This window comes from Leopardus geoffroyi, chromosome C1 (genome assembly GCF_018350155.1).
Source record: "Leopardus geoffroyi isolate Oge1 chromosome C1, O.geoffroyi_Oge1_pat1.0, whole genome shotgun sequence".
Classification (NCBI taxonomy): domain Eukaryota; kingdom Metazoa; phylum Chordata; class Mammalia; order Carnivora; family Felidae; genus Leopardus; species Leopardus geoffroyi.
The window spans coordinates 56,327,837-56,392,879 of record NC_059328.1 but is presented as its reverse complement, the minus strand read 5'-3'; the positions used below and the strand labels follow the sequence as shown (position 1 = coordinate 56,392,879).

At 41.6% G+C, this 65,043-nt stretch overlaps 1 protein-coding gene across 1 annotated transcript; it reads left to right on the top strand.

The window, feature by feature from the left end:
* Window positions 1-41,581: 41,581 nt before the first annotated feature.
* Window positions 41,582-42,960, top strand: DIRAS3 (DIRAS family GTPase 3; the record flags this gene model as incomplete). Its single annotated transcript, XM_045482417.1, is given in 1 exon segment — window positions 41,582-42,960. A coding segment is annotated over 1 exon segment (732 nt), but the record flags the coding sequence as incomplete, so codon positions are not given.
* Between the last annotated feature and the right edge of the window lie 22,083 nt (window positions 42,961-65,043).

Sequence of the window (65,043 nt, the reverse complement as noted above, 5' to 3'; positions counted from 1 at the left end):
GTTCGAGCCCCACATCAGGCTCTGTGCCGAGAGCTCAGAGCCTGGAGCCTGCTTCAGATTCTGTGTGTCTCTCTCTGTCCTTCCTCTGCTTGCACTCTTTCTCTCTTTCTTTCTCTGTCTCTCAACAATAAATAAACATTTAAAAAATTTAAAAAAAGACTGCAGGTTGAACACAACCATTTTCCATCAGTGGAAAGTTCAAGAAACTTTTTTTTTTCAACGTTTATTTATTTTTGGGACAGAGAGAGACAGAGCATGAACGGGGGAGGGGCAGAGAGAGAGGGAGACACAGAATCGGAAACAGGCTCCAGGCTCTGAGCCATCAGCCCAGAACCTGACGCGGGGCTCGAACACACGGACCGCGAGATCGTGACCCGGCTGAAGTCGGACGCTTAACCGACTGCGCCACCCAGGCGCCCCAATAAACTCTTCAAGCAGTGAGAATAAGCCTTTATTAAGGACTAGAAACCTAGAGAAAAAAAATTATATACTGGCCATGTATACCAGTTTTACAAATTGATCTGAATTTTGCAGGTGGCTTTCAAGAGTATTATAGAAAAGAAGTATAAACTTCTCCAATTATCTAGTTTTAAACAGTAAGAAAATTCACCAACATTCAGCAAGCAAATAAAATACAGTTGCTGTTTAATAGAGAAATCAGTTCAGTCCCACTGAGTATTCATTAGGTGTTCCTATATTTTTCCCTTCCAGGAAGAAAATGTCCATAATAATGAAATAAGTGCTTCCCTACATGACCTCCAGGTAGTTTTAACCTTTCTCGGAACTGAGGTAAATCACTGCAACAGTTTTGATGCCGGAGTCCCTCGGTGCATCTCTCAGATCTGCTGGGGCCCTTGAAGTCACACCCCTGGCAGGTACCTTTGAGAAGGTTGAAAGAAGTTCAGAGGGAATATTGGTCTTGGGTCTCGTTCACACCTTGGCAGTTCTAGAAACTATGTTTTATCAACTGTTTCAAACTGATCAGGCTCTCAGAGACTGACCGGTTATGTTGGGGAATCTCAATAAACTACGATTCCCATGCAATCTTTTACAATGCAGCATACACACACCTTCTGCGGCTCCATCATCCCATTGTCCAGTAACCATAGCGGCTGAAAGAGGAAACAGAAGAAAGGGATAACATGTCAACCACAGGAAGCCTGAGGGATCATCCCTGAGCCTCCAAAGAAAATACAGCTCCCTCAAAAGTGCTTAGCATAATGTGGGAATTCGATCGGGGAGGGTTGGTGAACATATCTTGGCTAATCCTAATCTCGGTTTGCTGTGGAAACATGAATTCTTTAAGACCCCTATCCTTTTTTGATTCAAGCCACCTTTGCTCCTTTCAGGATATGTTGGTGCTCCTGATTTGGCCAAACTTGCCGGTGCAAACTGACTTTCATGGGACTGTACCACTGTCCCCTGTATTTCAAGGTCCTTTCGTCCTGCTGGGCTACAAGAACCATTCCGATTTCTGCAAGCTTGCTCTCACCCACCATATTTTGATATATGACTGATTTGGTTGTATAGAGATAACTTGGTTTCCAAGACTACATCAGCAGTGCCTTTTCTCTGGACATCAGAGGGGTCTTCTAGGCACTCCTTGAACTGTCCAGTTTACACAGCTGCCTGTCTGTAGCAATGCACTTAGCTTCGCTTGTTGAGAAGGCCCTTAAGTATTGAGACCAGCCTTTCCTTTGTGGCTTTGACCCTCTTACTGAATCCCTTCCCATAGTTCCTCTCCCACACTGGGCTGTGCTTCTCCAGGTTCATGTCTCAGTTCCGAAGCTCTTCCTGCAGACGTGGTTTCACGACCCTCCCCTTATGACCACTTGCCTGTTAACTGCACTCTAATTCCTCACTGTTCCAAAATGTGATACTCAGACTGCAGTATTTGGCACAGATTAGCGTGACAATAATACTTCTACTGGGGTGTGACATCCTAAGAAAATGGCACTAGGTGTTTTAAAAATATCTACGTCTTACTTTTTTGCTTCTTGTGACCACGTAACCACTCAAACACTTGGTGTTTCAAAAACAAATATCACCAATACCTTCTTGTGTATTCAGCAGCATTTTTCAACTTAATTGTTGGACTTTACATGTATCCCTGTGATATTTCACTTTTCTTATACAGATTCAATAGGTAAAGCACATCTTTAAGTTTTAAAGTAAGCACAGTTCGAAATGTAAATGCAAGTAGTAAAGTGTTTTCCAAGTGCAAAATGGGTTGGTTTCAACTGCCACAGAATTTAGAAATATATTCATCCACGACCAGAAAACCTTCCCAACAGCTTGGACTGCTCTCCTCTGTCCAGCTCTCACTCTGCTTCAGACACACACATAAACACATATCCCATTGCTGTTGAACTCCCTTTCTTTTTGTGTGTTCTGTAATAAGGAAATTTATAATTTACATATTTCCCCCCTGATATCAGTTCTTCATACTCACATAGTAGATAATAAAAGAATGAGGCTCTGAGAGGTAAATGATTAATTTGGAACTAAGAAGAGATTTTCAGTCCCTGAACCTCACTGTCTTTTGAGTAGCATATTTGTAGCAGAAGCATCAAGAATTTTTTTTTGAGTTGGAATTCTCATTAGAGCAGAATGACCTTATTAGGAAGATGTTATTCCAGCCTAAAAAAATATCTGCCTGCTCTCTACCTCCATCAATGGCAAGTGTCTGCCCTCCTCTGGCCAAAGGGAGGATGACAGCTACGACTGAGCAAATCCTCAGGACAAAAGTCAGACCTTGGAATCTGGGAAATATGTAACTGCTCCAGGATATTATTGCTTTTTAGTGAATTCTGGTCTTAGCTCGGCATACAACTTTGCTCTGGGATTCCCAGGGCAGCCGAGCACCACCCCCTCTTTGACCTAGGTAATGTCTGAAGTCCTTACCAGCCCTGATTCTAAGAATCATAAAGGAGGCTGTGTGCAATGATGTCCTGTAGTAATATAGGGTGTCTGATCCAAATCCACTGGACATCGCCATGTGGGGGGTGCTAATGTAAATAGACCCCAGTTTTTGGCTCTGCAGCCCCATAGACACCTGTCATTGCTCTTGTGAGCTCCCTCAGGTGGCTCCTGTATTCAGCAGCTCTTTCCATTGGGTGAGCCCAGGTGGGGATGGTCTTTACTCCCAGTTAAGCAGAATGTCTCCAGTTCAGGAACTCTTGAGAGACTAAGCAACAGACAGAAGTGGCCACCACATGAAATCTTCCCACCTGACATTTGGCTGCCATTCCTCACATGCTGACCCAATGGAAATGCTTCACTAGCTATGCAAGGTAATAGAGTGGGTTACCCCTGTTTTTTCTAGGTTTAATTTTTTCCTTTTTAGTTTTCTTTCTTTCTTCAACTCATCAATTCACGAAGAATTCGGTTTTCCGTAGGAGTCTCAATTCAATATTTTCTCCAAATAGGTATCGTGGCATAAGTTTTTTGATAATAATTGGGAAAGACAGGATCTTAAAATGGGGAGGCCATGGCCGTGGGCCACCGGAGCTGAGACTCTGGAGCTGCCGTGAGGCTGACGCAGGGGAACCATTCCCCTGCCGGCTGTTGCTGGAGGCTGCCAGTGGGGAGTGCATTCTGGCTTCTGCTATCCAAGGGACTACCCAGAGGCTCCCAAGAAAAGCACCTTTGATTGTGGCGGTATGGGCCCTGTCAGTGCCGAGGAAACGCACCATCTGGGGAAGATGGACTTGCTCTGGGTCACAGAGGAAATGTGGGAGCTGTAGGCAGAGGCTGAGCAAGCTGAGTGGTGAGTAGGCAGTGATGGTCTCCTGCCCACCGTCCCTGGACCTCTGAGTGAGCTGCCCTGGAGAGCAATCTGCTCCTCTGTGCTGGTGTCCAGGGCAACAGCATCTGGGGCCAGAAGCTGACAGCTGCATTGATTAGAACAGTACCCAGGGACTACTTGAGCCTCCTCTGTGGGTAAAAAAAGCCCAAGTGGTGACCTGGTGCAGTGGGCAGAACACAAGGCCCTGCCTGGCTAGCGCTCTCACTCTGCGACAAATTGTTGTGCATCCTCAGCCAAGTTACCGTACCTCTCCGGGTCGAATTTGATCAAATCGGATGTTCTTTTTTATTATGTCACATGTAGCGTCATTAGTTGGGAAGAATTACTGCATAAGGATATGCACCCTAGATTGCATGGTTTGGAGCACAGGCTGCAGTTATACTGATAAAAATTTGGGAGTGTGCACAGTATTCTACTTGATGCAGAGGAGTGTGTGTGTGAGAAACAGATCCGTAGAGGACAACTAAGGGAAAGAAGAGACGGAGGGTGGGGGAGGAAATTGAAAATAAGTTGGGCCTGTGAGAAAAAATTGCACCAAAATTTGTTGTGAGTTGAAATTTCTGCCAATCAGTCCAACCGACACAGTGTGAGTTAGAGGGGTAGGGACTATACAGGTCCTATAGGTGCAATAATGACCTATTAGCCTGCCAGCCAGCTCAGGAAGGACAGTCCCATTAACCTTCAAAGTTGACATTGAAAACCACCCTCGCCCAGAATCAGTGTCAGTCATAGCTATTTGCTGACCTCTGCTGGCCAAAATAAATAATGTCTGCATTACAAAAAACCGATATTTCTGATGGCAACAATATTCATTTACCCAACGAATATTTATGGAGCTCCTATTAAGTACTAGACACCGTTCTAACACAGACCAGGGGACGCCTGGGTGGCTCAGTCGGTTAAGCGTCCTACTGTGGATTTCGGCTCAGGTTGTGAGTTCCAGCCCTGGCTGGGCTCCGTGCTGCTAGTGTGGAGCCTACTTGGGATCCTCTCTCTCTCTCTCTCTCTGACCTTCCCCTGCTCACATGCACCTACATGTACACTTTCCATTTCTCTCAAAATTAATAAACATTAAAAAAAAATAAAACAGACCAGTGGTCAAAATAGACAAAGATTCCTACCTTCACAGTATTTAATTCAGTAACAACAGTTATAACATCTAACGTTTAGAGTCCTGGCCATGTAGGTGCCAGGTATTTTAACTGCTTAGTTTTATCAACTCATTTTAACCCTCAAATCAATCCCATGGGTTAGGTATGACTCTTTCCCATTTGCCAGTGAGGAAATTGCTGCAGAGAGAGAGGTTGACTGATTCAGCCGGGGTCGCAGAGCTGGAAGTAATTGAGCCTCATTTAAATCCATCCATCTGGCTGGACCTGTTCTAAACCACTCCATACATCCTCTTTACTGTTATGTCCTAGCAGATAGGCTTTCCTTCCTGCCCCAAATATTGTATAGACAACGGCGTTATTATATGGCAAACACCGGCTCTGCTCATCTGGTTCAGCCAGTCATCAATCTCTGCCACTGTGCGGCCTCAAGCCGGTCCCTTACCCCAGGTAGTTGTGAGAAGATTAATGCATGGCAAGTGCGTGCTCCCAGCAGGGGTCTTTAGGTGTTTTCCCCATTCTCCTCCCTCCCAGATGCTGGCCCTTGGACGGGAACGTCAAGAAAGCTACAGGAGGAGCTGAATTTCTGACCAGCTGCTCCTGTCTTGAGGTCTTTGTGATTCTTGCTTCTGCAGTTCAGCATTAAGAGTAGGAGGCAATTTGGAAGTTAGTGATGAAACCAGAAAGTCTTCTCTGCCTGGACTAGATCTCCAGGGCAAAGAGACAACAAGAGGGTTTCAGGTCTGCTCCTGGGAAAGCTGGCATCTACTGACCTGCCTTCACATAGGGGGTGGAGACCTGCCAGTCTCCAGAGAGGGCTGCTGTAAACGGTAAACTGCCAGCAGCTGCTGCCAGGAGGGAGCGGGTGGAAAGTGACAGAACACAGGAAGTGTGAAGGGGTCCTAGAATTTTTATCTTTTTTTAATTTTTTTAAAGTTTATTTATTTATTTTGAGAGAGAAAGACAGCACGAGCAGAGGAGGGGAAGAGAGAGAGAGAGAGGGAGAATCCCAAGCAGGCCTCAGGCTGTGAGCTTGAAGCCTGGTGCGGGGCTTGAACTCATGAACAATGAGATCATGACCTGAGCCAAAATCAAGAGCCAGACGCTTAACCAACTGAGTCACTGAGGTGCCCCTGGAGTCCTAGAATTTTTAGAAGCCCTTGATTTTTATTTGTTTATTTTTTAAATCTTGTGTGCTCAACCTCATACAAAATATTAATTTTATAGGGAGAGAAGAACATATTTTTTAATTTCATTAAAAATTTCGTTGACTTTTGGGGCGCCTGGGTGGCGCACTCGGTTAAGCGTCCGACTTCAGCCGGGTCACGATCTCGCGGTCCGTGAGTTCGAGGCCCGCGTCAGGCTCAGGGCTGATGGCTCAGAGCCTGGAGCCTGTTTCCGATTCTGTGTCTCCCTCTCTCTCTGCCCCTCCCCTGTTCATGCTCTGTCTCTCTCTGTCCCAAAAATAAATAAACGTTGAAAAAAAAAATTTCGTTGACTTTTTAAGACAGTTTTTAAAAGTATTCTGTTATGGTATACCCCAGAATCCTCTCTTGTCACCAGTGTCCAAATAACAGCAATAACGATAACTGCCATTTAAGAAGCACAGATTATGTGCCAGCATCTCACAGCAGCCCCATGACATAGATACTGTTATTTACAAAACTTAGAGATGAGTACACTGAAATTCAGAGAGGTTACATCATTTGCCTGGGGTTACACAGCCAACACTCAAAGCTGTGCCTGGATGACCCCATTACCACCACTCTATACTATGTCCCAAAATAAGGGAAGCGATATAAACTGAGTGACCCGCCTCTAGGTCTTAGAGATCTTTAAGAATCATCCCAAGAAGCAGAGAGAATTTATCCCTGGGTTTTGTCTGACCCATTGGTGTGATTTGGAGGCAACAGATCTGTGTGTCCCTGAGAGAGGGGTGGGTAGGTCTGTTCTCACGTGATGCAGATCTGGCAGTGTGGAGCCACCACAAGCCCAAGAGAGCCCTGGAAGGGACCTCTTAGGAAGCAGTGAGTTGAAATATGAAGTGCCAAGGACTGTCCCCTACACTAGTGAGAGGCTCTCGGTAGACTTATGTGGGGGTGGGGGTGGAGAGTACCATTTATCCAAGCATTAAGGAGAAGGGACTATGTCCCAGGGGAGGAAGCTTGACAGAGGCCATGTAGCACTGGGGGCCAGAGCTGGGACTACAGCCCAGGCCTTACAAGTGCAACGTCAGTCCTACCTGCAATCCAGCACCCTGTCCTCTTCCAGGATAGCCCAGCGGCATGATAGAAATGCAGAATCTCAAACAAACCCGGCATCTCCTCCCAGCCTTGGGCCCACCACTGAGGCCACTCTAGTCTACACTTGCCCACTGAAATGGCACCCTTAAATTGGAACATGAGAGACTTTTTCTCAAAGGAGAGTCAACTTTCTCGGTTTACACTATTCCAGAAGGAATGAGCTCCATAGCATGGTAACTGGCAGTTCGGCTGGGGCACAAATTTGAATCATGTTCACCTTGGGGTGGGTCTCTGGTCAAGGTTCTCAGCTCTTGGGGAGCTGGATGAGGGGGTGGGGGGACGAGGCACCACTTCATCATCTGGCAGGTTTGGTCTCCACCAGTCACTTGGCACTTAGATCTGAGAAGTCACAATTCAGCATAAAAGGAGTTAAAGTGAGGAACCAGCCCTGTTGCTCTGTTTCCTCATGTGTAAAATGAATACAGCGCTCCTCTCCTAGATTGCTATAAGGAAAACACGAGTTAGGACAATGCTTGGCATGTAAGGAACTATCAATAAATGTTAGCTATCATCATCATCATCACCATCATTGTCGTCATCACCATGAATTCTTGACGCCTGTGGGCTACATATGGCTCTGGACCTTCTCAAATTCCCTCAGTGACAAACAAGAAATGCTATATTTGCTCCTGAGTTTCTCCAAATGGCATGTGCCTTCTAGAATGCGGTATTTCCCTTGTATATCTTCACAATAAGTTAACCAGCAAAATCAGAGTGAAGGCTTATCTCTCATGGGGTGGCCAGTATTCATGGAGATTCTGTGTTGTTATTACCCCATGAGCATTGCCATAGATTCACTCAGTCATGGCAGAGACGAACCCAGCCACATGAAGGAGCAGACTCTGGGTCCCTTCCATCCCCCTAGCCTGCCCCCCAGAACTGAGACCTTTGCCCGGTGGGCATGATTCAAATTTGTGCCTTGGCAAAGCTGCCAGTTATCATGCTATAGACTCATTCCACCTGGTACTGTTTAAACCAAGTAAACTGAATCAATGAATGCCAGGGGGGCAATACAGTTTTTCCCAGGGTGCATTTCACAGGATACTAGTTCCATCAAATGCTTACATTTGCCGAGTCGTTGTTGGGCTGTCAAATAGGTTTGAGAAGCATTGGTGTTTTAAGCAAGTTTGTTTTCTGAGGACATCCTCATCCTTCACATGCCGGCTTTCTGAGTCTGCAAGGGAGGGCCAGGGTATGCTCCTTCTCAAACTTCTTTGGCCATCCGGCTCTCTTTTGTTTGTGGGACAGCTTGGGGGACTTGGCGTTCTATGGCAGTATTTCCAAACCTTCGCCTGCACATGGTTCACCTGGGAAGCTTACTGAAGAACAGTTTCTGAAAGGCGGTTTCTGCTTTAGAAGGTCTGGGAGGAGCCTGGGATTCTGCATGTCTATCATGCTCCTAGGTGGTGCTGATGCTGCCGGTCCACAGACCACAGCTTTGAACAGTGGCGTTTGAGAAAAATTTCTGAAAGCTCTGTCTGCTTGATTCCCTTCCCCAGGACTCCTGTGACATCCCTGTCACAGTCCAAATGTCTGCTTTGCTTGGATCATGTGAAAAGTGAACTGGATACTGAGCTGGAGTGGATGCTTGGGAGGACAGGGAGTTCTGTCCCTTTTGTTCCCAGCGGCGTGTCCAGAGGCTAGAACTGTGCCTGGATCACAGAGATGGTCAGGAAACACCAGCGCAATGATTGCATCGCAAGGGAAATTAGCAAAGTTGCCCTTTTCCTAGCATTTTCTGAAACATTTGCTCTGCTGAGCTGTGGTGGATCTGAGTCCTTAAGGTCCAAGACTGCTGCAAACTCACCAAAGATTATGAAAACCACCCAAAGCAAGTCTTTCTTAAACTTGCAAATCTGACTCAGCCAACTTCTATGTGAGGACTCTGCCTGTGAAGACAGGGCTGCTTTTCTTGTTAGGGGAGCCTCAGACCTTGTGGTCTCCAAGTCTCAGGGAGAGGGTGCTTCCTGGGTTGGCATTCAGGGTGCGTCACAGGCTGGCCAGTAGCTCCAGAAAGAAGCACTTTCTTTAAGATGACACCAAAGCATTCCAAGGCAAGTCCATGGGCAACTTACTAGGTTCTCAGATTTGGCCTCATCCTTGTCCCGATGCCCTCATTGCCAGTCCAGACAGGGAGCCAATTTTCTTGCTCTTCAAAATTTGTCTGTCTGTTTGTTTTGATCAGAGAGAATAGGAAGAGAAGCTCTTTGTTGCCATGGTAACTGCTCATTGAGATTCTTTTTTGTTAATGTTTATTTATGTTTTTTTGATGGGGGGAAGAGCAGAGAGAGAGGGTGACAGAGGATCCGAAGTGGGCTCTGCACTGACAGCAGAGGGCCTAATGTTGGGGCTCGAACTCATGAGCCACGAGACCATGACCTGAGCCCAAGCTGGACGCTCAACCGACTGGGCCACCAGGTGCCTCTCTCATTGAGATTCTTAAGTAGGTGTGCATGGAGGCCAAGTCTCCCTCAAATCAGTTCTTACCTTCCAGAAACTTCTAATCTTCTTGGGGAGCAAGGCTACCAATGCATGAGCTATATAGCCAGTGACCAATGGGAGGTGCAGTGGGTGCTTTTCAGTGACTCCTATGCTGGGGCAATCTCAAAAGGCTTCCCAGAGAAGCAAAAATGAGCCAAGCTTTCAAATAGTTGGATAACAGGGGAACACAAGAATGGGTGTGAGAGACTGTGAAGGTGAAATTTCATAAGCATTATTTGGGAGGCAAGGACTAAATTACCCTGCTTAGAAGAAGGTCAGGGGTGTGCTGGGTAGAAAAGCAAATTGGACCCTGGAATGTCAGGTCATAGGGGCTGGACACCTGGGTCCGTCTCTTTAGAACTAGAGTCTGGGAGGTATGTGCTGTTAGGTTCAGGCAGCCACAAGGCAGTCACAGAGAGACAGGCTCCTGAGTGAAGCCAGGGGTGGATCACCAGATTGAGAGGGAATGAGAGGGTCTGGCCACTAAATACAGTTGTATAGCTCATGCACTGCACAAAAGCACCTGGCCAAGGGAGCAAGAGAGCACTGAAAGTCAGTTCTCACTCTTCTGTGTTTACTAAGGCACCTGCATCGGCTGGCAGTGGTCTGATGGGCTCTAGTCACAGCCACTTGGTGTTTTCTCTTCATGGCAAGACGTTTTCTCAAATAGCCGGTCATATGCATTCCCAGTGTGTCCCAAGGAGGGCGCTGCTCAGCTTCGCACAGGTGTTCTGAGAATGCAGTTAGAACTGGAGCAAACCAGTTTTCTTCTGCTGCCGACTGACCCAACAAGCCAGCATGGTCTGTAGTATCCGTATTTGTCCTCTTCGACTGAATTCAACTAAATCTTCTTCAAGAACGATTTAGCTCCTGGGCACCTGCGTGGCTCAGTCTGTTAAGCATCCGACTTCGGTTCAGGTCATGATCTCAGGGTTCATGGGTTCAAACCCTGCATCGGGCTCTGTGCTAACAGCTCAAAGCCTAGGGCCTGCTTCAGATTCTGTGTCTTCCTCTCTCTTTGCCCTTCTCCCAGTCGTGTTCTGTCTCTGTCTCTCAAACATAGAGAGAAAGAAAGAAAGAAAGAAAGAAAGAAAGAAAGAAAGAAAGAAAGAAAGAAAAGAAAAGAAAAGAAAAGAAAAGAAAAGAAAAGAAAAGAAAAGAAAAGAAAAGAAAAGAAAAGAAAAGAAAGAAAAGAAAAGAAAGGAATGATTTAGCTCCCAAGCAGGAAATGAGAACAGAGCATCTGTAGCCCTCAGGTTCCTAAAGGTAGGACCAGTAACCAACTGTCCCAAGGGGTTGGGCAGAGATGGGCACACTTGAACGTGCCCCACAGTTTCCCTGCTGGCAGCAGTGAATATCACGGATGTAGATGACACAGAGAAATGCAGATGGCTTGAAGGGCTGTAAGAACCAGTGCTTCCCATTAAGGGTACTGCTGGCATTTTGGTGACAACCAAAAATTCCCCCTCCAGGTTTCAAAGGTCTCTCCCAAGGGTTGAATCACCCCCAAATGAGAACTGGTCCCCGCTCTTGACAGAAGAGAAAACAGGCGTAGTAAGGTGTCCAGCCTCTCACGGACAAGAAGATGCAAAGCAGGGTTAGCGTGCATGCTGCCTGCTCTGCACCACTTTTCACCAGCTTTCCCCACTCACCATGATTGTCTTTCTTCCCCCCCCCCCCCATCCCCAGTCTTATTCATTCTCTATCTAGATCTCTGAATTGGGACCACAGAACATAGTGGAGCCAACTGATCCAAGTTCACCCATGGTCCCCTCGGGCTCCCAACAGCTAAACAGAGAAAAGGTAAAGAGAACAGTTAGGTCCCTGGCTTTGGCCCGTAGCCATCTGTTTTGAGAGGTGGGCGCCCATAAGTACAGATGAGTGGGGCTGCAGGCTGGGCCTGACTTCCAAGGTCATACGTGGTCCTGCTGTGCCCTCTCTTTCCCCTGGGCCGGACCTGCATCCCCCACACAACCTTCTCAGGCTGGGTAGTAATTCACCACTTTGTTCACCCTGCTGATAAGTACTAGGTGAACCTTCCCCTCTCCTTGCCCCGTGGCTGTGCTTACAGTGAGAAGGGGAAATTCATTCTCGCTCGTCAAGGAGGTGAGGCAGAGGGCAGGCAGTGCCAGTGCCCGGCCCGGAGCTTTTGACCACATGCCTCCTCCCCGGGCCTCTACCTGGACCTAGCATGTGACCTGGGGAGGCTACATGGCTCACAACCAGTCATGGGCTTCAAACTTATGCACTGTGATCTCTAGAAACAGAACTCAGAAAAGGCCCTTTGCAGATTCCTGTGCTCCTTGCATTAATAACTGATAATAAATTATAACCAAAAAATGTTATTATTAGAACTTTCAATATTCCTCCTTAACATTTTTTAGTATGTAATACTTAATAATAAAAAATGTGTATGTAATGTTTATGTAAGCAATTAAATGAAATAAAAGCCCACCAACAATTTAAGAATTAGAGTATTACCGGGGAGCCTGGATGGCTCAGTTGGTTGAGCATCTGACTTCGGTTCAGGTCATGTTCTCACTGTTGGGCTTTGTGCAGACAGTTCAAGAGCCTGGAGCCTGTTTTGGATTCTGTGTCTCCCTCTCTCTCTGTCCCTCCCCCATCTGCACTCTGTCTCTGTGTCAAAAATAAATAAACATTAAAAAAAAAAGAAAAAATTAATCAAAAAAAACAAAAAAGAATTAGAGTATTACCAGTGGTTTTGTATCTGTCTAGGTACTGGTGCCCTACCCCACACTTTCCTGGCCCCTTCCAGGTCATCACTTTCTGAATTTGGTTGTTTACTGTTCTTCTGTTTTATTTTTATATTTTATCACATACTTATGAAAGTTTCATCTTGCTTGTTTTAAACATTAGAGAAAGATAATATGCTATATGAGGTACCTTTTTCTAGAATTCAAAACCATGTGAGATGCGTTTGACTTGGTCACATGGCTGCACTCTATGCGTTTCACACTCTTGGACGTGTCTCCAGGCACACATATGCAAGAGTGCCTCTAGGTACACATTTAGGAATGGAGTTATGGGTCATAGAAAAGGCAGGTTTTCAACTTTGTGATATGGTATCACTTTACAAAGTGATTGTACGAATTTCATTGCTACTAGCTGTGTGTAAACGTTCCCATTAGCCAACATTCTCATAAACACTTGCTATTGTATTAATTTTTCCCAATAGTGTGTAATCTGGTGTGTAAAATAGCATCCCAGTGGTCATAGTTTTCATTTTCCCAATTACTGAGGTTAAGCATGTTTTTATATGTGTATTTGCTGTTTGTATTGTTTCTTCTGTAAAATGCCTATTTGTAGTGTTTCCATATTTTACTGAGCTGTCCTAACTGATTGGTAGGATTTTAAGAAATACAATCTGGATGTTAAATCCTTGGCAGTTGTATCTGTTATATCTGTTACAAATATCTTCCACCAAGATGTTTGATATTTTTCACTTTCTTTATGGCATCTTTTGGTGGTGTCAATGCAGTCAATTTATCAGTTTTGGGAGGGGTACTTTGTGTGTCTTTTGATAAACCCCAAGATTTATTATAAAGATATTCAAATTTTCTTCTCAAAGTCTTAAGCTTCACTTTCCATATTTAAGATTTTAGTCTATCAGAAGTTAATTTTTGGATATCTGAATAAGGATTGACTTTTATTAATGTCCCTATTGAATGACCAGTGACCTTAGCACCATTTATTGAATGGTCCACCCATGATCTACACCATCACTTTCTTCATCTAGCAACTTATCATATATATGTAGTTCTGTTCTGTAGTCTGTTTCTTAGACCAATTTGACTGTCCTGGCTCTCCCGCTTTAATTACTTTAACTGTTGAGGAAGTCATGCAGTCTGGAAAGTGATGCACGTTCCTTCATCCTGTTTGTCTTCAACATAACTTGGCTCTTTCTGGACATTAGCTTTTCCATTTAATGATATAATCATATGCCCGTAAAACCATCTGAACCTTCTCTTTGCAGAAAGATTTTGGGCTACTGCTTCAATTTATTTCATAATAATAAGGCTATTTATATTTTCTATTTCTTCCTTAGTTACTTTTATAAGCAATATTTTTCTAAGAATTTGTTTTTATTTCTTTGAAAGTATAGGTATAAAAACTTCAGAATATTTTATTACCACCTTTTTAAAACCTTTGTTTATCTGTGGACATGCCCTTTGTTCATATGTATTAATACCTGTCTCTTCTCAATCTTACCAGAGATTAATTCATTTTTATAGTCTTCTAAAAGACTTTGGTGGTTTTTCTGTATTGTGTTGGTAGTTTTTCTGTATTGTGTTTTTGTCTCTTATTATACGAATTTCTCTATTATATCCTTGCTTCTACCTTCCTTTTGTTTGTTTTACCAGAAAATCAGGTTGATCCTGTACTTTCCTCACGACCAATTTAGGATTTGGCTTTCTTCGTTCTAATAAGTTTACTGTCCCTTGTTCACCTGCCTTCCATTTTCCAAAAGTCTGTTGCTATTATCTTTTCTCATGTTCTGCTCATCTTTGTGGGTTTATATCATTTTGAAAAATCATTTTGCTATAGTTTTAATGGGTTTAGGGAAAGGAATAAAATTAGATATATGTGTTCAATCTGCTGTTTTTATCTAGAACCTATGATCATTGCTTATTAACCTATCTTATTTATCATCTATTTCTCCCTTGGATGCATCCTGTTTAATTTCTTCAACTTATCTTTCATTTCACTACGTCTTTCTTCTTCTATTTAACCCACCCACTGGGTTTTATTTGAATAATAATAATTTTCCTTTATAAACTTTAATTATTTTTCAAATCTTCCATTTAATTTTTTTATGGCATTGCATGCTTATGTCTAGGACTTCATATTCTATTTCTTTAAGGATTCAATACATAGTTATTTTGCACTTATATATGATTATTCCACTACTTAAAGTCCTTCAAGATCTAACTATGGTGTTCTTTATTTCTTCTTCCTCTTCTCTCTCACAGTGGTTTGGCTACTCATGTGTTTGGTTATATTTTCCTGAAAGCTGATAGTTATATTTTTCATCCTAATCAGTGAAAATCCTAGAGAGTCAAAGAGAGGAAGCTTTCCTCTACCAAGGATTTGCATTTGCTTTTGCTCAGAGCCAGAGGGTGCTACCCACCTATTAAAAACTTCAGCCCCCTGCTAGAATCCCAGGCTTAATCTGTCCACCTTGTTACTCAGCTTTTGACTGTGGTTTGACCATCAGCATTTGCCAGCAGGGCCAACTGCTGTGAGTTGTGGGTGAACTGCTTTCACCTTTACTCATCACTTGCTGCTGTGTCAGGGTGGGAGCAGAAGAGTCCTATATCTCTTCCTGCAAGCCTGGAAATCAAATTAAAAGTATGTTTTATCAGGTTGTAATGGTCTTATAGTAGCAAGCACTCCATCATACATAGTTTTCCACAGTGCCAGAATGCTTTTTTTTTTTTTTTTTTTTTTTTTTTGCCAGAATGCTTTTTAATACTACTGGATTCCACTAACATGGGGATTTTGGTATAGATGTTCAAGACAGAAATTATCTGATCTTCACAATCATCTCTGCCTCTCAATCAGTGCTTGAATATCTTCAAACATTACCATTTCCTTTCTTTATAATCCTTTGGCTTTTCTCTGAACTCACAGCCTCTGGGGTGTGCTAATTATTCCCATGATACAAAATTCTCCCCCCAATTTTCCAGCCCTTCGGCTTGTTTTACCTTCTCCGGAGGATAAGCCTATAGGCCTGAGCTGTTCAATATGGTAGCCACTAATTCTGTGTGGCTATTTAAATTAAAATGAAATAAAATAAAAATTTAGGTATCAGTGAAATAAAAATCTCAAAAAGGGAGATTCTAAGTGACTCCGTTCAGTATATTGATGGACGTCTTTGAGTTCAGCTAACTTCTCTTTAACTTAACTGCCCACCTCGGTCCAATCAATCATAGTGGAGAAGGAAGTGGGAGGGGGGAACCTTGTCTAGACTAGAGAACATGTGGGGCTGAGTGGTAGAGGTGGGTGCGTACACTGCCTTAGAAGGAGGAGGGAGGACTGGGCCTATGATGGGCCCTCCGTGAGAGCACATGTTATCATGAGCACTGGCTATTGTATGTAAGTGATGAATCACTAAATTCTACCGTTAAAACCAATATTGCACTATATGTTGACTAACTGGAATTTAAATAAAAATTTGAAGTGGAAAAAAAGAAAAATAAAGACCAGCTCCTCGTCCAGTAAGCTGGGAACATGCCCCTTTCAAATGGTTTGGGAACCGGCCATCTGGAGTTTTCTCTGTCCAAATATATAGTGTCAGGTTTGAAAAGCCACTCTTGCCCTATAAGATACCTACCTCACCCACAGCACAGAGCTATCAGTGGGACCGTAGGAGAGGATGGAAAACAAACAGCTTTAAAGTGTACAGGTGTTGTGTACATATAAGCATTATTATACCTATTTTCAGATTGATAAAAACCCCCTTTGAGCCTAGGCTGTAGGGCTTGTCAGGACCACTTTGGCCTTAGGGTTGTTTCCACCAATGATTTCATTCAGCTCCAAGAGAACTGGGTTCTAGAGCCGACTTTCTGCAAAACTGTGGGGTGGACCTTCTTCTGCATTGTGCTCACCTCAGAGCCTGGGCCTCGGGTAAGGCAGACCCAGGTCCGAGGCCCTGTTCTGCCACTCTCAGCATTGTGCCTATGATTAGGTAGATTGTGTACCTGTCCCATTTTACTCCTGTATAAAATGTGGGTAATAGAATAGTATCTGCCTTATAGGTTTGCCATGAGCATTAAATGTTCCCTCACCCAAGGTGCATCAGGAAATGAGTGAGGCTTGTTTGCTTTGTGATAATGTGTGTGTATATGTGTGCGTGTGCATGTGTGCATATGTTTGTATGGGTATAGAGGCCTCAGGCATTTAGTGCCTGAGGAACACGGAACTTTCTGCCCTGAAATCTGGCATTGTTGAACATCTGGTGATTAGTTCCTAGATTCACCAGGTTTCTGGAATCAAGTTTAGATCTATTTGCCTCTGGGAGAAATCAAGTCACAACCCAATTTCCCAGCTCCAAGGTGTGAGTCCCAGGCCAGGAGGCCATTGGGCCTGGGGTTTTACTTGCTGCCGAGAGATATCTTTATCCTCCACACTCCCTTTTGGTACAGTCAAGCTGCAGAGGTCACACAGAGACTAGGAATCCCTGGGGACACTATCTTCCAGACATACTTTCAGGGATCCCTTAGGGTTTCCTTGCAGCCAGCCCTGCCCATGCAGACTCAGCATCTTGCTGGAACACTCTCCCCTAACTCCCCTTGGGGCATGTTGCCTTACACTAGCATTTTCTCTTTATGAATAGTTCTAAGTGCCTTTTAATAAACCACTCAAGAATTTATATATTATTGACGTGTCTACATTTCAAATACAGAGCATTGCTATGGGAGTGACCATTAGTTGTTTTTAGCTGGGATTCTTCCCAGGCAAAATCTGCACCAAGGAATTCTAGAATTTCAGAGCCATATACTTGGTTTCCTATAATAAAACTTTGACTGCAGTGACCAATGTTAAGTTTAAGGTTATTATTCCAAAAGAAGAGAGTAGAAAAATGATGGTATTTTACTGTCTTTTCTCTCACCCCTGGTACCTCAACACCAAGCCCATGGCCCTTCTTCTCATTAGGGGCTGAAAGCATTTTTTTCCTTTTTCCCTTTTTTGTACACTCCTCTGGCTTTCAGTGTACAGAACTAATATATTTCCACAGATGCAGCCATATAATCCAAATCTATCTTTCCACTCCTATTTCCTTAGGTCATACATATTCTGACTCCTTACTCTAAGGCTGAGATTACTCACACCTCTACATTCCAAGAAATATGTCCTTTCTGGATTTTTAGTTTTGCATGGCAGCTAGTTTCCTGGTAAATCTTGAGCAGAGTTCAGTGAGAAAACTAGGATTCCTTTTCCTCTGGAATTTGGATTTCCTGGAGCTCAGGACCCCTGGACAGTGGCGACTTCTGCCTTCATTTCCTTGTTTGGAATCTGCAACGTTGCCGTTTATTTCTTCCTGGGTTCTTGGGGCAAACCTTGGTTATGGCTTTGTGGAATCTAAACTTGACTTTACAGAAGAGTAATTGAACTGAATGAGAATTTAGCAAATGTGTCTATTCTAACAGACCTTGGAATTCTTTGTTAAAACAATTAAGTATAGCAGTCCTAGACAATGTAAGAGGACTATGCAAAACATAGACACTCAGGTGGGAAGTATTTTTCCCAAATCCTAAACTATTACCTCTCACAAGGGCAATATATTATCAGGTAAATTAACTATGATGCTTCAACAGATTACAAAAAGAGCAGAACTCCTCAGCTCCTGCTGTTCCTCCAACTTTTCTGTCAAGGAATTAGAAAGAGGAGACTAGAAACTGATAAAGGGCAGATTAGACATTTAGCTTCATTAAACATGCTGGTCTAGATCAATTAGAGTTGAAGAAACTGGACCATGCAGATTATCCACAGGCAGTGACCTCCCGGGGCCTTAAAAACCAGGAGAGATGCCAAAAAATCAGAGATAGGATTGCACTTCGGTTTTGGTTTTTATCGCAGTGAGGTAAATAGTCTCTGCAATCCTGAATTTTAAAACACTAAAGCCGAGCAGATGAACTTGACAACAGAAGCAGCCAAGGGGCTAGAAGGGGCCCTGGACACCCACAGACCCAACAGAACTGGGGTGGGGAGCCTTATGATGTTGCACCAACAAAGGAGAGAGCTAGCCTGGGGATTTGCACTGGTTATGCAGAGTCCAACAGGAGTCACCAGTGGGATGCCCCTGCCATCAGCTAATGTGAAGTTCAGCCACATTAACGAAACTGTGGTGTTTCCAAAAGAGGGCACTGTGACCCCCCTGGACTTAACGCCCCTGGCCACATCTGGAACACTGAGTCCTCTTCCATTGATCCCGATACTGTAGAAAGAAGTGTTTCATATGACATTTACCCTGGGCAACAGGGTCTGCACTTTGATTTTGGTTTTTATCACAATGAGGTGAACATCACAGGGCCCTGAGAGACAGGAGTTGTTCTCTTTGTTCTTAATCAAACGTTGCATCGAGGAACATTTGAGTTTTTTCCCTACTGCTTCTCCCCTCTGCCGGAAGGTAGGAGTCTCCAAGTGGCTGGGTAGTCCTGGGCCCCAGAGCCAGTGTGGCTTGCTCGGTGATGGGCACATATGACAGAGGAAGAGTATGTCTCAGGTTATAAACAAGCCTTTGAACTCAGCCAGTTAATAGCATCAAGGAATGATCCCATTTTTAAACTCAAGATAAGGCAGCTTCACTAACAATCTGGGCTGTTTTAAAACAAAATTGACTGCCTTGGGAAAGAGTTCTTTATCATTGAAAATGTCTAAGAGCAGAGTGTGGTCACCCTCCAATTATGGATGTGAATCAAAAAAAAGCTTGGCAGAGATGATACCAGTCTTTCTTCCAAATCTGACATGCTACATTTAGACCACCCTGGGTTTCTTTTCTGATGATGAAACTTCCCAAATAGCTTGATTCTTCCAATCTGAAGTTAGGAGAGTGTTATGAATTAGAATTTTGGGATTCAGAATCCATTTTATTTATTTATTTGTTTGTTTATACTTTATTGTTTTAGTTTCAAGTTTTTATTTAAAGTCCGGTTAACATACAGTGTAATATTAGTTTCAAGTGTACAATTTCGTGATTCAACACTTCCATACAGCACCCAGTGCTCATCACAAGTGCCTTCCTTAATCCCCATCACCTATTTTACTCATCCCTCACCTACCTCCCCTCTGGTAACCATCAGTTTGTTCTCTATGGTTAAGAGTCTGTTTCTTGTTTTGTCTCTTTTTTTTCTGTTTGTTTTGTTTCTTAAATTCTACATATAAGTGAAATCATATGGTATTTGTCTTTCTCTGGCTTATTTCGCTTAGCATAATACTCTCTAGCTCCATCCACATTGTTGCAAATGGCAAAATTTTATTCCAAATACATTTTAAAATGAAAAGTCCTCGTACATGTTCTTTAATCTCTCCCCAGAACTTCAGGCGCTGCCCGCAATCACTCTGCTCTGACCACCCGATTCATAAGAAGAGAAGGACTGCACTATTTTGTCCCTTTCCAGGTCCACTAGAAGGACACCATGGTGTTCCCTCAAGCTCCTTCTTTAATCCCTTTGGCTTTTTGGCAAAGCAGTAGAAAAAGAACCCTTTATAAGGACCATGAATATCTCACAGTGGAAGCCAACTTGTGATTGTTCCCTCCTCCTTACCTGCTTCCCAGTCAGCTCAGCCCAAATCACTTTGAAGCAAAAGCACAAATTACAGCTAACTTAGGCCAATCACAGGATTTACAAATTAAACGTGTTCCCATTGGTTTCCCTAGCAACCATCTCTGAATCACACAATGAGCTAAAACTATTGTTCTATTTAATGGAGTCTGATATTAAGAGAAGCCCAACTACATAATTCACAGCGAGTAGCCACCCTGGTGTGAGCAAAAAGAGCACTGAGCATGGGGCAGGAGACCTATATTCAGCTTCCAGTCCACTGGGGTCAGATCCAGGATAGGATCTTATCCCAAGACCCTGGTGGTCAATGCCCCCAACAGAGAAACGGGGTCTGAGCAGTGGAAGGTTAAGGAAGACTCGGGTATTTCTGAGTGAATGAAAGCAACAGGCACAGAACAAGTTGAGGCCAGAGGTCTACTGGACAAAGCTGAGACACGATGAGGTCTGACGCAGAGCCAGCTCATCAAGCTCCACAGGGCCTGAGCAGTGCTAAAAGTGCCAAGGCATGGAACGATCTTGGGCAATGCACTTTATTACGCTGCCAGCACCTTGCTGGGGTCTGGGAGGGCGGGCCAGCCAGAGGGCATTCAGTTCTCAGCTTTTTACCACCACAGTAAGGGGCTTGAGCTGTATCATTTTTTCTGGCTTCTTCCAGCTCTTTAAAATAGCAGGAATTTCTGGTTCTGAGCCAATTTTAAAAATGTCATATTTACAGTCAGAGATGAAATAGGAGCTTTACTGGTGGCCCATACTGGAGCCTTGAAACTGGACCTGCCACCAAATGACCTTCAAAATGGCACTACCCTGACTGAATCTGGACCCCTACAGGGACAGAACTGGGGCTATGGCGCAGATGCATGAGGTGGGAAGCCTGCCTCAAACTCATGAATTCTGGAGAAAGAGAGACATGGCTCTCTGGACCCTATGCTGGGATCCAACTGTTCTTCCCATGGGAAAGCAGAAGCAGTGAAAAAAAAAAAAAAAAAAAAAAAAAAAAAAGGCTCCATCCTGTGTGCAACTAGCCTAAAAAGAGCCCACCGTTCAGGACTCTTATGTTCACCAGGAAGAGAAGTCATTCCCTCCCGCTGGAAGAAGTGAAGGAGAGGTAGAGGGATGAGGGCAAGCTAACTTTCTAATGCTCTAAAGAGGGCAGAAATTTGTGCCTTGTAGACTGGCAAGAATGCAGGAGGAGAGAAAATGGTTTCCTACCACAGGGAGGGAGATACTGAATGAAATACTAAAGACACACATCTGCTCATGGTAGATAGTCCTTGCCTCTCCCTGCTTCCCAAAGAACAGACGTCTGGCCACCCACACCTCCGTGTGCAGAAAGACTGCAGCACCCAGAAGCTGTAAAGAAGACATTTGCTCCTACCCACATACATACAGGTCAAAGTCCCCTTGAAAACTAAAATCCGCCATGAGACATTTCATTTCTTTCCAACGACAAGTTTGAGTGGAGCAGAACTATTGAGTTGTTGAATTTTTAAGGGTATAAAAACATTTCAGTAAACTTTCCAGTATTTCTCACCATGACTCAATATAGTTTTATAATTTTCCCAGTAAAACAAAGAATGTGTTCATAAGCCTGTACTTTGCAAAGCCCTTTGCTGCCAATCATTCTGAATTGTCACCATCAGAAGATTCATCCCTGCTCATTACCTTTCTAGATTTTTTTGTATATTTCAAAGTTCTTCCTTTAGTAACTAGCACATTAATAATGGCAAGTCCTGTCATGTATTATGTGCTGGACAATGAAAGAATGTCTAAGGATCAGAGAGGGAAAACAACACATAGAAGAACATGCTACAGTGAGTGGTTGAATTGGATTCAATCCCAAACCCATCCTCTTTATGCCTGCTTCACACGGGCCTGGAGTGACTTAACATTCAGGTTCTTTCTTTCCAGACATCCTTTTTGCCTTTCACTAGGTAATTGGGTTTGTGGAGGAGGAAGACACTGAAATAAAACCTTTCTGGGGCAGAATAATATATGGCCTTAATTTTTCAGAAAGTAAAGGAAAGCTCTCTCTTGTGGTAGGTTGCTGATGCCCAAAATAATCACAGCGATGGTGATTAGCATTTACCCGCACCTGACTCTGTGCCAGGCATAGTGCTACATATCTTATATTATTTCACTTATTCTTTACAGCAATCTCATGTTACAGATGATGCAGATGAGGGCTGGAGAGACTCTTGAGTAACTTTGTGTGGAGTTTCAACTAGAAAGTGGTGGAACTTTGCCAGTCCAGATAGTTTGCTTTTAAATTCTTGCCAAAACTTTTACGCCCTACTTATCCATTCCTACTCTTACCCAAAGTTAGAGATTTAAAGCAAATCCACTTTGAATTTGCATGTTCCTTAAGTGTTTGCATTTATAGGTTGCTCACACTTGATTTATTTTGTTCTTTGCCCTCTATACTTAGGAAGGGATGGGAAGAGAAAGAGGATAGTTGGGGAAAGGCTGGATTTGGGAGCTGTGGGAGCTCTGGGTAGGAGAGATAACAGGCTGATTCTCTGTACCCCAGGCCAGCTCTAGCCACGGTGTATTTGAAGGAGCAGCAGACAGGAGCTGGAGACCTGGATTCTTCACTAACTTAGCTACGTGAGCTTGGCCACGAGACTTCCACTCTCCAGCTATAGCTTTCCTGCACGGCCGTACAAACAGATTGGAATTGATGAATGATGTCAAGTTTCCCCAGAGCATCCAAGCTAGGTAACTCAATCCTACACCATTCAGTGAGAGCAACTGTTAGAAAAAGCCGTGTTTTCTCTGAGCAACTGTATTTGCATGTTTGTTTGGCAAATGCTTATATAATGCATACAACTGGCTACTATGTACTGCTTTAAGCACCTTGTTACATCAACATATCTAATCCTCTCAATAGACCTGCATGGTAGGTATTATAGGTGCTATTACCATCAGTTTATAGGCAAACTGAAGCACATGGTGATTTACTCAAGGTCCGAAAGCTAGTAGGGGTGAAGCCAAGTTGAATCTAAGTAGTCCAGCTCCAGAGTCCATGTTCTTATGTTGTTGTTATTTTAGAGACGATGGAATTCTGTAACTGATCTAATGTCCCTCATGACAACCAGTTTACTTTCACCTTTAGCAAATGTGTAAGCCCTGGGAATGTATGTTTTAGGTGCCTGGTTCACCACCAGCTTTGCCCTGCCTTCCTGTTTTTCTCTTACTCTTTACCCCACCAGACTTTTTCCCCTTGGGTATGTCTGTTTGTAATTTACCAAAGCATCATTTTTGGAAGGTGATGCTAAAACTTTTAAAAATAATAAAACTAAAGGTGATTCAATGATACAATTTGGAACCTTCCTAAGTGACTTGCTGTATTCTCCAGTGCCTGTGCTGTGCTTGCAGAGGATTTGGGAGAGTGGGAATGAAGGAGGTAGCTCTCTCTTAACAGGAAGTAGGTACAGGTTCTCAACAAAGATAACCATGCTCTGTGTTGGGAAAATTTGTTGGGTGTGGGGAGATTGATTGTCGTAATAATTAGGGGATGCTATTCGGATTTACTGGACAAGGGACAAATCTGCTTATGTCCTACAATGAGGGACACAGTCCCAGACAAATTTTAAATGTTCCACTGGAACTTCAGGCAGATAAAAATCTCTACAGTTGCCAGACCCTAGCACCTAACTCCATTTCACATATTTTTTAAAAGGATAATTTGCATGGTTTTAATATATACTGAATTTCCCAGGAATCCAAAGGGAAGATTGTGCTTTGTTTCAGAACTTTACCAAGAATTGATCACCATTTAGAAATATTCCATCATCAATGATACTGTTTCTGTTTCAATACAATATGCCCGTATCAGTTTGCATTTGTAGATGTCACATTCATATTGATTCTACTTATATATACATACAAACATGCCCGTGTAGCCTTTATCTCAAAATGTTCAATATAAAGAAAAAGCGTCAACAATAAATATTATTTGAATATTATCTTACTTCTCTTACATCTAAATTTACTTATTGTATATAGAAGCAAACATCTGCCAACTTCATTATATCTCTAGTGTAGTCATGTCTGAACACATCCAGGTTGAAATACGTACTCTCTTTTCCTTTTACTGAAGTATAGTTGACATACAATGTTGTTAGTTTCAGGAGTACAACAGTGATTCAACAATTCTGTACCTTAGGCTCCCCACAATGAGTGCTGTTACCATCTATCATCATACAATGTTATTACAATATTATTGACTGTATTCCCTATGCTGAACTTTTCATCCCCATGATTTATTTATCTTACAACTGGAAGTTTGTACCTCTTAATCCCTTTCACCTATTTCGCCCATCTCCTGCCAATCCTTTCCCCTCTGGCAACCACCAGTTTGTTCTCTGTATTTATGATTCTGTCCCTGTTTTCTTTCTTTTTTTTTGTTTGTTTGTTTGTTTTGTTTTTTATATTCCCCATATAAATGAAGTCCTACGGTATTTGTCTTTCTCTGTCTGACTTATTTCACTTAGCATAATATCCTCTACATTCATCCATGTTGTTGCAAATGGCAAGATTTCATTCTTCCCTATGGCTGAGTAATATTCCATTATATAGATATGGATATAGATATAGATATATCATATCTTATTTATCCATTCACCCATCTATGGACACTTAGGTTGCCTCCATATCTTGGCTACAGTAAATAATGCAGCAATAAACATAGGAGTGCACACATATTTTCAAATTAGTATTTTTGTTTTCTTTGGGTAAATATCACATGTTCCAGTAATTCCACTATAGGGTAGTTACAATTTTATTTTTTTTTTAGTTTATTCATTTACTTTGAGACAGAGGGAAAGACAGCACATACTTGCCACAGAGGGGCAGAGAGAGAGACAGAGAGAATCCAAAGCAGGCTCAGCACAGAGCCTGATGCGGGGTTTGAACTCACAAACCATGAGGTCATGACCTGAGCCAAAATCAAGAGTCAGATGCTTAATCAACTGAGCCACCCAGGTGCCTCTCTATTTTTAATTTTTTGAGGAGCATCTATACTGTTTTCCACCAGGATTGTACCAGAAATATATACTTTTTATTATAAATTACTTTTCGTTTGTTTATTCTCTGTTCAACATAATATATTGTTTTCTAAAAATGTAGATTATTTGTGAATTTCTTTTCAAGATAGCAAAGGGGGTATTACAAATACTTGTTTGAAATGGTGGTGGTGTTGTTTGAGAACCACTGGCTAAGGCCTCAAACATGTAGTTTTCTGGCATGTGCAAAGGCCTTCTTCAACTGTGATTCCTAGCTTAATATGACAATAAATACCATTTTCTCAGTATCCCTTCATTGTTTCTGCATCACTCAAATTCATTTATTCATTTCTCAAATAATTTATTGCATGTTACAAGGGACTAGACACTGTGCTAGGTGCTAGAATGGCAATTTGTTTAAACTCAAGTAGACACTACAAATTACAAGATGATAAAATAAACATTTTTTGCCAATAAACTTGAGATTTTTAATTATCAGAAATAATTAAATTATCAGAATTAAATTATCGGAAATAATTAAATTATCAGAATTAAATTATCAGAAATAAATATTAGTTTAGCGAGGTTGCTGAACACAGGTCAAGATACAAAATCAATACCAGTAGTAAAAATTACAAAAAACAAATGAAAGCAGATACAATTTACAGTAGCAACAAAAATACCAAATACCTATGAATAAATCTAATAAAAAATGTGCAAGGCCTATACACATAAAATAACATAATATTGAGAGATATTAATGAAGACCTCTAGAAGTAGAGAAATATCCCATGTTTGTGAATTGAAAAACTCCATAAAACATAAACTCCATTATTTATAATCCTCATAAAAATCATAGTAGTGCTTTTTAATAAAAACTTATAAGATGCTTCCAAACTATATATGGAAATACTAAGGGTCACGAATAGCTGAGATTCTACTATGATAGAATAAGGCCAAAGAACTTATTCTGCTAGATATCAATACTGATTATAATACTACAGAAATCAAGGCAGTGTGATATTGATGTAAGTGCAGATAAACAGAGTACAGAAGAGTCCTCAAAAAGACCCACACATATTTGAATACTTGATCTTATAAGTTAGCACTGAAAAGCAGAGGGGAAAGGATCATTGAATAAACAGTGTTCAGTCTATTAGGCAGCTTTATGGGAAAAATAAACTTGATTATTATGTCACATCATACACAAAAATCAAATCTCAATTGATGGTAGTTCTAAATGTGAAGGATAAAATAAAATTTCTATAAGATAAAATAAGAGGGGTGCCTGAGTGGCTCAATTGGTTAAGCATCGACTTCAGCTTAGGTCATGATCTCATGGTTTGTGAGTTCCAGCCCTGCATCGGTCTCTCTGCCCACTTCGGATCCTCTGCTCTCTCTCTTCCCGCCCTCCCCACCCCCTGCCACTTGCACTCTCTCTCTCTCAAAAATAATTAAACATTTAAAGATAAAATAAAATGCCTTCATGATGTGAAGATAGTGAAAAACATTTATTAAATGACACAAAGATCACCAACAATAAAGGAAAATATTAATAACATGGACTACATTAAATTAAGAACTTTGTCTATTGAATGATATCACTAAAAGAGGGAAAACGTAAGCCACAGAGTAGAAATACTTGTAACACATGTTATTGACAAAGGCCTTGTGTTCAAAATACATGAAAAATCTTTTACAAATCAGGAAGAGAGGTACAGATGATTCGATATATCTTCTTCACAAAAAAAGGATATCCAAATAACTGGTATGCCTACAATAGGTGCTCAACCTCCTTAGTAGCCAAAGAAATACAAATTGAAACAGACATTCTACCCTGTGACCAGCAGCTCCACTCCTAGGCACATACTCAACAGAAGTTCAAGCATATGCATACAAAAAGATATTTACAAGAATGTTCATCATAGTATTATTTTAATAGCCCCAAATTGGAGGCAACCCAAATATCCATTCACATTAGAACCATATCCCCATTCAGTGAAATAGTCTTCAGCAATTATGATGAAAAAACTACAGAAACATGACATGTGAACAAATCTCACAAGCATTATTTTGAGCACAGAAAGCCAACATAAAAGAATATATAGTGTATGATTTCATTTACATAAGGTCAAAAACAAGCAAAACTAAACTACGGCTTAGAGTGTGTATAGTAATTATAGGGAGGGGATAGATTTGAGAGGAACTGAGCTTGGCTTTTGGGGTGCTGGAAATGTCCTATTGACTATGGGATGGATTATATTGAGATATATGCTTACGATTTGTACACTTTTCTTTTTAAATGTTTATTTATTTTGAGAGAGCGAGAGTGCATGCACACAAGGTGGGGAGAAGCAGAGAGAGGGAGAGAGAGAATCCCAAGCAGGCTCCATGCTCAGCGCAGAGCTCAACATGGGGCTTGATTTCACGACCTTGAGATCATGACCTGAGCTGAAATCAAAAGTTGGATTTTTAACCAATTGAGCCACCCAGGCGCCTCTGTACACTCTTTTTTTTTTTTTTAATGTGAGATACATTTCAATAATTTAATTCAATAATCAGCAATGCCTTAATCAGGCCAATCTCGCAAAATTGTTTACACTTCAGTCATAATAATGTAATAGTTGATGTGACAATTTATGAGCAACACTGATGAAACAAAAGGGGGAAATTATCTAAGGTTAATAATCACTAACAAAAGAATTAAATTGAACTCATGGAAAAACAGCTACACACAGAACATAACCAAACACCTTAGAAAAACGCTTCTTGCCTGACTTGACTTTGAGTCTCGCTGGCATTCAAGTACACTCTGTCTTCATCTGTGAGGCTCCTGCTGGTTCATACCCCACCTATTCTTCCTCTGGTCCCAGTGACACTTTTGTCTTAATCTTGGACCAGATGAAGGCAGAACTCTTTGAGCGCTGACTGGCCAATAGCAGAATGGAAACGTCTCCATCAACACGAAGCTGCAAATTGCCGGGATTCATCCTAAATGAATGTAGCCCTCAGAGAACTTGGTTGTTAAGAGGAACACACCCCCAGAACCCTTCTGTGTGGCCCCAAGCTCCCTCATCTACAAGTGGGATACTGAGATTTGGGTTTTAATTTTTAATCTGAGAGTGCAGATTAGTAACCAGGCTGTTTTCCTCTGAGAGGTTTTGTCTTTGCTGTTACTGTCTTTGTTGTTGTATAAGAGAAAGGCGAGAAGGCAGGGATTTCAAGACCCTTATCATCTTTCCTTAAGCTAACTTTTCTAACATATCTCCAGCAGATCCCGTGGGTGGTGCCTATTAACCAGACAAAAGTCACCACCACAAAACACCATGTGCTTTTTGCGTTTGAGCATTTGTCCATAACTTGCCCACTTATTTCTACCTAGATGAATCAATTCTTGCCTTCAGGGTTGAATTGAATGCAGCTTCCTCTGAAAGGTTTTGCTGACTATTGGAGGCACCTGTGCACACTCTTTCCTGTGCAGTCACTCTAATGGCTACATTGTGACTCTTTTCCACACCCTAAATCAGAAAGCCTGGTCTGTAGAGGGTTTGTCAACCAGTTATGGGTATGAATAGCTATCCATGAGATATTTGAAGGTGGAAATACTGGAATTTCACATCGCTTTTCCTACAGTGGAAGTGTATATTATCAATGGTGTGCACTGTGTTAAGTACTCATATATGTTATTTCTTTAAATCCTCGTGAAAATCCTAGTAGGTAGATGTTATTATATAGTTGCCTAAGGTTATTCTAGAAACAATAAATTGCAGAGCCAGAATTCAAACCCAGCTCTGTCTGACTCTCCAGGCCGTGCCCCCCCCCCCCACTCTGCACAGAGCTGTTCACAGGTGCGGGGAAGGGCACGGGTGGCAGAGGTTGGGTCGCCTGTGGCATCCAGCGTGGAGACAAGCTGGGTGAGATGAGGCCGGGCCTGACCGTGGAGTTTTGTCCACGTCAGATTGGTGCACCCTGAGCTGGAGCTCTGTCCCACAAGCAACCGGAAGACAATACGTGTGAGTAAGAAGACTTCAGTGAGCCCTCTGGAAGACAGACGCTCATCAGTTTCAGAGCTTGTGGAGCATCGTGGCTGCAAGCACAGACTCGAGAGCCAGCCTGCATGCAGTTCAGTCTTGGCTTCGTCACTTATTGGATGTGTGACTTTACACAAGTCACTTGCCCTCTTTGAGGTCACTCTGTATGCCTGGTTGTTCTTGTTGTTGTTGCTGTTTGTTTGTTTGTTTGTTTGTTTTCTCTGCAACATGGCAATGATAGTATTTCCCTCACAGTGCTGGCTGGTGTGAGGTTCAACTGAGTTAATACATTACCCCAGTCTCATTACAAGAAGAACATCAGACAAGCCCCAACTGAGAGACATTCTACAAAGTATCTGACCCGTGATCTTCAAAACTGTGAAGGTCACTGAAAACAGGGAAAGTCTGAGAAACTGTCACAATCGAGAGGAAACTAAGGAAAGATGGTGACTAAATATAGTGTGGTAGGTAGCCTTCATGGGATCCTGAGATAAAGGACGTTAGAAAAGAAAATGAGGAAATCTGACTAAAGAATGGAAATTCATTAAAAAAAGATGTACCAATATTGGTTCATTTATTATAATAAATGTATCGTAGTAATGTAAGATATTTGTAAGAGGAGAAACTGTCTATGAGATATATAGGAGCTCACTATACCATCTGTCCTGGTTAATTTTATGTGTCAATTTGATTAGGCCATAGTACCCAGTTGTTTGGTTAAACACAAGTCTAGACGATTCTATGAAGATACTTTTTAGATGTGATTAATATGAAATCAATAGACTTTGAGGAAAGCAGATTACCCTCCATAATGTGGGTGAGCTTTATCCAATAAGTTGAAGGCCTTGAGAGACAAACTGAGATCCTCCCAGCAGAAATCTGAATAAAGTATAGTCTTAAGTTCATAATTATGCATCATCAATGATTCATTAATGGTGACAAATGTACCATACTAATGTAAGATGTTAGTAATAAAGGGACACCGGCTGTGGGGTAGATGAGGTATATCTCTTTACTGTCTTTGCAATAATTCTATAAATCTAGAATGGTTACAAAAATTTTTTTAAATTTTTTTTATGTTTATTTATTTTTGAGAGACAGAAACAGACTGCGAGCAGGGGAGGGGCAGAGAGAGAGGGAGACACAGAATCCAAAGCAGGCTCTAGGCTCTGAGCTGTCAGCACAGAGCCCAACGAAGGGCTCAAACTCATGAACTGTGAGATCATGACCTGAACCAAGTCGGACGCTCAACCCACTGAGTCACCCAGGCGCCCCAGATGGTTATAAACTTTTTAAAAAATGTTTAAGAAAATCAGACTTGTAGAATTCAGTTTTACTGGCAGAAACAGGATTTTGCTTTCAAACAGTGAAATGAAAAGCATATGCCATTATGTTCCACAATATCATCCAGAGTCTTGCTGTAGTGGCACAAAGGAGTGAAAATGGATTTCTCTTTATGGACTTGTACAAAAAAATACTTTTGTATAGCCAATGAGTGCTTTACAGTAGAAACACAAGACATATGGAAACAATCAAAAGGGAATACACTGCAGAATCCTCTGATTTAAAAGGGACATAAAATATGCTTCTTGTTTTTAATGGGATAATTATTTTCATTCTTAAATAATTATTCCTCTCTTTCTAGGTAACTCTCTTCTGCCACTTTAATAGACCATGTGGTGAAAATAGAGAACTGGGAGCAGGGGTAAGGGATGTGTAGGGAAGAAAGGTCTTTGTCTGGAAGGTCATGTTCAGAACATCAGGCAAGTTGAAGACAAAACCATTCATTCGGAAGTATTTATTGTTTGCCTACTGTATGCCAGGAGTGTGAGGCTTCTAAAATGAATCATTTACAGATGCTACCCTCAAGCATCTTATCATTGTTCAGGGTTGTAACACACACACACACACACACACACACGCTTTGTGTATGAACATATAAATTATGTATTATAATTTATAAGGATATATAAATTATATCCTTATGTATAGTGTGTATATAATAATTATAAATATGTAAGTCATATATATATGTATATATATATGCTGCAAAGATCACTCTTTCCTTACCTCCCATAGGCAACTTTTCTAATGTGTTTAGTATGTATCTTGTAGGTAAGTATTCCTGAAAAAATGTATAATGCTGTTGATAGGCATACATCTTTAATGTATATAAATGGTGAGGTGCCATATATCTCATCCCATTTTCTTTTTCCAGCAAGAACTATGTTTTTAACACCCATTCTTATTGTTATATGAATATATGACACATTTATAATTGCTACACGATATTCCAAGGTGAGCATCCTGGAAAGAAGGAAGGAAGAAAGGAAGGAAGGAAGGAAGGAAGGAAGGAAGGAAGGAAGGAAGGAAGGAAGGAAGGAAGGAGAAAGGAAAGGAAGGAAAGGAAAGGAAAAGAAAGGAAAGGAAAGGAAGGAAGGAAGGAAGAAAGAAAGAAAGAAAGAAAGAAAGAAAGAAAGAAAGAAAGAAAAGAAAGTCCCTCTTTAGCCAGTCCCATTGTGGTGTCTGACACTCTTCCCAACAGTCCCCTCCTCAAGGAGGTTTCAGTTAGTTGACGCATTCCCTTGGGTCTAGGATATAAGTATTCACTTACACAGATCTGACTGTCTAGGAAAGTTTCCAAGGGAGGAAACTATAATTAGTGCTACTCTATAAATCTTCTCTGCCTCCCAAGAATATATCATTTTTGATTCCTATGGAATTTTTTCTTTCCTGACTCCAGAAGACTATATTAACTTCATCTCTATAATCCCCATAGGATTTATGAACATGAATTATATTTCAGGATGTTTACCTGTGTGAGAATAAAGGTGAAGGGTCTGAGAGACAGGAACAGACCTAGTCCTGGCTGTGTCTGATGGTCTGGGCCATCTTAATCTCCTTATGTGGTAAGAATAGGTGCTAAATTATTCTTCCTATGTTTGAATCTTAGTTCTGCAATTTTCTAGCTGTGTAACCTTGGGCAAATTACTCATCTAGGAAGTGATGTAATTAAACCACAGATGATTTCTAGGATACATTCCAAGTCAACTACTGTTTCATCTATAGATGCTTTCTTGGCTCTGTGCCCTTTCAGCATCATTCTTCCCTCTGAAATGTCTTTTCCCCAATGTCCTCTTCTCCCTTCAAGGTTCTCTCCAGACAGCATTTTCTCTATAAAGCTTTTCCTTAGAACTCAGTTTTAAAAAAAGAATGAAAGATTGTTAAAGATGGAATAAATGAAGGTAAGATAAAATCTTTTATATTTCTTATTAATTGTTCTAATAGACAAGTGTTCAAAGTAATAATAGTAAATAGTAACAATGTATTAGGTGATTATAGTATATGGGTGAATGAAATGAATGACATTAATGGTATAAGGGATGGGAGGTATGAATTGTAATACTATGTTATAAGATACCTTCATTGCATGTGAAGTGGTACAATGTTATTTGAAAGTGGACTTAAATTTGTTATAAATCTATATTGTAAATTGATATGCTAAGAGAGGAGAGAAAATGGAATTACATAAAATGCTCAGTTAAAACCAGAAAAGGAAGAAAAAGGTAAAAAATAAACACAGAACAAGTACAATGAATAGAAAACAGTTACAAACATGGTGAATAGCAAACGAAATATATCAAGAATCACATTAAATATGAATGATCTAAATACATTAATTAAAAGACAAAGACTGTCAAGGTAGATAAGAAAAAGACCTAACTACATATTTTTTTTAATAAGAAACCCATTTTAAATGTAAATAAACAGGTTAAAAGTAAAGGGATGAAACAAGATATAGTATAATAACACTAATCAAGAGAAAGCTGGAATAGCTATTTTAATTTCAGACAAACTAAACTTTAGAAAAGAGAAATTATCAGGGATAAAGAGGGTCATTACATAATGACAAAGGTGTCAATTCTCCAAGAAAATATAACAATCTTTAACATGTACATACCTAATAATAGAACATCAAAAGACATGAGGCAAAAAATACATGAACTGCAAACAGAAATAGATAAATCCATTATTATAGTTGGAAACTTAAATACCCCTTCAGTGACTGATAGATCCAGCAGGCAGAAAATGAGTAATAATAAGGTTGAAGTAAACAGCACCATTAATCAGCTAGATCTAATTGACATTTATGAAATACTTCATCCAATAAGAGCAGCATACACATTTTTTTTCAAACTCATATGGAACATTTACCAACACAACCACATTTGGGGCCATAAAACAGACTTGAACCAATATAAAAGACTGGAATTCATACAAGATATGTTCTCAGACCACAGTGGAATTTAACTAGAAATCAACAACAGAATGATAAATTTTAAAAACTCCCAAATATTTGGAGGCTTAACACACTTTTCATTGGATGTAGAGAAAGCAGTGTGCCTAGGCAAAATTTATAGAATGAAATGACCTTATTAGAGAAGAAGAAAAAATCTGATATCTATAACTTAAACTTTCACTTTAGAAAACTAGAGAAAAAAAGCGCAATTTAAAACTAAATCAAGCAGAAGAAAGGAAATGAAAAACATCAAAGCAGAAATCAACAAAATTAACTGGAAAACATACAAAAAAATCAATGAAACAAAAAAATGGCTCTTTGAAAAGATTAATAAAATTAATAAACCACTGGCCTGGCTAACCAAGAAAAAAAAGAGAAGACACAAATTACCAGTATTGGAAATGAAATAGGGGTCATCACTACTGATACGGCAGACATTAAAAAGTTAATAAAGGAATACAGTGATCAAGTAAGTTTCTAAAGGAGTATTTTTTTTTTTTTTAAGTTTATTTATTTTGAGAAAGAGGGAACGTGAGAGCAAGAATCCAAGGCAGGCTCTGCACTGCCAGCACAGAACCCAACGTGAGGCTTGAACTCACAGGCTATGAGATCACGACCTGAGCAGAAATCAAAAGCCAGATGCTTAACCAGCTGAGCCATGCAGGCGCCCGCTGAAGGAGTAGTTTTAAGATTTGTTCTATATCAGAATTACAGGAAGGGGCCTATAAATTGCAGCCCCGCCCCAGGTCTCACCTATAGATTCTGATTCTGTAGACGTGGGTTGGGTATTTTTAACAAGAACCCCAGGTGATTCCAATACACTTGATCCTAGGACCACAAGTTGAAAAGCACCTAAGGCTCAGACGAAAGCATTAACCCTAGATGGAGAAAAGAGCATAAATATACTGCAGGAGATGTGTGGGCCAGGGGCTGGTGGAGTGTTTGTTTTTTTAAGGTTTTTTAATCTATTTTTGAGAGAGGGGCAGAGTATGAGCGCGGGAGGGGCAAAGAGAGAGGGAGACACAGAATCGGAAGCAGGCTCCAGGCTCTGAGCTGACTCAGAACTCATGAACAACAAGATCATGACCTGAGAGGCAGTCGGACACTTAACCCACTGAGCCACCCAGGTGCCCCAGGGCTGGTGGAATTTTATCTGGTGGCCTCCTTTCTTTATGGAGAGGATAGCTCTGTGAACAACGGGCTATTTGTAGCCAGAAGGTGGTAGGAGCAGTCAGGCTGGAAAGAGAAGTTGTAGGGATGGGAAAAGATGCCTACATGGGGTAAGGGAAGGGATTCTGAAGTAACCCCAATCCTGGAAATCAAAGTTGTAAAGATACTATGTCTTTGTGAAGAATGGGGAACACAACTGCCATTAGTTTTCTACAGAGCTTAAAGAGGGGAGGAGCCTAGAAAGAAACCGGAAGAAAAAAGACTTCTAAAATTCCAGTTGTGAGGGTTCCAAACATCACCAACTCTCTCTGCTAAAAAGGCAGCATGGTGTAAAATGCACAAACCCTGGAACTAGCCAGATTTCCCAGCCTAAGATTAACCACTTAATCTCTTTATGCCTGGTCTCCGCATTTATAACATGGACATAAAATAATCTCCACTTTATAGACTCAGAGTAAGTTCTAAATGAGTTAACACATGTAAAATTATTCAAGTAATGCCTATGTCATGGCTAACACTCGGATGAATGTTAGCTCATTCACATTCTACAAGCAATACCCTGCTTGAATTTTACACAAATAAGTCTATTAGTTTTACCTCAAACATAATTACTTTTGTCCCCATTTTACAGGTGAAGAAACGATGTAAAAGGAAAACAAATGGTTTGGCCAAGTCCCTACAACTACTACGTGAGCAAACAGGAACTGGACACCAGGTCCCCAAACTCCAGCTGCGTTTTCTGAGTGTCTACGCGGTGCCAGGTGGTTGAGAAAGGTGCTTTTTAACATGTCAACACTTGCTATGTACTGCCCCTATTATCAATTGAGGATATTGAGAATAGAGTTAGAGGCTAACCTGTAAAGAGGTAGTGGAAACAGGGCTGGAGAGCAATTAGGCTCTTCCACACCCCCTTGATGGAATCTACGTTACCCCATAGCATACTGGTTGCCTCAGTGCTACCCACTAGTGCTTACTAGCCCCTGTGAGGAAATCAGAGTTAATGAATCTCAGCCCTGTCAGAGAAAAGCTAATAGCTTTGTGGGAAATAGAAAAAAGTACCTACAAAGCTTTAATACAAGGTGAAAAGGTGCCTGGGAACTCAGAGAGATTCCTTCCAGTTGGAAGGGAACCTTGAAGAGGAGTGGAACTGGGGCGTGTGGATAAGGGGCCTGGGTTGGGGGAAGAGCTGACTGGAGAAGCAGACACACGGAACTCCCAAGAATATCCAGTTAAGTCAGTGTGTGCAGAAGGCTCAGGGAAGGTAAGATTTGAAGGGGAATTTGGGGGTCTGTTGGCAGGGAGCTGGGAATATGAAACTAAAGAGTTTGGGCTTTAATTGGGAGCCGTGAGAGTTGCGTTGCTTCTGGTTTTTTTGCAAGTGCTTCTTAAAATTAATGTTTTTTACTTTGAGCTAATTGAAGATTCGCATGCGATTATAAGAAATAATAGAGACTCTGAGTAACTTTGACTTAGTTTGTCTCAATGCTAAATACCTTGAAAAACTGTAGTCAATATTATGAACAGGATATTAACATCGATACAATCCACAGCTCTTATTCAGATTTCCCCAGTTTTACTTGTAGTCATTTATGTATTTAATTCTATCGAATTTTATCATATATGTAGGTTTGTGTATCTATAACCACAGTCAAGATCTATTCCAAAGATTTTCTTTTTTTCCTAGAAATTTTTTAACTTTACATGTTATATATAAGTTCTCTTATCCATTTTAAATTAACTTTATAAGGTGAGAGATTTAGACTGGAATTTGTTTCTTATGTGTTTTTGTCCATGGATGTCCAATTGCTCAGCACCATTTACAGAAAAGACCATCCTTCTGTATTGAATTGCTTTTGTGCCTTTGTCAAAAAAAAAAAAAAAAAAAAACAGCTGAACATATTTGTGTGAGCCTATTCCTGGGTTCTCTATTCTGTTCCATTGATTTATATATCTATCTCTCTGCCAATATTACACTGTCATAATTACTGTGGCTATATAATAAGATTTAATATCAAATAGAGTGATTCTTCTCACTTTATACCTCTTTTTCAAGAGAGTGTTAGCTATTCTAGGTACTCTCCATATAAATTTTAGGATAAGCTTGTCTATGTCTACAAAAAACCTTACTGGGATTTTGGCAAGAATTCCGTTAAACCTAGAAATCAGTTTGGAGGGGATTGACATCTTTACTAAGTTGAATCTTCTAATACATGAACATATTATATCTCCATCTATTTAATTTGATTTCTGTTATTAGCACTTTGTAATTTTCAGCATTCAAATCCTTGATGTGTTTTATTAAGTATATACATGGTATTTCATTTTCTTTATAGCAATTTTAAATAATACTGTATTTTTAATTTTGGTTTCCATTTAAGCTATGTTACTATGTAAAAACATCCTTTTACTTTCAATCTACTTTTGTCATTAAGTGTGAAGTGAATTTCTTCTCCAAACACCATATAATTGGCTTATGTGTTTTTTTTTTTTTTTTTTTTTTTTTTGGTTTGTTTGTTTTAATCCACTCTACTAATCTGCTTTTTTAACTGGTGTATTTACATCACTTATATATAAGGTAATTCTTGATATATTTGAGCTTAAGTATGCCATTTTATCAGTTGTTTTCTGGTTTTTCTGTTTCTTTTTTCTCACCTTCTTGTGAGCTACATTTTCCAGAATTCCATCTTAATTTACTTTTAGAGTATTTGAGTGTATCTCTTTATATAAAAATTGTTGTTCTAGATATTACAATATGCATATGTGACTTATCACAACATGTTGCTATCAATATTTTACCACTTTGAGTGAAATATGGAAACCTTACCTCTATTTAGGTCTCTTTGCCTTCCCCAGTGTTTAATACCATTACCTCAAGCATCAGATATTATGATTTTTGGTTCAATCATCAAATATGATTGTAAAAACTCATGACAAGGATATATTATTATATTTACCCCCATTTTTACCTATTCTAATATTCTACTTTCCTTTCTAAAATTCCAAATTGTTCTATATTATCATTTTTCTGTTTGGAAAACTTCCTTTAGCCACTTTTTAAAGGGCAAGTTTGTTAGCAACAAATTATCAAAAAAATTTTTATCTTAGCCTTTCCTCATCTGAACATTTCTTTATTTCCTCTTTGCTCTTGAAGGAGCAATTTGCAGTTGACCTTTCTTTTCTTTCTTTCCTTTTTTTTTTTTTTTTTAATGCTTTTTGTTTTTGAAAGAGAGAGAGATAGAGAATAAGTGGGGGAGCGGCAGAGAGAGAGGGAGACACAGAGTCCGAAGCAGGCTCCAGGCTCTGCACTGTCAGCACAGAGCTGGACACGGGGCTCGAATCCACAAACCCTGAGATCATGACCTGGGCAAAAGTCAGACGCTTAACCGACTGAGCCACCCAGATGCCCCAACCTTTCTCTTCTTTTAGCACCTGACAAATGTCCTGCCATTTCCTCTGCCGTCTGTGGTTTCCAATGAGATCTCTGCTGTCAAATGAATTAGGTTTCTTTATAGGACACATGTTGTTTCTTTTTAGCTGTTTTCAAGAGTTTTTCATTGTGTTAAGCTTTCAGAATTTAATTATGTGTCTTGGCATGGATTCCCCTGGAGTTATCCTGATAAATTACTTCATCTTCTTGGAACGGTAGGTTTGGATCTTTCACCAAATTTGGAAAGTTTTCAGTCATATTTTTTCCCAATACTCATTCAGATCTATTCTGTGTCTCCTCCCCTTCTAGGACTCTGATAATACAAATGGTGGAATATGGGTTCCTGTCCCACAGGTCCTTGAGACTCTGTTTATTTTTTCCCAGGTTATTTTCTGTCATTTACACTGAAAAAATTTTATTACTTTATATTCAAGTTGAATGATTCCATTCTCTGTCATTTCCATTCTACTATGGAGCTCATTTAGGAAATTTTTACAATTTCTATTATTGTATTTTTCAGTTCTATAATTTCCATTTAGATCCTTTATATACATCTTATTTCTTCGCTGAATTTTTAAATTTTTATTTGCCTCAAGAAAATTTATAAGTGATTATTGAAGAATTCCTATGATGGCTTTAAAATCCTTGTCAGGTTATTCCAACATCTGACTCATCTCTGTCTTGGTTTCACTTAATTGTCTCTCTTTCTGCTATATCTCCAAACTTTGGATCCTAATTAGCTCCAGAACTCTAGTCTGGTCTATTCCTTTGAATCTTTGGCCCAGTGCAATGTTGGTTCCCTGGGCTGAGTCTCTTTATTAAGGTAAAATATTTTATACTGGCTTTGAGGTAGAAACCTTGATTTGGATATAGGAGCTACGGTTTCTTATGTTCATTATTCCTCGTGAATTCTATTTCATAATTTTTTAATTTGACCTTTCTAGCATTTAAAGTTTTTGGCTTTGGGATATATAGCTCTCCACCACTCATTCTCCCAGTTTTTCTGTGTGTGTCTATCTTTTTTTCTCTCTCTTTCTCCCTCTTTCTCTTTTTTCTTTGTCTTTTTCTCTTTCTCTCTCTGTCATTCTTTCGTGTGAGGCCTCCAGAGTCACCTTCATTCATCTACATCATTTCAAGAGCCTCTTTTCTAGTCTTTTTTCATTCCCAAAGACTTTTCAGTTGCTCTAATTACAATAGGCAGAGTACGTTTTGTGGTTTAGGAAAAATGAACAACAATTTCATTATGGCTTGCCATTCTCACCCTAATTCTTCCTTCCCCTAAGTTCTTCTGCCCTCCTCCAACTTATTTCTCCCTGAAACCTGCTATGTTTTCCAAAGCGAAATCTGCTTTCCTTTGGATTAAATAAAAAGGTCATGACACTTCCAAAAGCCATTTTTAAAATGCTGAAAGACTGGATATGTGGATATTCTTCTGCAGTAGCTCCTTAAATCTTCCCCACAATTCTTTTTCGTAGGCATTTGTTCCTATTCTACCGAAAAGTAATTTTTCCAAGATTACATAGCTCAAAGGCATATTAAGGTGTATTCAAAAGAAGAAAAAAAGGGAAAAAACGCATAAGCATTCTAAACCAAATTCTCTGATGCTAAAGCATGTGCCCTTGATCTCTCCAACGTGGATGTACTTTTGGGTAAAAATTAAAAAGCTATGGAAATTTTTTTTTACTAATGAGCAAGAAATAGCATATCAGATTAATGACATAGAATGATAGCACCAGAAAAAGAATAAAACTAAAATTAGGAAAAGTAGGTTTGGGCCTATGTGTATCATTTATGAGTCCTGTAACCTTGAACAAGTAATTTTACCTGCTACATTAGTCCTTCTTTGGCAAATAAGAAACAAATTTGTAAACAAATTACAAATTTCTTTTGCGTAACAAATTACTACAAACTTCCTGGCTTAAAATAATGCTCAACTACAGAACTCACAATCTTGTAGGTCAGAAGTCTGGATGCTCTCTGCTTAATCAAGGATAAAATCAAGGTGTTGACTGGTCTGTGGTCTTCTGTGCAGTTTCTAGAGAACAATCTGCTTTCAAGTGCATTTGGGTTGTTGGTAAACTCCAGCTGGAAACAGTTGTAAGCCAGAGGTCCACGTTTTCTTGTTGGCTGTCTGCTTCTAGAGGCTGCCCACATCCCTGCCCCAATTTTCTTAGGAAGCTTTTGTGGTAATGATCAAATGAAACCTATTGTATAAGCAGTGGTAAGAAATGTCATAGCTGCTGCTTAAGATCACTGGGTTTAGAGGCCATCCCTCAACGTTCTTACATAGAACCTCCAAACCACAGGTAATCCTACCAGGAGGTAGCTTCTGAAGTCTCTTATAACATGTGTGTTAGTTGGACTTTCTGGATGGACAAAAATCAGGTTTTGTGTTGGAGAAATGCTTACTGAGCAAAGTGTTTGAGGCACCACGAAGCACCTGGCACTGGTGGTGGAAAGGATTCTAGCGGGTCATTCTGTAGTGAACTGAAGGCAGCGAGGCTTGGGCAAGGCAAACCTACAGTAGCCAAAGAGCACAGAAGTGGTTAAAGATGCCTGCGGGGAACTAAAAGTGGAAATCCTGTAAGCCTACCCATCCGCATGTGCCAGGGCCTGTGAACCCAGGGTCTCTCCCTCATCCCCCTCTCTCCAACCTCCACCCCTCGGCTGTGGCTGTCCGCACAGTTCCTCCGCTGTGGGAGATGTAGGCACACCGCCCGGCTGGCCCTCCCTCTGCATATGATCAAGTACAATCTCCAAGCCTGCGCCCTCCATCTCTGGCTGGCGCTGCGCTGCGGTGTTCAAGCACTTAGTGGGCTCAGCACATGGGTTGTATTGGTCTAGGGGAGGCTGTGATTGGTCTTCGCTGTTGCCACTGCCCCTACCCGCGCCACCACTGATTCTAGAAGCAGTTAATTTGCCCGCGTGCACACTTGGTTGTGCCTTGGAGAGAGGTAAAAGCTATATTCCCCTCCGCCTTCCCACCCCCACCTCGGCATGCCAAGAGACACGGTGGGTAAACCAGTTTGGGCTGTTGCGCGTGAGAGCCGGAGGCCTACTTGTCCGGGAAGTGAGTATCCGTCCCTCGACCTTCTGAGGACAGTTGTTGTAGGCAATGGGTCTATACTGGCACCAGAGAGGAGCATCCTGGCTCCTTGGACACCCTCCTTACCCCCATTATTACTGAATCGGGTCCTTGAGGTCTCCAAGCAATAGCAATTGACGAAAGGCCAACGCCTTTCTGCCTCTCTCCCTCTCTCCCTCTCTCTCTCTCCCTGTCCCCTCTCCCCCCTCCCTCTCTCTCTCCCTCTCCCCCCTCCCTCTCTCTCTCCCTCTCTCTCTCTCCCTCTCTCTCCCTCCCTCTCTCTCTCCCTCTCTCTCTCTCTCCCTCTCTCTCCCTCCCGCTCCCTCTCTCTCTTCCTCACTGCCCATACCGTCTTTTGTGATTACCATGGGTGGGCAATGAGCCTGGCTCTGCCTCAGTGGAGGGAAGGAGGTGGGATTGGGGGAGCGAGCTGAGAACCTGCCGAGTGTCCCCAGGTAATAGCTAGCAAAGGAGACACACGGACAGTCTTCCAGGTTCTAAACCCCATCTTTCTCTCTTCCTTTCTTCCTCCCTAACCATCTTTTGCTGCTGGGTAAGTGCCAAGAATTTGTGCGCGCGTCTGCCCACCAATTCCCTGCGATGAGCAATACGTGCTTTGGCTTCAAGAAACTGCTGATTCAGCACGGCTGGTTCAGTGGCTGTGTCCTCTGCCCGCCCTGCTTGTCACACATTCTTTTGGTGCCCCAGAGCAAGAGCAGGGCTTATGGCATCGTGGCGCATGGTTCGTATGGCGTGTGCAAGAGTGCGCTGGTGCAGAGGGCGGAGCGTGCGGCTTTCCCAATGTGTATCTGCCAGCCATTGAGGAGACCTATCGCCAGGTGCTGAGTTGCAGACCCAGCCTTGGGGCTCTGCACTTCACCGACACCGACCGTGGCCACCGCTACCTGGATCTCCAGCTCCTCGCCATTGCCTTCATCCTGGTGTATTCAGTCACCAAGAAGCAAACCGTGGAGGAGCTGAAGCCCTTCGGTGAGCTGTTCCGCAAAGTCAAAAGCAACAACTTGAATAAGTATTCTATCTACTGGTGTGCAGCCAAAGCAATGAAAGCGGCTGGGAGCTGACTGGTGAGGGACCGCGCTGCCTGCGCCTTGGAGTGGAATTACCCGTTCCTAGGGGCCTCCGCCCAGACGGCTATCGGTGTGCAGGAGCTGTTTCACATACTGCTGAAGCACGAGAAGCATCCTGCCACCTACCTCCACCATCCTGAGAAGAAATCCCAGATGCCCAAGACCGCCGAGAAGCTGCTACGTAAATACATCATCACGTGAGTTCTGGGTGTTAGGATCCCGAACTTCTCCCAGAGTGTGCGGAAACGTGGACCCGTCCCGGTGTAACGTGTCACTGTTAAATGGTTGAAACATTGGAGGAGGAGGAAAAAAAGGAGAACGATGCATTGAAAGACCACTTGGATAGACTGTAGAGATTAATGTTTGAAAAAGAATGAAATGCTGAAATGAATTGAAGAGGCCACTGCTCTTCGCGTAACTCTAACTATCGCATGTTATTTTTAAACATTTCAAGTCCTGTAAAGTCTCCATTGTATACTTAATTGTTTAAAAAATGTATTTTTGCAACAAAAGCTGTGGCAGATAGCTTTTAGACAGATATGTTAAACAAGATAAATAAATGGATAATCTATGGCTGAGCATTGGGGGTCGGGGAGAGAAAATAGTGAAAATGGAACTTGCTTACTAAATATGTGCTAGTTATTTCCTAAGTCATTTAAAAATGTTTGGGTATTCCACATAGCAGTTTTTGTGACTTAAGGCTTTTCCTGCAAGCTTTATAATTTCTTTTTCACTGGGCAGCAAAAATATCCATTGCATTGAAATTTCAACCACATCTGGGGACGGTTTCTAATAAGAATTTTACACAGGGAAGCTTATTCCCTCTTGAAATTAGCCAGTGGGGGCAGGGGTGCCCCCACTGCCCCACCATGGGGGTGGGGGTTAAGGAGTCCCCACCATGCAGAGCTGGTTTATATCCATAACCTTTCCAGGACTGACATCCAAAGGAACTCCAGGCACCTCTGAAGAGGATGCTCACTCTGTTGCTGTCCCAGAGATAAAAAGGTGGCAAAAAGCAGCCTTTGGCTGCTTCAAAAGTCTTCCCTCCAGAAATGCTAGATGTAGGGAGTGGGGAGGGGGAAGGAGGGTAGGGGAAATGGTGGAATGTGAAATTTGAGAAGTTCCTCCTTAAGGGAGTTATTTTAAAAAGATTAATTTTAGGGGCACCTGGGTGGCTCAGTCAGCTGGGCGTCCAACTTCAGCTCAGGTCATGATCTCACAGTCTGTGAGTTCAAGCCCCGTGTCCAGCTCTGTGCTGACAGCTCAGAGCCTAGAGCCTACTTCAGATTCTGTCTCCGTCTCTCTGCCCTTCCTCTGCTCATGCTCTGTATCTCTCTGTCTCAAAAATAAATAAAAAAATTTTTTTTAATTAAAAATTTTTTTTTTAAAGATCAATTTTATATCTGAACATGATTTTTTTTTTTGAGTGAATACTATACATATCCTTTTGAGTGTCTTTATTTTTAGTTGGGGAAAGGAGGTTCTTAATCTGGTAAATTTTTTCCCCATGATATATTTATTATTGAACAATTTATGTGTTTTTAAAAGTAGCTTCTTACAGGGGCACCTGGGTGGCTCAGTCAGTTAAGCATCCAACTTCGGCTCAGGTTATGATCTCACGGCTTGTGAGTTTGAGCCCTGTGTCCAGCTCTGTGCTGACAGCTCAGAGCCCGGAGCCTGCTTCACATTCTGTGTTCCCCTCTCTCTCTGCGTGTCTCCCTCTCTCTCTGTGTGTCTCCCGCTCATCTCTATCTCTCTCTCTCTTAAAAATAAACAAACATTAAAAAAAAAAAAGTAGCTTCTTATAGCTTGATTTTTAGGGAAAAAGCACACTGTTGAAAAGTAATCATAAACAGAAGGCAGATTTGAGGGAAGATCTATTTGCACATGCACAAGAAGATAATAAGTTATATTTTGGATAAGATGGTTGCTAGGATAGCCAGGTGGAGCTTTCCAGTGGGAATTAGACTGGGATTGGTGGCTGGAGATGATGAGTTTTCAGCATACAGCTGGTGGTAAGACTATGGAGGGGAAAAAAAGGCAAGATTAAAGGGTTTAGGACAGAATCCTAAGGGAACACAAGCACCCTAGAAAGCTACTGACCTAGAGAAAACTACAAAGGACACTTAGAAGTGACCAAAAGAGGGACGCCTATGTGGCTCAGTCGTTTAAGCGTAGGACTTGGGCTCAGGTCATGATCTCATGGTTTGTGAGTTTGAGCCCCACATTGGGCTCTCTGCTGTCGGCACAGAGCCTGCTTCCGATCCTCCATCCCCACTCTGTGCCCCTCCGCCACTGGTTCTCTCTCTCTCTCTCTCAAAAGAAATAAATAAAACTTTAAAAATGACCAAGAAATAGGAGGAAATTCACAATGTACAGTAATAAATGTTGAAGGAGAAATGAGTTTCAAGGGAAAGTGTGTACTCTATCATAGCAAAAAAAATTTTTTTTAATAGAATAAGATGAGGATTAGAAAGTGTTGCTGACAGTTAGCAGATTTCTGGTTCCAGCCAAGGTAGAGTAACTCCCCTATTCTTCTGCACTAAAGAATCCCTGGACATAACACAATAAACAAGAAAAGGAGAATATTTAAAGATGGGAAGAAGTGAATGTCCTAGGAGCCTGGGGATGTAAGAAACGACGTGACGATGATTTCTCTGAGTTTTCTTATTGTCTCCATTCATGCACTGTAGAATGCATCCAGGTCAAAGCTACCAACAGGCACAGACCCAAAAGGGCACATTTTCTTTCCCTAGCCAAAGCACTGGAAAAAGAGTGGTTTAATAATAGAAAATCTTTTTGGTAATACGTACCTGAATATCCAACACCAGCAGCCAAACCCCTGCTCTTCCTCCTCCCCCCCAGGGAGAGCTGGTCTTCCACCTCACAATACCCTGCCCTGTGGAAGCAGATGGTAGTGTTCTGACGTCCCCTCCTGGTGCTGGACAACAGGACAGAGCAAGGAGCGAATAATCGTCTATCCCAGATAGACGCCCCCATCCCAGCCCCTAACCCAGCAGATGCCCCCATCCTTTCCCCGCTGGCAGGGTGATGTCCATGGGGCTGAGCAGGGAGTTAATGCTCTCAGTCCCCTTCCAGGGTTGTCAGCAGGTGGCTGGCGGGGAGCTGAGCCTCCCTCTCCACCTGCCAGGAGCGGGGCTGAATGAGGTGGTGTGAAACAGTGCAAGCCAACGGTCTAGTCCTCCCCCAGCCCACCCGCACCGTCATGAGTCTCAGCTTCCTTGACCAAAATAAAAAATTGGGGACATGGTCATCTCTTAGGTCTCTTCTAAAAAATCATAAGTGAGAAACTTTACATATTACCCTTAGATGGGAGCAAGGAGGATATCAGCCATTCTAACCATTCTTTGAGCTAATAGTGTTATTCAAAGGAGCTAGAATCTGTAAGTTCCATTTTTGTCCTGTCCAACATAGCAAACTCTGGCCTTATGTGATGTCTGCACTTGAAATGTGGCTAGTCCCAAGTGAGATGGACAAGAGTAAATGTACCCTGGATTCAACTACAGAAAGAGTGAATGTAGAATAGCTCATACTTTTTAATATTTATTACATGCTGAAAGGATAATATTTTAGGTATGGGGGGTTACATGACGTGTATTATTTAAACTATTTTGGTGTTGCTTTCTACCTCTATAAATGTGGCTGCCAGAATATTTAAAAGTATTTTTGTGGCTCGTCTTTGTGGCCTACATTATATTCCTCCTAGTCAGTGCTGATGTATGTTCACACTGGCTATCAGAACTAATTTCTAATTTGAATTCGATCACACACATAACCAGGATTAATGATCAAGTGTCGAAAAAATGTTAGCGTGTATATAAAATAATATGTGCCGTCAGATGTCTAAGTAACTTCATGAAACTCAAGATTAACAGAAATGTAACAAAATCCACTGAGAGGTATGTGTGCTTGTAAGTTAATTTGGATAGTACATCTCTATAAGCTACATTTATGAACCTGGGTCCAAAGGCCCAGAGCTTGGGAAAATAAATATGTCAGACAGTGAATTCAGTGAGTGTGTGAGGACTAAAATAAATGAAAACTGAAAATATGCCCACTGCATTGCTATGATGTTTTCCCGGGCTGCTGATACTGACCGACCTGCCATCCATGTGACACTGAGAAGTGGAAAGGTGGAGAAAAGAAATGTGGTGTAGGGACAGTACAATATTGTAAACTGAGACTCAATAAATTTAACTCTTTGGCAATAGTATTATGGGTGTATGTGGGTGTATTCATAGATGCTCATCCGTTTTGTCCTCCAGCTTCATAAACGTGGCCTGGAAGAGATCTCACAAATTCTGAATAGCATTAGAATTCCCTTTCTACCTCCAAATTTCCTTTCTGGTAATGTGAGCACATCACAGCCACACACCCTTTCCCCAACCAGCCTGGATGATTTGCTGTTCCACCAAACATCCTGTGTAGTTGTTCTTTTACTGTTTTCTTCGCACAAGGTACTTTTTCTTCCATTATTAGCCCACCACAATTTTATTCACCCTTTCAAATCCAGCCCAAACACCTAAGGCCACTCCCACTGAAGGCTTCCCTGTTTTTCAGTAATCATTCACAAATGTTATTAAGAGTTGGCAATATGCTGGCCCTGTGCCAAGCCCTGGTGGACAGAGGCCCTGCCTTCAAGAAGCTGATAATCCGGGGCGCCTGGGTGGCTCAGTCAGTTAAGCGTCCGACCTCGGCTCAGGTTATGATCTCATGGTTTGTGGGTTCGAGCCCCGTGTTGGGCTCTGTGTTGACAGTGTGGAGCCCGGAGCCTGCTTCAGATTCTGTGTTTCCCTCTCTCTCTGGTCCTCTCCCACTTGCACTCTGTCTTTCTCTCTCTCTCAAAAATAAATAAACATTCAAAAGAATTTAAAAAAGAAGCTTGTAATCCAACAAATGAGATAGGGAGGAAGATAAAAATGTACAGCACAGTGTGAATGGTACTGTATGTGGGTGCATTCCCCACCCTGCTATCATATCGACCTTATAAACATGCAATTTGGGGGCGCCTGGGTGGCTCAGTCAGCTGAGCGTCCGGCTTCGGCTCAGGTCATGATCTCACGGTTTGTGAGTTCAAGCCCCGCGTCCAGCTCTGTGCTGACGGCTCGGAGCCTGGAGCCTGTTTCGGATTCTGTGTCTTCCTCTCTGCTCTTCCCCTGCTCATGGTCTGTCTCTGTCTCTCAAAATAAATAAATAAACATTAAAAAAAAGATGCAATTTGATTGCAGTGCTGCTTTTCTCAAGGGCCATTATTTGCCAGCTATTCTGACAAATGTGCACAAAACTGTAGACAGAGATGTATGTTATAGCATTGTACAGTCTACCTGGGTGTGAGTCTCATTTCTGCCACTTCTTGTTTGTGGAGCAAGTACTGACATTCTCAAGGTGTTGTTTTCCTCAAATGTAAGGTGGGGGTGATGGTAATAGCTTCTCCCCAGGATGACTGTATTAAATTAGTTAATACACACAAAGCACTTAGAATACGGCCTGGCACATTATGAGCAATCCACAAATATTAGCTTTTTGCTATTATTAACAAAAGATTGGAAATTACCTAAATGACCTTCGATATGGGTTCAACTCTATTAAAATGATGAGGTTTATATGAGTCATCACATAATGTCTCCAAGATTTATTTTGAGTTGGCTCATGTGTGAGGGTTAATGTGTGTATGTGTCTGTGTGGTTGTATGTACATAATAGAAAATTCTTCTAAAAGGATATTGAAATAATTGATCATTGACATTGGCTTTGAAGATAGGAATGGCCAGTTTTCACTTTTATAAACTTTAATACAGTGTGAATTAGAATATCACGTATATGGGGCACCTGGGTGGCTCACTCAGTTGTGTCAGACATTTGATTTTGGCTCCGGTCATAATCTCACGGTTCCTGGGTTCAAGCCCTGTGCTGATGGCGTGGAGCCTGCCTGGGATTCTCTCTTTCCTTCTCTCTCTCTCTGCCCCTCCCCAGCTCTCTCTGTCTCTCTCAAAATAAATAAATAAAACCTTAACAAAAATACCATGCACATAATTTTTCTAATTATTGAAAAAACCCCAGGTAATTTCCTTCTGAGTCCCAACAGGAAAGAACAGAGTGGGGGCTAAAATCCAAATTTTCTAACACCAACTTCAGTGCTTTTTCAATTTTATTCAACATTAAGGTAATCCCCATGAAGAACTTTCTGGTCTAACTGAAAGAAAATAACTATAAATATATCCTGCATCTAATGTATGGCATTTAGCAGACAAGGAACAGATGAAGCTCAGAACGGTTAAATAAGTAACCTAAAGTCCCAAGTTGAGGTCACCGGAGTTGGGATTCTCTCTCAGATCCACCTAATGTGTCACCAAGATGAACCCAGAATCAACAAAAGTGGGTCTAATCCTAAGTCTCTCCTTCTTTGCTTTTTTGCTGCTCCCAACCTTGCAAGTTGTGTGAATGAAACCAAACAACACCTGTGAAAGCACTGCACACAAAGCCCAGCACATAGTAGGTCCTCAGCCACTTAGTTGAATTGGATTGATGCTACCTTCTCTCTCTACCTCTCCTAGGTATTTACTCTGTGGTTAATGCAACTTTCATTCTACCCAACACCCACTGGCTCTCGACTCTTGGAGATTACGTTTGCCTGATATTTGTAGGAGAAGCACATCTAAAAAATTCCATTTCTAAAAGCTCTGTGCTCGGGTGCGAGAGGTACCTAGCCTGCCACATGAATGCATGTCCTGTTTACTCCTTTTGTTCTGAAAGCTCATGTAACCTCTTTGTACAGGTAGTCATTAATACAGAGTGAGAGAGAAAAAGGGATTCAAAGAGAAATTACTGGTAATTGTGGTCCCCTATCAGTATGTTTTCTTCTCTCTGCAACCTGATCTCAACATTGTGAAATATATTCGTTCCCAGTATAATTGAAATGGGAATTAAGTAGTGCGATGGGGCTGGGCTATTTGAGGACAAGGCAGCTTGTCGCATGTTTGGAATTGTTGCTTGAAAATGCCCACCTGAATCAAAATGCCTCATGTCCTGCTGGCGAGGGCACTCCTTGAGGTACTAACTTTGACGTCGGCTCTGCCATTCTTAGCTAGCTGGCAGTCTCTGAAAACTTCAGTGGACTGCAGTTTTTTTCACCTGTAAAATGAGAGGATCTCAAACTCATGGTCCACAGTCAGCAAGTAGGGAGTCTAAGTGGTGGTGTAGAGGAAGATCATGCCCAGTCTACAGGGAGGGAACTTCCTCTACTCAGTTCTATTGAGAAATGTGGACCCAGTGTTCCCAATTTTTCCGATTTTTTTTTTAAAGAATCTAACAATTCTTAAATATTGGCAACTAATTAGAAATTGTTCATAAATTCTATTTGGGTCAAGTTACATCAGGCCTGCCAGCCACCAGTTAAAGACCTCAGGCTGGAGAACATGGAAAGTTTCTTACTTATTGGGGCATCTTCAATATTATCTGGAGGAATAGAAAAGTTAATGAGGTAATTCGCTTGCAGTGGTCACAGCGGCACTGGTGAACTGATGAATGGTGTGGAGAAGGGAGGTAGAGGCTTTTGACTGAGCTCGCTTCTAGAAGTTCTGTGACTTATCCTTTCTAAACCCCAGCTTCTCTACCTGGAAAATGATGATGCAAGTAACCTCTTCGTATCACTGGGCTATGTGAAGTATGTTTAAAGCTGTAAATGTAACACAGATAGGAGATTATTGGGATTATTGTTTGAAGATGGGATATGGCAACAATCCAAAGTAAAAAACCAGAACAAAAAAATAAAACCAATTTGCTGAAGTTTATGAAGAGAGGAATCTACACTGGACCGTTAGCCAAGTGTGGTGACAGAGCTTCATAGTCGAGAGCATGGACTCTGAGGTCAGTCCTTCTGAATTGGAACTCAGGCTCTCCTGTTTACTAATCATGTGAATTTGGCCCAGTGCCTTTGTTCCTCATTTGCAAAATGAGGATAATAATAGTTCCTCCCTCAGTGTTGACGTGCGTATGCCTAAAGTGAACCCCAGTGATTCCCATCTCATAGTGTTCATCGTTTTGTAGAATCCCCTCTTCCTCAGTGGGGTCAAAGAAAGGGGTCAGTGACTTCCTCCTAACCAATAGAATAGGACACGGGTAAAGGGATCTCAGTCTTGTAATTATGTTAAACTTCATAGGACTCTATCTTGACAGACTGGGGCTAGAGCTTTTTGTGAGCTCAGTGAAATAAAGAGCCGTGTTGGAGAAGCCCACATGGTTAGGAACTAGGAGTAGCCTCCAGAAGCTGTGGGTGGCCTCTAGGACCTGAGGTCAATCTCCAGCCAACAGCCAGCAAAAACCTGGGGCCCACAGTGATACAGATGCAAGGAGATGAATTCTGCCAACAACCTGAATTACCTTAGGAATAGATTCTTCCCCAGATGACTCTCCAAATGAGAACACACCAGCTGACACTTGATTGCAGCCTGGTTAAGACTCTGGGCAGAAGACCCAGTTATGCTGTGCCTGGACTCCTGACCCCCAGAAATTGTGAAATAAAAAATATGTATTATTTTAAGCTGCTATGTTTGTGATAGTTTGCTGCACAACAATAGAAAATGAATAGACTCTCTTATATTGTTGCTATACATATTACATGAGTTGATATTTGTTAAATGCTTTCATTCTAATGATATAAAAGTGTTTACATAATCATATTCTGCATGACCAGTTCATTAACAAATACTTGAGTGCTAGACTTTTTGCTTCTGTTTATGACTCTATGGGAGACCTGTGTTACTCCTTTAATAATCTGAAACTCATGAGCAAACATTTTATATGGAAGATCCCACTCTTGCCCTCATTTGGTAATACAACACTCACCACCCACACTCCCACCAAGAATTTCTGTGAGCCCCCTTGGGTTACAACTATGCACAAACTGGTCAGTCCCACTTGGCATTTGCCATGTTTTTCCAGGGCGGCTCAATCCTCCAATAGCAAGGTCAAAAGCCAAGTTCATACTATGCTGTTCCCAATGCTGGAGAATGTCAGGGCTTCATGAGGAAGTGGAAATAAGTGCCGTGTCCCAAATTCTATGCTCTTTGTCACCTCATCCCCAAGGTGGCATGGCTTTTCCAAGAGTCTCATCAAACCTCTTATGAGAACAGAATCTTCACCTCTAGCCCTAAACCATAGCTCAATAGAAGGCCTAAAACTGTTCCTCTTTTTTTTGGAACCCACTTACTCATATCTCTTCTTTGCCTAACTCAGTTTAACCCTATTACCTCAGTTAACCTTCCCTGATTGTCCAGACTGGTTATATCTCCATTGTAAGTTTCCATCACACCCTGTTAATTCCCTTTGCATTATTATTTTTTAATGATTGTCCAAGCAGAGTATAAGATTATGAGCATGAGGTCATATGTGGCTTTTGCTCATTGATGTATCCTAAGGTCTAGCACAATGTCCGGAACTTAATAGATGCTAAATAAATACATGTTAGTGAAGGAAGTCACATTTTATAAAGGAAATTGAGGCTCGGAAAGGTTAATATCTTCTCACGACACAGAGATAGTTTGGGGCAGAACTAGGACTGAAGCCCAGATTTGCCTGATTCCAAAAGCCCTGATCTCCTAACCACCATAACCAAGAGCAAAGCCCCATGTTCTGCTGCCAAATTCACTCTCCCAAGGGAGAGCCCAAGTCAAACAAATCTGAGGGTAGGATTTTGTTCTTAAGTCAGAATAAGAAACGGACTCTTCTGTGCAGATCAAAAATAAAAATACATGCTTGGAAATGCAATCGCTCCATTGTTTCCAGAAGCTTGTCATTTTGTGGTTGGCTTCATCAGGTCTGAAGTGAGAAAGTTTCCTGGGGAATCGGATGCTAGTAACAAACCAAACAATTTCCTAGGAGAATCAGAAAGGAAAGTTCCCGAGTAGCCTTCTTATCTCTCCAGAACTCAGTGGAGAAAGATGGTGTCATCAGAAGGACTTGGAACTGCTACATGAGGACAGGCCAAGGACTTGTGGAGACCATGGGAGGTAACATGTGTGGAAGAAGGAAAAAAGTTCTAGATCCTGGAGTACAAGTGAGCCACCCAATGGGACCCTTAATACAAAGGGAAATATTTGAAAAAAATGAAATTATTAATAACCAATGTATATATTAGGCTCTTCATTTATCCCCATTCATCCATCCACATCCATCCATCTATTCATCCATACATCCATCTTCCAAATATTTAGTGAGGGCCTACTATATTCAGGACGTTTTAGGTACTGAGGATATAGAGTTGAATGCAACAGACTGAGACCTTGCTCATGTGGAACATACGTTCTAGGAGGGTGGAGGACGGGGGGGGCAGAAAATGAACAAATACATAGATATTATATAATATAACCTCAGATAACGGTAAGTGCTCTCAAAAAGTAACAAGGATGAGGGGACCACGTGTGACAGAGGAGCTTTTTGGACAACATGGACAGGACACTTTGTTAAGCACAGGACAAAAAACATGATTGCATGTGATTCTATCCTCTGAAGTGCAAACTAGTACTTCTACAGAAGAGGAAATTGAACAGTAGTTAACTAAAGTGGCCAAGAGTCAGACTCAACCCCAAATCCACCTGATGCCAAAGCCTGCATTCTTGGCAGTTATGCTTTCAAATCCCAGGGATGTGGGCTGGTCTGGGTTGAGCCAGATAAACCCTGGTTTGTTGCTATTATGTTTTCTCTAGCACAAATATTTATGAAGTTTGTATGATGTATGAGACTCTGTGCCAGTCTCTGGAAAAAAGATTCTGTCCCTGCTCTAAAGGGAGTATGCAGTCTGGTTAGAATGCAGACAATTAGCCAAGCACTCAGAAGACAGCAGACTAAACCCTGGGTCTGCAGTCAGAGCAGTTCAGGTGCGGGATCAGAGCAGAGGCTCGTGGCCCCACACCACAACCCTAACACCCTCCTCTGGACCCCAGATCTTTTCATACGCCTGTCTCAGGTGCTCCACCTGCCAGTATCTCCTGCTGTCCCTCAAGCCCACCCAGCTCGCTCTTGCCTCCAACCTTTCGCCACCCACTGCATCACTTTCTGTTCCTTACCATGTTTTATTTTCTTCAAAGCGTTATCCCTATCTACAAGTATAGTGTAGAGTCTTTGCTTCTGTGTTTGTGTACTGTCTCCTCCACTTGGACATCAACTCCTCAAGAACAGAGCTTTTTTGTTTCATTTTATTCAGTATTATCTTCCAGGCACCTTGCAACAGTTTCTGGCCCAGCATAAGCCCTTAATAAATGTGCTTTGAGTATTTGAATGAAGGAAGGAATGTACAAATCTCTCTCTCTGTGCTTGATGATATCTTAGGGGCTTGGTACAACTACAAATGCATGGGCCTCACCCTGGAAAACTAGAGCCAGCAGTTTTGGAGAAGAGCCTGGACATCTAAAATTTTCAAATGCTGCACAGTTAATTCTGAGGTACAAGAGCCGGTTGTTAAATATTGAGAAATTTTGCGAGCTGGTTGCTAAACACAACAATTGTTTAAAATTAGAGTATGTAGAGCTGCAAATAAATAAATAGTTTAATTATATTTAAAACAAGTACTCAAATTTAGAATACTCAAGATTCATCACTGTAATTCCCAATTATCTTACTACATTTTACTATTATCTGTGTTCTTGAGTGTTTTATGTTGATTATATCTCACGATGGAAATTCTCTAGGATATGTGCCACTGCACATCCCTTCCCGACTCTGTGTTCAGTGATGTCACGTTGGTGGCTTGAAAATGGCTGCCATGGGAGTGTTTACACCACAGAAATTGCCGAACTCTACAAATCAGGGCTTGGTCCCTCTGGAGAGCCAGCTGTTGAACATTTATCAGCATACCGCTGGGCACACTCAAGTATGACAACCGCTGATAGAGTGAGAAGATAATGGATTCAGATCAACTGTGCCACTCACTCGCTGTGTGACCTGAGTAATTGCTTACCTTCTCTGAGCCTAACTTCCCTTAGCTCTAGATTGGACTTGATTGCATCTTTCTCCCTCCCTGGCCCTTCCTGTTCCTCCCTGAGCCTAACTCAGAGGAAGGGAAAATGAAGGTAGAGCAATTATTATTATGGTTGGCATATAAGACGCCTTCAGTAAAAGTCGTATAGCTGCTCTTGGGGGGCTAAAGGGAGTCTTTCCTTGAGGAGTGACTTTCTTGCTGGGTGCTGAAACATGTTAAAGTAGGCAAAAGAGGGCAGGGGAAAGATTATGTGATTGGGAAAGGTGTTCCTGCCAAAAAAAGTCATTAAAGAGAAGCCTGAAAGAGAGAGAGAGAGAAAGCATGATGCTTTGGAATACTCGGGGTGGTTCCTTTAGGCGAGAGCAGTAGTTCTCAAACTTTTTAGTGTTGGGACTCCATTGCAATGCTAAAAATTACTGAGGATCTCTGAAAGGTTTTGTTTACGTGGTTATGTGGGATATATCTATTGGTATTCACAGTGTTGAGTTAAAACTTTAAAAAAAAAAATTAAAATAGGTGTTTATTAATGTAAAGTAAGAATAAAATAAACCCATTATATGCTCACATAAATAGCGTACCTTTTATGAAAAATAAGTGTATTGTTCCAAAGCAAAAACTATTCAGTGAAGAGCTGGCATAGGTTTACATTTTGACAAATCTCTTCAGTGTCTGGCTTAATAGAAGACAGCTGGATTCTCATACCTGCTTTTTCACTCAATCTGTTGCAATACCACACGTCATGTAAGCTTGGAGAGACGTCACTGAATACTCAGGAGAGGACAAAAGTGAATAAAGCAAAGTTTCTTAATATTATTATGAAAATGGTTTTGACCTCAGATCCCTTGGAAAGGCCTGTAGAACCCCATGGGTCCTCAGACCACACTTGGAAAATCTCTTGTGTCATGTATAAAGTTTAAAGTGTGCAGTGAAGGAACTGATGAGGCTTGAGAGTGAAGAGGGGCCAGATAGCACCTCAAGGAGTACATGGAAAGCCATGAGGGCTTAAAACCAAATCATGGGTTTTAAAGAAGGGAAGTAGATTAGAAAGGCCAGGAGGGGCTCGGGGTGGGGGACCTGTTATGAGGTTGTTGCCATAAAGCACATGAGACATGAGACTGGCCGGAGCAGCAGCTGTGGTAGCAAATCTGGAGAGCAAGGGGAGGAGAGCAGAGTTGACAGGATTTGTGGTAAATCATATGTGAGGAGACAGTAAGGTGGAGAGGGTGTACCCTCCAGCTTTTTTTTTTTTTTTTTAATGTTTTTGATTTATTTTTGAGAGAGCACAAGCAGGGGAGGGGCAGAGAGGGGGGACTGAGGATCCACAGCAGGTTCTGTGCTGACAGCAGAGAGCCCAATGTGGGGCTTGAGCTCATGAATTATGAGATCATGACCTGAGCTAAAGTCAGATGCTCAGTCAACTGAGCCACCCACGTGCCCACCCCCGCCCCCACCACTCTCCCAGCTTTCTGACTTGGGCAACTGAGTGGATGGTGGGGACATGGGAGGAAGAGCAGGTTTGGGGTGGGAAATAATTAAGTCCACTCTGTATGGGCAATCAGACTTTTCTAGTACACAGTCAACAGATGGGTCAGAGAATAGGAAAGGTATCTGGGCAGAGGTTATGGTGGTCTGGGGGAAACAAACAAAGGCTTTGAGGGACACACTGGTTTGATTGTGGTCACACAGCTTCTCGGAGCCTTTGACATTCTTCATCAGGACAGATGTATGAAAATGTTAACACAGTACCTGGCACAAGGTGGTCCTGCAAATAAATTGGTTATTTTCTGCTTTCATTGGTTTCTGTTTTTCTAATGTGCAAGTGGGCTGCCCAGCCTGTGTCCCTGCAGTCCACTCACAGTTTGGGGCATTCATTTGGGGTGTACAATGGGTGGGCTTAATGCCATTTTCTTCAGCCCTGTGGCCAGGAAAATGAGGGACATCGGAAAATTTACAACGTAGCTATTCTGTAACTTGCCGTGGAAAAATGTAAACAGTGTAGAAATCTGCCAGGAGGATATAAGGGGCTACCCCCGCCCCCACCCTGCAATGTTTCAGGAGCAGAAGAAATCTGGTGCCAAGTTGTATAGTTACTGCACAGGGTCTGCTTCTGAGCGCAATGATTGGCACCAACACTGATCACATGATTGATGTGGGCATGGCTTAGTCACTGGGGGCCCAGAAGGGCAAGGGATGTGGTCAGTACAGACTCATGTAACTGTCATTCATTCATATACTTACTCAACAAATATTTATTGAGTATCCAACTGGAGTCCAAGCAAGATGCTTGGTCCTGTGGGAGTTATAAAGTGAAATGAGATTATTAGGGTCTTACCTTTAAGGAATTTACAGTCTCTGACACAAAAAAGGAACATTTCTTGAAGTCACATGAAGCCAGGAACTGTTCTAAGCATTTTACATGTATTAGCTCTTTTGATCTTTACAATGACTATATAGAGGTCGCAGGTTAGTACTACACTTCTCATTATACAAACGGGAAAGCTAAAGGAAGGAGGGATTAAGGCACTTGCCAAAGTCCCTAGCACATGTGCTGCAGTGGGGGAGATAAGTGAAAGTCTCTGAGAGGATCTTGCACGTTGTCTGGGTCTTCACAAAGGGGCCCAGTCAGGAGCACACCCAGGAACAGAAACCTGAAGGAAGGAGCATACAAGGCTGATCTGGGGGCGGAGGCAACATGTGGAGAGTAATGGGCAATGAGGAGGAAAGCATGGCACCAACCTGACACAGAGTTGGTGCTTCCTAAGTATCTGTTGAATGAGGATTTGAAGAGAACAAATACTAACAAAAATACACAGATAATATGCTGGGACCAGGTTGACAAAGACCTGGAAGCCCAAGTTAAGGAGTTAAACCACTATATATGTATATATGTGTGTGTGCACACATATATATATACACAAATGCGCACATACACAAATGTTTAAACATTTCTTTAAACAACCACATATTTGGTTGATTGAAAAATGGTGTAATTTAAATAATTTGCTATTGTTGGGTATTTTCTTTGGTTCTGATTTTGTTTTTGTAGTTGCAAATAGTGCTACAGGAAACAGTTCTGTACATTCACCTCAGTCCTGGTCTCTGAACATCTCCCCAGGTTCAAGGCCTAAGAATAAAATTACTTCATTAAGGGGGTATTACCATTCTTAAGGTTCTTGATCTGTATTTCTAAATTGCATTCTGGAAAGATTGCAACAATTTGCGTTATCTACCAGCCCCGGGCAAAAGTTCTACCATCAGACTGCCTGTTTTGCGTCAGCTTGGGAGTACCTAGCCTTGAATTGTGTTGAGTATGCCAGACCACAGTTTCAAATTGGATTTCAAATATTTTGACTTGGATTATGTATCACATCAGGACAGTTCTTTCTTAAAGCCAGGTTTGCGCAGTGGGCCGGGAATTAGATAAGTAACTGTTTATGTTGTGGGAGTAGAAATGAGGGCTGACGTCATCAAGCTCATGGCCTGACTTAAAGGGATGCAGCTTGGAGAAAACTAAAGACCTGGGAAGAGGACTGACTTTTCAGACACCTTCTCGTTAAGTCAACTTCAGCATAAGCAATCCTGATTTTGGGGGGCCTGATTACCCTGAATTTTTATCCCTTTTCTGTCTCCTCCTGATGAGTTGGGATTTGACCACCTCGCTTTTCATTAACACCTCCACCAGAGAACTAGAAGAAGGAATAAAAGGAAAAGAAAATCAAAACTTCCCAGGCTTCTGTTTTGATTGGTGGGAGGATAAAACTAGCAAGCAAGTGAATGTTCTCATAATCCCTGCTCTTTTTGACACCCCCCCAAAATCACAGAAAATTAAGATATTGTTTTAGAAATGATGGGAAAGGGTTCTCTTTCTATCACAAAAGATGCCTGATTTGTCTAGCTTTGGATAGTATAATGTCTAATCTTTTTTAAAAACTGTAGCATACAGAAGGTTTCCTGTTTCTCCAAGAGATTCCTGGATGTTGTCACATCTCCTGGCACTCATCCTCATTGGCCCAGTTTGCTTATCTGTATGATGAGCAGGAGGGGATAAATTAGTTTAGTATTAATTCTAACCCCAATGATTCTTTGATTTGAACACCTTAATCCAGGCTAAATGCCCTGGGGGAAGATCGGGGAGTAAAAATTGGAGGAACCTCTCTCCTTTGTATTTCCTATGGGCAAACTACAGTTCCCTCTCATGACACCTACACTATTCTAAGTGCTCCATGAATGTTATACAGCCAGTTCACATGAGGACAGGTACTGTTAATAGTGCAAAAATTGACAGATGAGGAAACTGAGGCACAGAGGTTTTTAGTAATTTGGCCAAGGTCTCACAAACACTAAGTTGCAGAGATGCATTTCCTCCCTGGCCTCAGAGCTAGTGCTCTCAAAACATGGTGCTATGATGAGAAAGAATGAAATCAGTCCATTTGCAGCAACGTGGATGGAACTGGAAGGTATTATGCTGAGTGAAATAAGCCAGTCAGAGAAAGACAGATATGATATATTTTAGCTCATAGGTGGATCTTGAGAAACTTAACAGAAGACCATGGGGAACGGGAAGGGGAAAAAAAAGTTACAGAGAGGGAGGGAGGCAAAGCATAAGAGACTCTTGGATACTAAGAACAAACTGAAGGCTGATGGGGGGTGGGGGAGAGGGGAAAGTGGGTGATGGGCATTGAGGAGGGCACTTGTTGGGATGAGCATTGGGTGTTGTATGGAAACCAATTTGTCAATAAATTACATGTGTGTGTGTGTACACACACACACACACACACACACACACACACATATATCATGGTGCTATGCTGCCTCACAAAAAAAGCTTTGCTCAGTTAGACTCTGGAGGGTTCTAAGCCTGCTGACTCTGCTTCCTGCTATTGACCCCTTTGAACAAGTCTGTCTGGGTTGCCTCGAACCAAAAATGGTAACACAAGAATCACACCTCACTGGAGTGGTGTGAAGTATAAGTTAAAGTGTTTGTAAAATAACTTTATTCACTTACTGGGATTTGCTAGCTGTGTGATTTTAGGAAAGTTTATTTGCTTTCCCTGTGCCTCTATTTACATATGTGTCAAATGGACATGATAATAGTATCTTTTGCAGGAGATTGTTGTCAAAAGCAAATTTATGTAAAGAGCTCAGAATGGTATCTGGCATGGTGAAATTATTCTTTAAGTGCTGTTAATATCATTACAGTATGTTATATTATAAACTACAACTATATGTCAGGTACTGTGCAAAGCGTTGGAGAAAAAGGACTAAAGACAGGTGGGTTCTTCCCCTTGGGTCTAGTGAGGGAATGATGATGATGATGGTGATGATGATGATTTTGAGAGAGGGAGAGAGTGTGTAGGAGAGAGGCAGAGGGCAGGAGAGAGAGAATCTTAAGCAGGCTCCACACCCAGTGCAGAGCCCGATGGGGCTCAATCTCACAAACCATGAGATCATGACCTGAGGCGAAATCAAGAGTCAGATGCTTAACCAACCGAGGGACCCAGGTGCCCCTGAGGGAGTTATTTTAAATCAATAATGACAAAAGGTAAATGTTGGGAGTGTTACAAAGGAAAACTGTATGATGCTCTAGGAGCAACCAATATAAAGCTCCAACCAGAAGTGATGGGGGAAATTGTCAATAAAAAATAACCTAGTGTGGCAGACACTGAAATATTATTTTCTCCCCAGAGTTATTCCTTCCTTACTTTCTGTATTGCCTCCTTTGTTTTCTTCACCCCTGATATCCAATCCATAAACAAGATCTACTGGCTCCAGTTCTAAAATTCACCCCAATCTCTTGAATTCCACCAATACCAGCCTCACCAAACCATCGCCATATTGCCTCCTGAAGAAGTCTCTGAATATTCTCTCCCCATGCGTTCTCTCTGTCACCCCTACTAGCCATCCCCCACATAGCAACCTACATAATCTTGTTCAAATCTAAATGTAAATTAAAATGGTCCAGTGGCTTCCATTTATACTTAAAATCTGAACCTCTTACATTATCAACATGGTTGATTATGCTCTAGATCACCTGTCCCACCCTCCTCTCTGACCTATGGTATACTTGTCTATCCCCATCCCTGTGTCCTAGGACCCAGGCCTTCTTTTTCCTCTTGACAAAGCTCATCCCTGTCACACACAGCTCAGGTTACTAAAAGGTGATTCAATCAATGCATACCGCCCTCTTCCGCCCAACTGCCACCCTCCAGAGAGCCTGACATTCCCTATTCCATTATCCTTTTATTTCTCTCTCAATAACCGCCATAAGAAATGATCTTGCTTGTTTATTCTCTGTCTCCCCACTGTTAGAAAATGAGATTCATGGGATCAGGGTCTCTGCCTTTTGATCCACAACTATCTCCAGCATCTAGGACAGTGCCTGGCACATAGTAGGCACTCAATAAATATCTGTGATTTTAATGACTGACATTAAGCTGAATCCTAAAAGAAGGATGAGAGTTAACCAAGATGAGGAGCAAGAGTCTTCCAGGCAGTAGAACAGTGTGTTGACAGGTCTCACTTGGGAAGAGTATGGTATCAAGTGGACTAGAAAGAAGGCAAATGCAGATGGAGAACAAAGAGCTAAAGAGGGCCTGGTACAAGATGAACTTGGCAAATGAGTAGGGCCAGAACCTGCTGAGCCCTGTAAGTCATGCTGAAGGTTGTAGACTTTTGTAAGGGCAGTAGGAAGCTATTTTAAGGCTTAAGCAACAGGTTCAAGTTAGTAATTTTTGTATGGAAACCTATTTGACAATAAATTTCATATTAAAAAAAATTTTTCCTTACGAATATATATATAAAACCTAAAATAAATAAATAAATAAATAAATAAATAAATAAATAAATAAATAAATAAAGCCTCTATAACCAATGGGTGGGTGTAGAGTGGATACATAACACCAGGTCATACCTCCCCTTCCCTTACCTCAATCTTCACAAAAATCCTGTGGGGTGGATAATGAAAGTGATTATTTCCAAGCTGTAGATTAAAAAAAGCAAAGGTTCTGAGAGCATAAACAAGTCATTGATGGTCAAGGTGACTTTATTCTGGACTCTTTTGGCTTGAAGCAGCCATTGACAAAGAAAACAAGGAGGTGCTTAAGGAGATCACTCAAATGCCCTTAGTGTCTCTTCTCTTCCCTGTTCTAAGGAGGGAGGGCATCAGGCACAACATACATTTAGAACGTTGGCTTATGGTAAATGTTCTACTTCCTTATAAAGAGCATCATGAATCTTGTGTCTTCAAGAGTTTCTCTGCTCCATGAATTTTAACAACTTTCTTTAGTGTAGAAACTTGGCCTCTCCCTGTCCATGGTTAACTTTTGAATCCCAGATGAGCAGATATATTACACTACTGAGTCACAAGAGCACTAAGGCCATCCATCCATCTGCCTCGTTGTAGGTCAGTCTTTTTTACCTGTGACTGATGAGACTTCTGCTCTGGTTTGCTTCCACATCACTCTTCTTCCCACTACTCTCTCCCTGCATGATGAGAGCCCAGAACTGTGGCTGCTGAAGGGGGGGCAGGAAGGGAGGCAACAGTTACTGTGGGCCTACTATGTGCCAGGCTTTGGGTGGGGTGCTATACATGCCTGGTACAAGCCCGATCTCATTTAACCCATCCACAACAATCCCTTTTCTGTTTTGTTGATTAAGAGAACTAAATCACATTTTGTGGGTAAAACCTTCCAACACATTGGAATCAAAGTCAACATTCTCTATTCTGACTATCCTCATGCTGCCTCCAACCTCATTGTTTCTCACATTATAAGAACCACCTTACAGGTGTTTGTCTCAGCCTTGGGTTTTTCTCTCAACTATTCCATACTCTGTTACTGCTAGGGTCATCTGACTGAAGCAAAACCTGACTGAGTTTCTGCCCTACTCAGAAACACCCCCTGGCCCCCCCGTTGCCCATGGTTTATTGACCAGTAAGGAACAAAACCAATCATGCCACAAGTACAATAACCGAAGAGGGCTGTTAGGGCAATGTGAGAGGAGAAAACTATGATCCTTTGGCTGGTGGAGTAGTGGGGGGGGGGGGGGGGGGAGGAAAGACTTCACAGACAGTGGCTGAGCTGAGTTGGTGGTGGATAGAGGGTTTTCTCTAAAAAAATGCAGCAATGTGAAAGTCGTGGCTCTGGCTGCCCGTGAGATGCATAACTGGTTGTTACCGTGCTGTGGAATCTTTCTCTCAGGGCTGCAAGGAGCAGCATAGCAACAAGCAGTGATTTGTTATAGCTAGGCTGTCAGGCAGTTTATCTGATGTTAGTGCCTATGTGAACTGCATGATGATTTATGAAACTCAATTTCTCTACCAATATAGGCAAACAGATTTAGTAGCACAGTGAGGAAGAGCTTAGGGAAAGGCAGCCTACCCCCTCTATCGCCCCAGCTCCACCTCTATGGAACACTGAAACTGTGATTTGGACCAAGGCCATGGAAAATAAAGCCACAGGGTTAGGGCAGAGCTTCCAGTGAGATAAGGAAAATGATTAAAACAACAATAACAACCCTGGAATTCAAATGCCATGGTGTCTCTTTAGTTTTTCCCTTTTTGCCTTATATACTTGACTTTCAAAATATCTCTTCTCCTATGAGCTGAAGGAAGGGGTGTCGGTGCCCTGGGAAGGTCAAGTAGACACCATAAGGGTACCAATAAAGGGACTCAGGGAAAGGGAGGCTTCATCTGTCTGTTGAGGCATGTCCTGTCTAGACTTAAAACTAAAAAGGCAAAGAGTTTCCCAACATTTTTCCATCTCTACTCATTGGGACCGAGGGCTCCTGAGAGGAATTAGGTCTAAATCGTAGCTAGTAATAAAGAGGGTCCATTTGCCCAGGCTCCTTCTCTGTGTTTGTTGCTTTCATAAAACTTAGCAGCCTAAGGTCAATGATGTATCCTTGAGGATAGATTAGTCCCAAAGTTTAGAGTTGCCATGCCCCAGGGCCACACGAAGAAATAAGGAGGACTTGAATTCAAGCCTTGTGATTGGTTTGTCTAGGACACTGGCAGCCTCTGACAATAGGCTTTAGAAGCAAGGGTGGAGACAGAGTCAACCTCAACTGCATTCTGCCCAAGGCTGAATTCCCACTGTATATGCACATTAACCCATCCTAGGCCACCTGCCCCTCTTGGGCTATGTCTGCAGCCCTCACATTTACTCTGTAGACTTGTGCATGCATGTAGCCAGCCCATGAGAGTCACTTGATCTACAGATTTAATACAACTCCTATAAAAACCTCAACATGGTTTGTTAGACTTACACAAGCATATTCTAAAATTCATGTGAAAAGGAAACATGCTAGTATGGCCAAAGAAATTTTTAAAAAGAGAAATAAAGTGTGAATAAAGACTCCAGAATCTCAATGTTGATTCTTAATGTTAAGGCTTAATATATAGTTACAATAATCGAAACAGTATGGTATTGGCAGAGAGATAGGCACACAGATCAAGGGGACAGAACAGAGAGCCCCACAATAGACCCCCACACATGCCCAACAGATTTTTGACAAAAGTGCAAAAACAATTCAATGTAAAAAGGATAGTCTTTCAACAGATGGTGCTGGAGTGATAGAACATTGCTATGGACTGAATTGTGTCCTCCACATTGCCCCCTCCCCAATTTATGTGTTGAAGATGTTACCCCCAGTGTGACTGTATTTGGAGGTAGAGCTTTTAAGAGGTATTTAAAGTTAAATGAGATCATAAGGGTGAGGTCCTAACCTAAGATTGGTGGACTTATAATAAGGAGAAGAGCTCTCTCTCCTCCACATGAGGACACAGCAAGAAAGCAGCTGTCTGCAGGCCAGGAAGGAGACTTCTCCAAGAACCCAGCCCCGATCTCAGACTGCTAGTCTCCAGAACTGTGGGAAAATTCATTTCTATTGTTTAAGCACCCCAGTCTATAATACTTTGTTATGGCAGTCTGTGCTAACCTAAACATCTACAAGCAAAAAGAAAAAAAAACTTTAATATAAACTCCACACTTTGTACAAAAATTAATGCAAAATGGATCATGGACATGAATGGAAAATGCAAAACTATAAAACTTTCAGAAAGAAACATAGAAGAAACTCTTTGTAACCTAGGACTAGGTAAAGAGCTCTTAGACTTGACACCAATGTGTGCTCTATATGAGGAATAATTAACACATTTTTATCAATATGAAAATATTGAAAATTTTTGCTTTGTGAACAGCTCTATTAGAGATTGCATATTTGTATACAGATTGTATATTTGTAAATCACCTAACAGACAAAGTATTTCTATCAAGGATATATAAAGAACTCTCAACACTCAACATTAAAAAAAAAACTCCAGTTGGAAAATGGGCAAAAGACACAAACAGACATTTATCAAAGATTCACAGATGGCAAATAATCACATGAGAAGATGTTCAGCATTTGTAGCCATCGGGGAAATACAAAACTACAATGAGATATCACTCTACCCCCACCAAAATTGTTAAAATAAATTTTTTTAAAAGGCAATAACACCAAATGTTGGAGAAAATGTAGAGAGCCTGGCCTACATTGCTGGTGGGAATTTAAAATGGTACAACCACTCTGGAAAACAGGTTGGCAATTTTTTAAGAATTTAAACATAAATTTACCATATGACACAGCAGTTCTACTCCCAGGTATATATCCAAGAAAAATGAAACACATTCACATGAAAAATTGCACATGAATGTTTATAGCAGCAGCTTTATTCATAATATCCCAAATGAGGAGACAGTTCTTACGTCCATTCCATGGTGAACGGATAAGCAAGATGTCAGTTGGTGAATGGATAATAAAGTTGTGGTACATACACACAATAGTATGCCACCCAGCAATGACAGGAAGTGAAGCCCCCAAGCAAGCTACAACATGGATGCATCCCCAAAATATTATGCTTCTCATCTCTGCTCCTCGCCTCTTAGAACATCCTCGTT